We start from the raw sequence: 72,089 nt of genomic DNA on the forward strand, positions 1-72,089 counted from the left end.
GGATGGTCAGTATGAATGACTGCCACACATTATAAACTAGGATTTATTTAAGAAAAATTACATAGAAGATATCATTAAAGAAACAGAAATGTAGCATGACATATTGGATAATATAATAGATGTGGATGTGAAATCAGAAAAAACTATGGGCTTAAATGCTATCTTAGATGATATATATATATATATATATATATATAGTAGTCTCTCGGTGATCGAGAATGACTTTGTCTTTGTGCAGTTTCATCTACGGTGTACCCTTATGTGGCTTTGGAGTCCAAAGGCTGAGGCGCACAGTTTGTGGCACATGGGGCATGGGACGCCAGTTGTTACGGGAGGTGCGGTTGTGGCCTGGTGTCGGCGTTCACGCGCTGAGAGGCAAACGGATCTTCATGAGCCTCTCGCTGATGCCCACAGGCAAGTCTGGCAGCTAGCAAACTGGTCTTGATGGTCAGGCCAACACTGTGGATTCTGTCTTCATTTGAGGCTCTGCCTTTCCAGAAGAAGGTGTATCCAGTGGTGGGTTCTCTGAGTGATCCCTCTTCTGGTAAGCGTGTTTCGCTTAAGGCTGCGATGTCGATGTTATATCGCGCCAGTTCTTTACCGATTAGAGCTGTTCTTCTCTCAGGTCTTGGGTTATTCTCTCTATCAAGTAATGTCCTGATGTTCCATGCTCCTGGTAGGAGTTTCTTTGTATTTCTTCTTTGATTTTGACCGCTTAAAGGGATGACCCTCCAGCCGCGGTGTGCTGACCGGGTGTTTGTAGGGCAGGCAATGTTTGGGACACCTTTTCTAGTCCCCTCCCTTGATTAGGGTGAGCAGTGCTGTCCTGGGGAGGGCTGCTCAGTAGCCCAGGATGCTGCCGAACGTCCCTGCTGCCCACAGGGCCGAGCAACCACTGGTCCGTGGGCCGCCTACGTGCAGGATCGTGACTACAACTGCCAGTGGTCACCTCCACCTTTTGCTTCGTCACTCCCCCATTGCCGCAGGTCTTGAATAGGGTGGACGGGGTTAGGATAGATGAGCGTGCACAAAGATACTTGTGCGTGAAAGAGATTTAAGTGGAAAAGTCGATGCACAGAGACAGTCCCACTCTCTCGGCATTGGAAGCCTGGGTCCAGTGGCACAAAAAAATTGTTATGTCTGGAGACTTCCTCAGCTGCACTGGATGGCCGTGTTGTCTTTTGTGCTCTAACACGCCCTAAGCACTCCACAGTGCTTTGCTGCGTCGCCCTCTCAGCCGTTGAACCTTCTTATTGGTTTCTTCCATCTGTTCCGCCGAAGCAGTCTTCACATGCTGGGTGAGCAAAGCCCTGGTTCACCAGAGGTCGATGACCCGATGGCTACCCTCACAAGGTTTAGCTGGCCTGTCGAAGCTGTTGCCTGGGGTGTGGCCGCTGCCGCATGCTAGCAGCTACTGGGAGCCACAAGTGAGAGCTGGGTGTCAGGTGAGGGTCAGAGGCTGGAGAGCTGCCCTAGGAGGGCACAACAAGCCCTCCATACCAGAGATACTACCCCTCCCTGAGCACCCCATACTTTATAAACCTGAACAAATCATTTAACCTCACTGAGGCTCAATTTTCTCATCATGAAATGAAAAGATTGTTCTTAGTGATCTCCATTATTTGTTGCAGATCTGAATTTATGATCCCATGTATGAATTTTTAAATAGGCAGGTTGCACAATGAGAGTAAGGGGTAGCTGATAGAAAATTTGCTACATAGAGAGGTATGATAAGATTATTCTGCATTTATAGGATCTTTTCCTCTCTCATTGTGTTTATATTCATTTTTCATTATTTAAATGAATTTTGATTTGTTAATATTAATTTTCCATCCAACAGGGCAGATTAAAATCTATTCCTACTTTCTCAGATGGAGTGACTTTTGTCTATACCCTCCCATGAATCTCCCACAAGTGTATACTAAAGGCACTGGAAACTTTTATCTACTTCTCTTAACTTACAGAGTTCCTCCATTCTTCTTTTTTTTTTTAAAGCTGTCACCCTCTCTTTTTGTATCAATTCTAAGACAGAAGAACAGCAAGGACTAGGCAATCACGGTAAAGTGACTTACCCAAAGCCACACATCTTGGAAATATCAAAGGCCAGATTTGAAGCCAGGTCCTCCCAACTCCAGGTTTGGTGCTCTATCTACTTTGCTACCTACCTGCCTCCACCCTTATTCTGGCTTTATGTTCTGCTTACTTACCTCCTTTCTCAGTCTATACATCTCTTTGATAATATTTCTATATACACTTCTGGCACACAGTATGAAATTTATAATGTGCTGATTATCATCATGAATTTCTTCATTGCTCTTTGATGGATCATCTCATTCTTGCCTATTGAAAGCTTCCCTACCGCCTACAAACATACTCATATTTCTCCCAAACACAAAAAATCCCTTACATCCATCTCTGATAACTTTCATTATAAATCTTGGCTTCTTTTATGGCTAAACTCCTTGAGAACTACAATATATGTCTTGGTTTCCTTTTCTCATTCTTTTTATCTCTCCCTTCTACCTTCTGACGTGAAACTGCTCTTTCCAGTTTGGTACTCTCTTAATGACCAAATCTAGTCTCATTCTCAATCATTATTTTTGACATCTCTGATGCCTTTGATACTGTAGATCCCTCTCTTTTCCTTTATATTTATTCGCTTCTCTCTAGGTCTTTGCGACATCACTGTCTCTAGATTCCTTCCTGCCCATCTGACCTTTATTCTGTCTTTGGTTCATCTTCATTTAGACTACATTCACTATCAATGTCCTCTAAGTTTCTGTTTTGACCCTCCTCTTTTTGTTTTATACTATTTCACTAGATGTTTTCATTAGGTGTCACTAGTTTCAATTATCATCTCTATGCTCATGACCTCTAGATATTCTCATTAAGACTTCAATTCTCTCCCCATCTGCAGTCTTACATCTACAACTGCTTTTTAGACATCTTCAGTTGGAAGTCACATGTACATCTTAAAAGCAATATGTCTGAAACAGATCTTCTTTACTTCCTCACCCCCAACCTTTCTTTCTTCCTAACTTGCCTCTTTCCTAACTTATTGATTAGGGCAGCACCATGCTATTAGTCACCCTGGCTCTAAATTTCATTGATATCCTCATTTCTTCATTCTTTCTCACTTCCCACCCCATCATATCCAATCAGTGGTCAAGTACTATCATTTCTTACTTAATAACACCTTGTGTATATTTTCTGACTGCCACTATTCTGTTTCAGTCCTTCATTTCTTCATGTTTAGTCTTGTAAGGATAATTTTAGGGTTATGACCTAATCTTAGTTAATCTGGTTGCCAGAGAAAATGCCAAGTAAAATACACAAGTCAGTTTGGAAATTTATGGTGATTTTAATTAATATAGAGGGAAGGAATTAAGAGGAGAGAAAGAAAGAGGGTATGGGATTTTTCCTGCCTGGCCTGTGCCAGGGGGAGTTCAAAGACCTCCACTATGAGGTCTTTGAAGAAGATTAGAGGCTTTTCTAAAAGGATAGTGTTTGGAAGGTAAAGGAGAAAAGATTCAGCCTAAACTCTGAGAGATCCCAGTGACGATGCCTCACCTGAACTAGGCTACTAAGCTTCTCCCAGCATAGTATCAAGGAAAAATCACCACCAAAACTGGACAATAGTGACCACCATGCCAAGATGCTGAAACGCTCAGCAAGCTACGGCCAGAGCCACCTCTCTGCGGAAAGAGACCAGAGAGAGTAAGTGACGTGAAATATATAGGCGGTTTTTACATCACTTTCCTACATTTCACATGTACCAATGGTAGCTTAAGCTTGACTTAGGACAGCCCAGGGGTCTGTCAGTTGTTTCTGATTTGTCATTTGCTAGCACATGTCTGTCATAGGCCATCCTCCTAAATACTTAATCCTTAAGTATGAGTGTAGACATTCCTGTTTTTGTTAGACTAAGTAGGGTGGGGTAATCTAAAGTTCACAGTCTATTGCAATGATTTTTGGATTATTTAATCTGCCTTCCATTATCCCCATTTTATCTTGAATACATCTTATTTGTACAAAGTTATTTGAATGCCATTGCCCTAATTACATTTTGATCCTGTTAAGATCAGGGTCCACATTTTTATTTTATTTTTATGTGTTTTTTCTTCTCTTCTTTTCTTTTTACTTTTATTTTTAATCCTTAGACCTTAGCATGGTTCCTGGAACAAAGAAGGAATTTAATAAATACTCTCTGACTAACTAGTCATTCTATGAGACAATAATGGTTTAGTCAGATGAACTGAACCAAGGTAATGTATTACCCCTTCCTAGTAAATTAGTACTTTATCATTTAAGAGCTACTAATGGTGAATATTTTAGAAACTTAATAGGCTGGGTAAAATAGTACATCATTCCTTAAGTTGAACCTTATAGATAGCTGCCTACTCTACTTTTATTTACCTCTATTTAATTAGTCCAGGACAGAATGCAGAAGTCTTGGCTTAAAAAGAGTTGTTTATATATACATATAAACCTATAAATATATGCATATTGAAGATGCATATTGCATATACATAAAATATGTTTATTAATCCTTTCTAGCCTCATATCCTATAACTCTACTACCTCATCTAGTTGCCTTTTTTTAATAAATAGACAGAAGGGAATAATCATTTATATAATGTGTCTCTTTACAAAGATATATGTGTGTATGTGCACACCTTCACAGATGCATGAGGTTTTTTGATGTATTGATCAGTTTTGCTGATTTTTCTTTTCCTCCTCTTTTTAATTGTTTTTCTTTTTGACAGGCAGAAGAATTATTTGGAATAAGGATAATTCTCTTGGGGAGCAGTGAGGAAGAGATAGAGGAGAATTCTAAGCAATGTAAAAACAAAGAATGTCAATAACAACATATTTTGAATAGGTTTTCTTTTCTGGTTAGGGAGCATGTTTATCTGTAATTACAAATCTTCCTGTGTAGTAGTCATATGCAAAGCATCTGCTCCTGTTGAGATTTGGACTTTGGGTTACATAAAGACATTCATTCGATTTACAAAAAGACATTCACTCATTTATCCATTCACATAACAATTCTTTAAGTGCCAACTATAAATAGGGACATTCATCTCAATGAATTTCTCAATTGGATTCAGTCAAGAAGGGATGATGAGGCTTCCTGTATTTAAGGCAAGGTACTGCATAATCTGAGGGACAAAATGAGAAGAAACAGTCTCTTCCCTCATATAAGGTCTAGAAGGAAGACAAGACCTATAGCAACTCAACTGTAATCTGTAAAATTCAGAAGTATATTTAGAATGATAATGCTTTTTGAATTCTGAGTAGGGATTGGTTACTTCTAGTTAAAGTGAATCAGGGAAGGTTTACACAAAGAATTTGTTCCTAAAGTAGGGTGGCACAGTCAGACCTGGATTGTTAAAAGTTAAATAAAAATAATTTCTCAGATTATATCTCAAAGCTATATCTATGTTTACATAACGAAGCAGTTTAAGGATTCATCCTAATTCCCATTGCCTTACATTTAAAAACAAAATCCCTTCTTAAAACAAAGAATGAGTTGACAAATTCTCTCTCACTAAGTGACTGAAATAGTCAGCATGATCACCCCCAAGGAAGAATGCAAAAATATCCAGAGGGGTGAAAACAACTCCCACTTACATTTAGAAATCTAAGCTTGGTGTCAGAATTCAATCTTACAAGAATAACCTTAGTCAAACTGGTTAGAACACTCATATTATTAGAAATAGAACATTCATCTCCTTTGAGGGGTAGGGTGGGTGAGGATTCATATTTAGAAACATGGAAATCTTTTCTGCCAAAGATCTGCATTTATACAGGAAAACTCTATGGAATTTAGGCATCAAACAATGACATGAAAATCTGGATTGGGAGGAAGTTGCACAGAAGGATAGCATTTATTAACTTACAGATGGCCCTACTCTAGCTGGCTGAAATTACTGTGGCTTGGGAACAGGAGTGAACTCTGAAAGTCGGAAGCCATCCCAGATGGAACAGCCAACATACTAGAGAATACATTTCAATAATCATTTAAATAGCAAGCCTAACACTTAGAAAAATTGGCATTCAGTTCACTTCTGGGCAACAGAGTCCTTCCCTCATGAGTAATTTCAGGGCACATCAACAACCAAGATTAGAGATAAAAATTTCATTTAGATTTTCTTTTTTTTTCATCAAAAGTATGATTTGGAGAGTCATCAAATTAAAACATTAATTTAAATTAAACCACAAATATTTACTCAGTACTAACTACATGCAATAAATAGTATTATAGGTCCTGTTAAAGAGAGACAAAAATAGGAGATTTTTGTCTCTCTTCTCAGAGAATGTTTAGCTTTGTACCAGAGACAATATAAAACAATGGAAAATGAAAACATCAACAAAATGTTTAAAGAATATTAAGAAAAACACAACAGGAAAGATTCTTCAAGGTAATGATTAATAATAATAGTTAATAAGCATTTAGAATATGCAGATTACTGTTTTGGGAACTAAGAACTACACTAGTTGATAAATAAATTATAGATGCTATTTCCTACCCTGGTACTTCTACTTTTGCACATGCTCCAATTTTGGGATACTGCACCATTTAATATTTTTGGCCATAAATTCAAAATGTTTGAAATAAAGTAAAATACTAATGAAAACAATTAGAGTTTGGTTCAGGACCAAAATGATCTGAAATGTAAGGTTTAAAATTCTATCAGATGATATATTATCCAGTTGCTTAGAAAGAGATGAAAACCATAAATATGGGGTTATTAGTTCTAATGTTCACTACATCTATGCTACCTTTAATGGTGGTATAATGAAATTTCTGAATGGATGAATGAGTGAACTTTATTTTCTTTTCTCTGCAAGCTTTATTCTGAGCATTTTTGCAATAAATTGCATCATTCATTGCATCATGATTGTGAATAATTTAGGTTCATCAATTTATCTTTGACTTGAAGCAAATATACTATATAGTGTAATATTGTGGAAGAGAAACTTCCACAGCTATCCCGACTGTCACTCAGTTCTTGGGTTTAAACCTCTATTAGAATTGAAACAATACTATACATTGTATAGATACAATAGATAATCTTATCAAGTAGAATGGTGTTGACTCTTTCTAACAATTCTCTTATTATTAATTTTAACAACTTTTAATGCATTTCCAGGTATTCTTCTGAGTACCTCCCTAGCTTCCTCAATAATAACTAATTATAATAGCTAGCATTTTTATAATACTCTCAGATTTCAATATACATTTTAAAGATGACCTCACTGAGTTCTCATAACTTACTTGCTATGCGACCCTGAGCAATTAATTTAATTTCTCTTAGCTTCATTTTCCTTATCTGTAAAATGAGGGAAATTCTGACTAGGGAGGTAATATGTAGAGATAAAGAGGGAAAGAATTCTAGGTCTTGAGGACCAGCAGTTAAAATGTCTAGAGTGGGGAGATATAGCATTTTGTATGAGAAACAGCAAGACACCAGAGTTAACTATATCACAGGAGTATGTAGAAGAAGTATGGAGTAAGAAAAGGTTTATTTTATGAAGCTTTTAATTGCCTAAGAGAGAATTTTTTTTATATGCTCCTAGAGGTGATAGGAACCAAAAGGAGTTTATTGAATGGGAGATGATATGGTCAGACTTGGGCTTTAGGAAAATTAGTTTGATGGATACATGGAGGGTTAACAAGAGTGGGGAGAAGCTTGGGGCAAGGAACCAAATAGCAGGTTATTGCAGTAATCTGTACATGAAGGGATGAGTGCTTGTACTAGCGTGGTGGTAGTGGTATAGGGCATAAGGGGGATATAAATGAGAAATTGCCATGTGATACCTTTTAGCATTAAAAACACTCTACTATGAGTAACAAGCATTTCTTTCCAATAATTATAACTCAATTTATGTTAAACGACTATAATTTTCTTTTTTTTTTATTTTTGCCATGTCCCCATTGTCACCAAAACAATTCTTTTATTAAAGGACTGGTTGTTAAGAATATAGTCTGACATTGATGAGAGTAAAACTCCCTGGCCAATTCATGAAATTATCTTCAAATGTGTTCTTGTTAAATAATGTGCTCATCACTGGAGATGACTAGTCCTAGATAGTCTACTATATGATCTAGGATCAGAATGGACAATGCCAGATTGGCTTTTAGCCACACCAGTCATAGAGTACACTTGTTTTATATATATATATATATAAAATGATATGTTATTAGAAAGAAAGCTAGCTCCTAGAAGGCAAATAAATGCTTCTCCCTTCAAAATTGTGTCTATCTCCTGTGTGAATATTGGATTTGGCTCTCCCCTGATTGTAACAATGAAGGTACTTAGTTCTTCCTTGATTGTGAAGATTAAATTGTAATTCCCTGTTTATTTTTAGATTTTAATCCCCAAATTGTAAAGCAAAGTCTTAAAGTTCATTTGGGATTTTAACCACAAAAAGGTATGAATTGTGACCCAGGTATGAAAGAGTGGGCAGTCATGGAGTGGAGGGAGCTATGATTGGTAGATTTAAAAATGTAGGGGAAGTGACACAAGAGAAAAATGTCTTTAAAAGTGGAAACAGAGACACACAGAAGACATACTCAGACATGGAGTGAAGAGGGAGATTTGGCCATGGAACTCGACCCTGGAGGAGCTCGTGCAGGAGACCTCAAAGTGCTTTCCTTTTAGATGGTCACCATGATGAGTGTAAAGGCTGACTTCCTTCTGGGAAAAACCCATTTTCTTGAAACTCCTTTCCCCTGGCTAGGGCCTTAGAATTTCTACCTGGATCAGAGGAAGCTGGAACTTTCTCTCTCTCTCTCTCTCTCTCTCTCTCTCTCTCTCTCTCTCTCTCTCTCTCTCTCTCTCTCTCTCTCTCTCTGTGTGTGTGTGTGTGTGTGTCTCCCTTAATATCTTCCCTCTATTGTAAAAATAAACTACCATAAATTCCATTTTACTTTAGTAATTCATTTTTGGGATTAAGAAATTAAATATCTGGCAACCAATTAAATATTCAGTCCAACCATAAAACTAACACACCTGACAGATCGTTGTCTATATATCTCTGACTGAACTTTTTCCTGCCTTTGGATGAAGAATTCTACAAGTTAGTCCTTACAAATAATTAATATGTTTCCAATATGGACATGCTTCAAATATTGATAGTGAGATATTTCAGATTTTCTTCATTTTTCACTCTTTTCAGTTTGTCTTATTGTTTCCTAATGTCTTATGGAGTAATTTGGCTTCCATTTGCCCAATTCTAATGTTTATGCAGTTATTTTCTTCCTAGAACTTTTTAATTTCCTTTTCCATTTGACCAGTACTACACTTTAAGAAGATGTTTTCTTCAGTGTTTTACCCCCTTAATTTCCATTAGATCCCTTCTAGTTTATAGGGAGTTATTTTCTTCAGTGAATTTTCCCCCAAACTATTATCTCTAACAATTCTCTTAATATTTGATTTTTGACTTCTTTTCAAGTTCTTACAGGGTTTGTTTTGAGTCCTGATACCTTTTTACACTTAACTTTAAGGCTTCATATGTTTCCTTTTTACATTATTAATCTCTTCTGAGTTTGCATTTTGATCTTCCCTATCACTAATGTAACTTTCTAAATTCGGGTCTTTTTCTTTATCTTTCTAATTTTTCTATTTTTTTCCATTTCCTTGTCTATATGTTGGGTCTCTACCCTTCCTATAGTATAGGAAGTGCTCATTTAAGCTTGTAGTATAAACTTTTCTTATCCTTAAGGTAGGCCAAGTTATGTTTTGGGCCCATAATATGCATTTTGTAGGGGTAACCCTCCCAATTCACTATGGGAAGTTGTCTTGCTATGATTTTATGCACTTGGGTTATGCTCCTCTTGTTGACAATTCCTTTGTTGCCTAATGGCTTGCACTGTATCGTTTGTGTTGGGCTGGTCCCCTATTCTGCCAATTTGTTGTACCACACCTTACGGCAGTGCATTGGGCTGATTCCCTCAGGTAATATGTTCATTAGACTACTTTCCTTTCTCACTCTAGTAAGATGTGTCCCTTCTACTTTCCTAGTTTTTAAATGATTTATTCTCTCTCTCTCTCTCTCTCTCTCTCTCTCTCTCTCTCTCTCTCTCTCTCTCTCTCTCTGTCTTTCTGTGTGTGTGTGTGTGTGTGTGTGTGTGTGTGTGTGTGTAGGGTTTAGGCAAGCCCAGAGCATTTCTTACTACTTCATCTTAACTCCCAGCATATATCTCTCATAAATATTGATAGACAATTGCTCTTTCCCCATATGTGATCAGTGACTCAAAAACACTTCTATTAGATTCTCTCATTGGTAGAGACTGATTTCAATGCTCTATCCTGCAGGAAGAGGGAAGTTGGGTCTATCTCCTGACAAATTAGATTGTTGTCTATACATCTCTGACAGAAGTTCTTCCTGCCTTTGTATGAAGACTTCTACACATTAGTCCTTACAAATAATTATAATAATTTTTCCTTATGGACATCCTTCAAATATTGATGGTGAGATTGATAATCTGCCTTTGAACTATAAGAGATAAGATGCAGTTTCAGATTCATTTCAGGGAGAGGTCTCTGAAGGAAAAGAAAATCTTGAGAACCAAGCCAAGATATTAAAAGGGCATCATTTCTATACTATTCCTAAAACACTACAGATTTCAAGATTTTTCTCTTTTTATTTCTTGGTTGAGAGGAAATATTTTATGTTCCATGGGGAGAACTTATTCCTGCTGCATATGGTCTAGAAGTCAGTCAGTCAATAAACATTCATTCAGTGCCTACAATGTTTTAGGCACTCTGTTAAGTAATGTGGAGAAAAGAAAACTAAAAGCCAGTCCCTGCCCTCAAGAAGTTCACAATCTAATAGGAAGATAACCAGAAAACAACCCACATACAAGATAAATTAAAAGTCATTAATGAAGGGAAGGCCCTAGAAATATGAGAGATTAGAAATTTTCTTTAGAAGGTATGATTTTCACTGGGACTTGAAAGAGTCAATGAAGCCAGGACATAGATAGACATGAGGGAGGAGGAAGTTCCAGGAATGGTAGACGACAACAAAATGCCAAAAGGTATATTATTATCTACCTTCTATGATTTTTGTTTGCTATTGTCTTAATTAAAAGTTTTTACTTACTATTCCCTATGTATGTTCTTTCTAGAATTGATTTTTTGGGGAAATGAATTAAGCCTAGAATATATGGCTTGTGAATCTCCATCCCCATTAAGGCATGGTCTTCTGGAGTGAAGTTTGAATTAATTATTCTCCATACTAATAATATTTAATGGGCAGATCAATAAAATTTTAGCCCAAAGTCTTTCTTCATAGGAGAACAGAGGACAGTCTTTGCTGCCAAACTCTTGCTTTTCCTCATAACAGAAATCAGTCTCCTTGGAGAAGAGCCGAAGGAGGAGACTTATAGATATTATTATACCTTCCTGCAAGGCACATACACATGCCTATAACCCACCACACACACACACACACACACACACACACACACACAAATCCTATATTCTAAACGAGCTGTCTAATATATTACTTTAAGGTTTTCAAGGAGCTATAGAAATGTAACACATTCGATGATGATATGTTTAGATCCTTACAACATTTGTATAAAGTAGACTTGATTATTAACCCCCTCCTATGAATAAAGAAATTGAGGTTAATGGACATGGGATTATGATCTCTCTTGTTCTGGACACCATACTTACATTAATGCAGAATAAATTAATTTTTCATCGGGCAAATTATATTGCTGCCTCATTCTGTGTATTCAAGTTATGTCCAAAATTATTTTGGGCACAAAATTCTATTATGTTTCATCCATTCTATAGTCATACCTCTTATTTTTTTAAAGTACAGATTTTATGTTTTTCCCATTTAAATGTCACTTTCCCAATCATTTTTCTTCCTTTTTTTGAAAATTTTATTTAATTATTCAACTTAGAATATTTTCTCTTGGTTATAAGAATTATGTTCTTTCCTTCCCCTTCCCCCTGACCCATCAATAGCCAACATGCAATTCCACTGGGTTTACATGTGTCCTTCATCAAAGCCTATTTCCAAATTATTGATGTTTGAACTAGGGTGATCATTTAGAATCTATATACCCAATCATATCCCCAAGTGACCCATGTGATCAAGCGGTTATCTTTCTTCTGTATTTTTACTCCCACAGTTTTTCCTCTGCATGTGGATAGTGTTCTTTCTCATAAATCCCTCTGAATTGTTCTGGATCACTGCATTGCTACTAATAGAGAAGTCCATTACATTCAATTGTACCACAGTGTATATGACTCTGTGTATAATGTTCTCTACTTCTACTCTTTTCTACTCTTCTACTCTTTTCATTCTGCATCAATTCCTGGAGGTCTTTCCAGTTCACATGAAAGTCCTCAAGTTCATTATTAATTTGAGCACAACAGTATTACATTAGCAACAGATACCACAATTTGTTTAGTCATTCCCCAAACAGAGGGCATCCCCTCATTTTCCAATTTTTTGCCACCACAAAGAGCACAGCTATGAATATTCTTGTACAGGTCTTTTTCCTTATCATCTCTTTGGGGTATAAGCCCAGCAGTGCTATGGCTGAATTAAAGGGCAGGCAGCCTTTTAGCCCACTTTGGGCAAAATTCCAAATTGCCCTCCAGAATGGTTAGATCAATTAACAACTCCACCAGCAATGTATCAATGTCCCTATTATGCTATGTCCCCTCCCACATTCATTACTTTCCTTAGCTTTTATGTTAGGAATAGTGGCAGTCAGAAAATATACACAAGGTGTTATTAAGTAAGAAATGATAATACTTGACCATTGATTGGATATGATGGGGTGGGAAGTAAGAAATTGTGCAGAAGTCCTTCTTTGCTTATCCTCTCAAATAGTTGGTGTAGTATTGGGATTAGTTTTTCTTTGAATTTTTGATAGAATTAATTTGTGAATCCATCTGGTCCTAGGGATTTTTTCTTAGGGAGTTCTTTGATGGCTTGTTTAATTTCTTTTTCTGATATGGGGTTATTTAGGTATTCATTTTCTTCTGTTAATCTAGGCAATTTACATTTTTGTAAATATTCATCCATATCACTTAAATTGCTTTATTTATTGCCATATAAGTGAGCATAATTTTTTAATCATTGCCTTAATTTCTTCTTCATTAGAGGTGAGATCTCCCTTTTCATCTTGGTTACTGCTAATTTGATTTTCTTATTTCCTTTTTAAATTAGATTGACTAGTACTTTGTATTTTATTTGTTTTTTCAAAGTACCAGCTTCTAGTTTTATTTATTAAATCAATAGTTCTTTGACTTTTAATTTTATTAATTTCTCCTTTAAATTTTAGATCTCTAATTTAGTTTTCATCTGAGGATTTTTAATTTGTTTACATTATAGTTTTTTAATTTGCATTCCCAATTCATTGATCTCTGCCCTTCCTAACTTGTCAATATATGAACTCAAGGATATAAATTTCCCCCTGAGTACTGCTTTGGCTGCATCCCATAGATTTTGAATGGATGTCTCATTATTGTCATTTTCTGTAAGGAAATTATCGTTACTATGATTTGTTCTTTAAATAAATAATTTCAGGTCATTTCTGGGTAAACATGGCAGCAATCTAAACGAGGCTTACTTATTCTCCCTAGCACACACCAACAAGGACTACCCCAAAAGATCTTAAGAATCTCTTTCAGTGGAGAGTAGGAGCTGTAAAAAAAAGTGGAGTGCAGCATTGAATGTGCGTGGGATTGGGGATTTTCCACTCTATAAGAAGGTGAAAGAGCTTGCACCCAAACTCGAGCTAATCCACCCTCCCAACCCCCACATACAGAGCCAGAGCCAGCGCACGCCAAGATGAAGGAGCAAGGGGTGCCTCTAAAGTGAGTAGTGGGCACCTCTGGGTCCTTGGAAGCTGACTAGAACAGCAGGGGACCCACCCCTGAAGGCAGCTAGGTGGAAAACCCCAGTGCACGAGAGAGCGCAGACCTTAGGTGCCCAGAACCAGCGTGCCCGCCTGAGCCAAGGAGTGAACAAGGAGTGCTTCTGGAGTGAGCAGGGAGCACTTCCCCATCCTTGGGAGCTGACGAGGACCCCTGGGGACTTATCCCTGAAAGCAGCTAGACCAGAAACCCAGGTGGTCAGGGGAGTGCAGACCCTGTGTGATAGAGGCTGGCACTAGAGAAAAAGTGCCAGACTGAAGAGTATATGAATTGATCACCTCCACGGGGGAGGAGCCTCAGGGGTGAATTTTTAGAGGAGAGAAGACTCTGGCTGGAGAGCAGTTAGGGTCTCTCTGTCTTGAGATGTTGAAAAGAGAAGGTGGATAAAGAGTTTCTCCTGAGGGTTAACCATTTTTCCTGCTGGTGACTGGAAACCCTTCCCCCTAACATTTTCCACTTGAAGGGACTTTCTGAAGAGAAACCTGAGCAGACTTTACCTCAGCTCCTATTGGCCAGGGGTGAGTCAACCTGACATTCTCTCAGGGGGGCTCAGGCTGCTGTGAATCTTAAAAACTGCTCAGACTCTACCTTAGAAGATTTGGTTAAGCTATTCCCTTATTGTAACAAATGGAGGTACTTGATCAGTAATGTATTGGGAATTTTAACATTAGTCCACCCATACTTAGACAGTGCCTTAGGGTAAGATAAACTTGTAAACTCCTTACTGAACAATGAAAAGTCCCTAACTCATACTTATAGTGTAGCTAAAATCTTAAGCTTGGTCTATTTTTAGATCTAATACAAAAGGGTACTAAGTACCTATAAAGGTCAAATTAATCACTAAAAGGTCAAACAACTTACAAAGGGCAAACTTAGCAAAGAGGTGTGAAGTTTTAGTCTAGTCAGAGGAGGTGATAACAAAAGAAGATGTGAACTAAGAATGATCAGTCCTGGGAAAAACCTCTACTGTGATTGGTAGATGTGAAAATTTAGGGGAGGTGACATAAGAGAAATTTCTCTTTCAAAGGAGCTGGCTCTCTCTGAACTTGGTTGGAGTTCAGTTTTTCAGTTTGGAAGCTGAATTGTAGGGTCTCTCTGAACACTAGACCTTGCTTGGGACAAATTTTGTGGTGAGTGATAAAAGACTGACTAGTCTCTCTTAAGGCTCAGGCCTAGGCCGATTGGCCTAGGCCCTTCCTACTATTTCCTCTTACTCTGTCTCTCTCCTCTTAATTCCTTCATTTGTATTAATTAAAATCTCCATAAAACCCAGCTGACTTGGGTATTTTCATACTTGGGAATTTTTCCCATGGCAACCATTTATTTTTGTTTAAAATCAAGACACCAAAATTATCTTTACAGTTTTGGTAATTCAGTCTTGGAAACCCACATTTTCACGGTCACACTGCCAAGGCCCGAGTTCCCCCCAAACTCAAGGAGGGAGGGGAAATGGTTTAGATAGAGACAGGGACCCCCTTTCAGCACTTTACTTTTCCCATTCTTCCCTGCCCGTTATTTCCTTTTCTATTACCTGATTGAGTTAACATTAAAAGTTATTTATTCCCCAAACTGAGTGTGAGTAGAGGGGGCACAAGAGGGACAAGAGCAAACTGGGGAGAGCAGCTTTAGCTAAGGAGGTCTAAATATTCAAATTAATAAAGAGCTAAATCAATTGTACAAAAAATCAAGCCATTCTCCAATTTATGAATGGGTAAGGGACATGAATAGGCAGTTTTCAGTTAAAGAAATCAAAACTATTAATAAGCATATGAAAAAATGTTCTAAATCTCTGATAATCAGAGAGATGCAAATCAAAACAACTCTGAGGTACCACCTCACACCTAGAAGGTTGGCTAACGTGACAGCTATGGAAAGTAATGAATGTTGGAGGGGGTGTGGCAATGTTGGGACACTAATTCATTGCTGGTGGAGTTGTGAATTGATCCAACCATTCTGGAGGGCAATTTGGAACTATGCCCAAAGGGCGCTAAAGGACTGCCTACCTTTTGACCCAGCCATAGCACTGCTGGGTTTCTACCCCAAAGAGATAATAAGGAAAAAGACTTATACAAGAATATTCATAGCTGCGCTCTTTGTGGTGGCAAAAAATTGGAAAATGAGGGGATGCCCTTCAATTGGGGAATGGCTGAACAAATTGTGGTATATGTTGGTGATGGAATACTATTGTGCTCAAAGGAATAATAAAGTGGAGGAATTCCATGGGGCCTGGAACAACCTCCAGAAAGTGATGCAGAGTGAAAGGAGCAGAACCAGGAGAACATTGTACACAGAGACTGATATACTGTGGTACAATAGAATGTAATGGACTTCTCCATTAGTGTCAATGCAGTGTCCCTGAACAACCTGCAGTGATCTATGAGAAAAAACACTATCCACAAGCAGAGGACAAATAGTGGGAACAAAAACACCGAAGAAAGGAAACTGCTTGACTACAGGGGCTGAGGGGATATGATTGGGGATGTAGACTTTAAATGAACATCCTAGCACAAATACCAAAAACATGGAAATGGGTTCTGAACATGGACACATGTGATACCCAGTGGAATTGTGCATAGGCTATGGGAACAGTAGCAGGAGGGGAGGGAGGAAAAGAAAATGATTTTTATATTCAATGAATCATATTTGAAATTGGTCAAATAAAAATTATGTTTAAAATAAAAAAGAATATATAAATAACAATTTAAAAAGACCCAGAATATATGTATAAGAAAACCAATTGCTTCCATCTCAAGTAGAAAAAAACATAATGGGAATAAATGAACTAGAGCCAAAGCAAGATCTAATCCTTGCCAGAAATACTTTATCTCAACAATTTAGCAAACCAAAATGATCAATTTAAATAAAGATATTAAATAGTAAAAAAATAAATACATACATAAATAAATTACCAATTTTGGAGAATCATATTATTTAATTTTCAATTAATTTTGGATTTGCCTCTCCATGTGCCCTTACTAATTATTATTTTTATTATTCTTCTCTTTTGAACTTGTTTCCAATGCTTTTATGCCCTAGTACATGATCAGTCTTTTTTTTAATGTACCAGGTGCTGCTGAAAAGGTGTCCTTTTTATCCCTAATTATTTTTCTCCACAAAACCCTATTTTTCTAATGTTGCATTCACATCTCTTATCTCTTTCTTAATTGTTTTTGTTTTGACTTATCTAGATCTGATAGAGGAAGGTTCAGGTCTCCCACTAGTATATTTTTACTGTCCATTTCCTCCTTAATTTCCAATATTTTCCCCTTTAAAAATCTGAATGCTATACCATTTTGTGCATACATGTTGAGTACTGATATTTCCTCATTGTCTATACTGCCTTTTATCAGGATGTAATTACCTTCCCTATCTCTTTTGACTAGATCTATCTTTACTTTGACTTCATCAGATATCATGATTCTGACTCCTGCCTTCTTTTTCTCAGTTGATGCCCAATAGATTTTACTCTATCCACTTATCTTTACCCTTTATATGTCTACCTTCCTCATGTGTGTTTCTTGTAGACCACATGTGGTAGAATTTGCTTTCTAATCCACTTTACTATTTAATTGCATTTTATGGGTGAGATCATTCCATTCACATTCAGAGTTATGATTACCAGCTGTGTATTTCCCAACATTTTGATTTCCAATCCTAGTCCTGCCCTTTCTTCTTTTACTATTTCCTTCCACACCAGTGTTTTATTTTCAATCAATTGCTCTAATTACCACCCTTATTTTGCTTCCCTTCCCCCCTTCTTATTCCCCTCTTATTTTTCCTTAGGGTCTTTTTAAAATACCTCCCACACTCTCCCTCCCTTGTATTACTTCCCTCCTCACCAGTCTGTTTGTTGCTCTTCTATTTTTCTATAGGGGGTGAATCAATTCTCTGCCCCAATGGAACTGATTGCTCTGCCCTCTTTGAGTCAATTTCAATGCACATAAGAATTAATTATTTGCTGTCTCCAACCTCTTTACCCTTTCAGTGTATTGGTGTTCTCCCCCAACCACCATGCACATCTTTATGAAATATATATTGACCCCATTTTGTCTCTCTTCCCATTTCTCTTAGTATTAATCTCTTTTTTACCTCTATTTATATATACATATATATGTATATATTTATTTTATGCATACATATATACTTATATATGTATATATCTTGGCATTTCATCCTATATAGTTTATCATTGTTCCCTCTTTGTATAATTCTTCTAGCTGCCCACATGATCATAACAGTTTTTAAGAGTTACCAATATCCTCTCTTCTTATAGGGAACAAATCATTTTAACTTATTGGGTCCCTTAAAAAAGGGTATTTTTTCCTCTTTTCTTAATTACCTTTTGGTGATTCTCTTGAGTTCTGTGTTTGTGCATCAAATTTTTGTTTAAGTCTGGTCTTTATGAATGCTTGGACGTCTTCTATTTTATTAAATGACAATACTTCCCCCTGCAAGAATATAGTCAGTTTTGCTGGGTAGTTGATTCTTGGTTGTAGACCTAGTTCCCTTCCTTTCCAGAATATTATATTCCATGCCTTTCAGTCCTTCAGTGTAGGTACAATCAAATCGTATGTTATTCTAACTGTGGTTCCATGGTATCTAAATGACTTCTTCTTAGCAGCCTTTAATATTTTTTCCTTGGTATTGTAGTTCTTGAATTTGGCTATAACATCCCTGGGCATTGTCAATTCAGAGTTAAATACAGGAGATGATCTACGGATTCTTTCAATTTCCACTTTTCCCTCTTGCTCCCAAATGTTGGGTCAGTTTTCTTGGATAATTTCCTGTAGAATGATGTCCAGGCTTTTCCTTTTGTCATGCTCTTCCAATAGTCCAATAATTCTTAAATTATCTCTCCTGGCTTTGTTTTCTAGGTCTTTAGTTTTGTGAATGAGGTGTTTCATATTTCCCTCAATTTTTTCATTCTTTTTTTGATTTATAGATACTTGCTGCCTTGTGAAGTCATTTCCTTCTAGATGTTGGATTCTAGTTTTTAAAGACTGAATTTCATTCCTGGCTTTTTGGTCATCATTTTCCTTCTGGTCTGATTTTTTTTTTTGGATGTCATCTTTCATCTTCTTTGCCTCATTTTCAAGCTGGTTAATTTTGGCTTTCAAGACACTATTTTCTGTTTCCAGATGACTTATGTCTTTTTCCTTAGGGTCTTTTTAAAATACCTCCCACACTCTCCCTCCCTTGTATTACTTTTTAAGTCTTTTCCCAGTCTCTCTTAATTGTTTTTTGATTTGTAATTTGAGTTCTTCAAAAGACTGTGTCCAATTCACTGGAGTTTATGTGTTTTTGCTTGGTGTTCCTTGGTCCTCCTCCATTCCAATTGCTCTTTGTTCATAACCTGGACAGAAACTGTTGATTGTAATTTCTTTTTTCTTTTTATGTTATTTACCCATATTATTACCTTCTTTCCCTCCTGTGATTATCTCTAATCTTGATCTTTTGATTATGTGCTTGATCTGTGGGTTTGGGCTATTCCATCTTTAAGGGGCTTCTTCTCTGCTCTGTTGATTGGTCAGGTTGAGCCTATATGTCAGTTCTTCCCCAGCTGGCAGCAGAAGTCGAAAAGGAGCTGAGCTTCCCATTCTGCTATGAAGGTTGTAGTCTTCACCCTTACAGCTTAGTCAGCAAGGCTCTCAAAGCAGTCTGGGGTAGCAGTGTTGTAACTTGAGCTTCCCTGCACTCTGAAGACTTCTTATTTGCCCTATTGATAAGATTGAAGCAAGGCAGAGTTGACCTGCAAAGCTGGATGTGCCCTGAGCCCAAAACCTTGAGTAGGGGGAATACCGGGTAAGATGAAGTGTTGTGGTTGAGACTAAGCTGGCTACTCTGTGCTTCTCCTCTAGCTATCTCCCCACCACCAGTGTACAATGCCCTGAGCCTAGCATAGCTGTGCTAGCAAGCTACTCCCTCTGGATTAGCACCCTTACCCACCCAGAGGTTTCAGTCATAGCTGGTGGTTCAGGTGGGGGAGGGGTCCTGAGAACTTCCTTCTTCCTTCCCCTTAAACCAGAGTGTTTTAGAATTCAGGCTTTTTTTTTGGGGGGGGGGGAGGTTTCCTAGCTCTTTCCTGTTGTTAGATTTGGTTTTCAGTCCCCTCAAAGCATTTTGTTTTTAATTGGTAAGGAAGGGTTTTCAGAGGTGAGATCTTTTGCTGCCTATAAGCCTCCATCATGACTCTTCCTTATCCCAATCATTTTTCTAATGTATCTGTACCTTGGTTATTGGATATTGGCTACTGGCTATCAATAATTTGGTTATAATATGTATTATATAGCTTGTTTTATCTACAAATTTCATATGTATGCTATCTATGTCATCCTTAAAGATGTTCTTAAAATGTTGGACTGGTCAGGTAGCTATCAATATATTTTATTAATACAATAAAATAGTAAATTTGGTTTTTTTAATATTTTTAAAGAGTTTTATGTGAATCCCATTGGTTATTATTTGGGTTATACACAGTAAAGTTCATTATTTTAGCTTCATATATTGTTACATTTTGAAAATCCTTGGAAAACATACATTTAAAGTATATTTATTTTAACTGGTTCTAAGCCTAAATGTACATCTTCTCACTTATTAATTTTGCATTGAAGGACTCTCACTGTCTCTTCCCTCAAATACATAAAATCCCTACTTTCATCTATATCTATTATTTCATCAGAAAACACTCATTCTTTAAGCAAAAGCTCTTATAAAAATAACAATTTATCTAAAATAACAATTATTGTCATAGCAAGGAACTATGTCATCAGTCAACTTGCTCTCCATGCAAAATACCTTGTCTCCTTCCAACATAGCAATGATGGATGCTTCTTATTCCAAATTGATGGCCATATAGCTCAGTCTTAACCTCAAAATTATACTTAAGCATCCAGAAATACTGATGTAACAATTTTTCCTTGATCCCAAGAACTTTGCTTTATATAGGAAATTTGCAGTGCCTAATCTTAGAAAATTATCAAAAATAATTGAAATCTTTATTAATAACCTTGATTAAAGCAGGAAGCCATAAAGCAAATTCAGAAAAGTCATCTTTTTTATTTACTAACAAAACTCAGAGATTGAAAAATACTTTCCACTTAAAATAGCTACAGAATATGCAAAACAATTGGGAGTCCACCTGCCAAGACATACTCAAAATATATGACTTAAACTACTTAATTCTCTTTATAAAAATAAGACAGATAATTGGAAACATTATTTCCTCACAGCTGGATCATGCCAATACTTTTTAAAAAATTATTATATTAAGGAAAATAACTATTTTGCTTAATTAGAACTATGCTAAACTATACAGGGATTTTTTTTTTCTAGATCTAGACAAACCAGTATCTTTCTTTCTTTTTTTTTAAAACTCCTCCCTTCTTTCTTAGAACCAATACACAATACATAGTATTGGTTCTAAGAAAAAAAGAGCAATAATGGTTAGGCGATTGTTACTTGCCCAGTGGTCACAAAGCTAGGAAGTGTCTGAGGTCAGTTTTGAACCCAGGACTTTTCATCTCTAGACCTGGTTCTTGATCCATTGATCCACTTTACTGCCCCGAAATAGTATCTTTCTAGGCTCACTGGATATCACTCCTCTTCCCTGACTCTACAATCCAGTCAAACTTGTCTTCTCTGTATTCTTCACACAATACCACATCTCTAAAGTTTGTGCCTTTGCAATCATGTACCTTAGTCCTTCATGCTTTGGAATGTACTTTCTCTCAATTGTACCTCCTAGAGTCCCTCTCTTATTATAAGGCATAGCACAATTCCAATTTCTACATGACAAGTTACAGAAGGAATTGTATGATTCTTCTTCCCCAAATACCTTATATTTTATTTCTTATTTATTCCCTATATTTTTATTCTGTATATATTTGCTTATGCACATGTTACCTACTCCATTATGCTGTAATCTCCTTGACAGCAGGGACTGTTTCATTTTCAACTTCATACATTCAGCAACTAACACAATGTCCAGAAAAAATATGTGCAGACAAATGATAAATGTTTGCTGATAGATTTTTTGGTCAATAAAGTTTATCAAAAGACCAAATTAATAATAAGCTTCAAACACAATGGTAGTAGCATTTTTCTTAGTAATTCTACAAATTACAAATACTGAGATGGGAATTCCCTTTTCTACAAAAATTACTGGGAAATCTTTAAAGCAAAATGACTAGGTAAAATAATGTCATATACATAAGGAAAGAAGATAATCATAGAATGGAAAATGACATTTGATTGCATAAATCTAAGAAAGCATTTGAAAATGTAATTATCAGTATAGTTAAATCAAAAGGGAAACATGGAAAACAATCTCCTCAGTAAATGTGCTTGTTAAAATTTAATATCCAAGAAATATAAAGAATTTATACAAATACATAAGAATAATGGTCATCCCCAAAAGAAGAATGAAGAAATGATCAAATATTATGATCAGGGAGTTCTCAAACAAGTAAATACAAATGATCAACTATCATATGAAAAATTATTTCAAATTACTAATGCAAAGAGAAATTCAACATGAAAAACATTCTGAGATGTTTGTTCTATACCATCAGTTTGGCAAAGATGATAGAAGAAATTAGCAGTTTGGAGGGATTGTGGGAAGAAAAGAAAACTAATTCATGATTGGTAGAAATTTCAATTGGTTCTACGGTTATTAACAAACAATTATTCAAATTATTAACCCTTACTAATTACTTATTAATTAATTAAGAATAAATAATTCTTAAGTAATTAATTCATCAATGTTTATTTTATATGAGGCACTTTGCTAAGCTCTGGGGATCAAAAAGTATCACTAAATACTATTGGTCCTTAGAGATCCTTCATTCTAATGGTAGATATAAAATATATTTTAATGCATAATATATGTGTGTGTAGTTTCTAATATATTAGTATAGTGTGGAAATAGAGTCCTACTAGCAGTGGGATGGCAGGGAAGACAGATGGGGGGGGGATGACAAGAAAGGCTTCATGTAAATGGTTCAGTTTGAATTGAGTTTTGTGGAAAACCAGGTTTTTCAAGCAGCAGAAGGAGGATGATACTGAATTCCAGACATGGGGAAGCCAGCCAGTACAAAGTACTCGGCTTTTTATGGGCCAGTATGCCTAGAAGGTAGTGTTGTGTTTGGAAAGGGATAATAAGCAAGAAGAAAATCGAAGTATAGGAAGGGGGATGTTGTCAGAAGATAAAAATGCTTACCAGAGGAATATATATGGTATTTAAGACTAGAGAAGTTTATTGAAAGGGAAGATGCGATAGAATCTGACTCACCCTTTGGGAAAATTACTGTTGTGATTGTGTTGAGGATGGATTGGATTTAGGAAACAACTGTGACAGGAGTGTAATTAGGAAGCAGTTGCATGATTTTAGAAAGGGGGTATGAGCATCTGAATTGGGTTGATGGCTGTGTGAGTGAAGAGATGCATAGGAACAGATACAAGAGATACTGTGCAGGTAAAAATGACAAAGTTTGGGAACTTTTGATGTGTGAGATGAGTGAGACTCAGTTGTTGAAAATAACATTAATACTGCAAGTCAAAAAATTGGATAAGATAGTAGTGCTTTAAGTAGTGCTATTGAGCTAGCACCTAGAAGAGTTAGTGTTGTTCAGATTGATTCTAAGAAAGAAGGACTGGACATAAAGAATGGGGGAAGATACAAAAGGATACTTTTCAGCTCATAGAAAAGTTGCCTACTGATTAAAATTGTTCCAAAGAGAAACGAAATGGTTCGGGAGACATTATTAACTAATCACTGTAAGTCTTTCCATAGTTATAGTCAGTAAAGACATTTCAATAGCAGCTATCTTTTGGACAATTCCAGTACCCTCTCTGTGACCTCAGATATGAAAAACAATTCTGAGAGTCCCCTCCATTAAAACTGATATTTGTCTGACTTGATAAAGAACTCCAGCTGCCCTAGCTCATGGTTTAGTTCTCTATGTATACAAAGACACAAGTTATTCAGCCATTGCTAAGTCTTTTATGCTTTGGCTCCTGTCCCAGGTTTTGGGAATTGTGCTGGCCTGGTGGAGAAGCCACCTCTATGACATCTATGCTGATCAGGAGGAGTAGCAGGAGAGCCTGGAGTGTCAGGACCAAGCAGAATTCCCTGTATGAGGCCATCATTGAATAATCTGCAGACGACTATGCTTGAAATACAGTTCTTGCCACTTGGTATTCTTATTTTGTTGCTCTTCTTTCCATTCCGTGGTCTTCCCTTGGGAGTCCCCTTCCGTTTTAAGACTTCTCTAATACAAATTTAACTCATCAAATGAAAGCCTCTTGCTTTCATCTTCACTGGCTGCTCTGATTTTTTTGTGTGTAACCTGTAAGTCTTTAAGGTTCTATAAAGTACTAAAATGAACAAGAATGCAAGCCAATGAAGAAATATTATTATATTATTATATATTATACAGCATCCTTTGAAACTGAGCCACAAATATGAAATGCAAAATATCATTGTATTTGCCTTATTAATTTCTTAGTTAACTAAATAAAACAAATCCTCATTTGGCATTTAATCAAGGACATATTAAGAAGTCATATGGGGAACCCAATAACATTCCTATCATAGAATAATATACATAGGAAAAATTTAACAATTTCTTATTCTTCTTAAGAAGAGAGGAAACCCAGCATCTCATTTTGAATTTCAATGATAAAATGATGATAGTTTTTCTAATACTTCTATAATCTCAGCTCAGAGGTATCAAATTTATTAGCTCCATCTATGGGACAGAGTTCCCTCTTGATAACCCTATAGAAATTATTCTTCACTATTCATTGATTCATAAAACCTAATCCCTGAATTGAGAGTATGATTACCCTCCCTACACACTGCTTTATTTTTATATACATTTTAAAAATATATTTAATTCAGCTGTTGCTGTTGTATGAGAATGAGAAGATTCAACATAATTTGTGGTAGATGCCAATGTGTCTCAAAACAAGATCTGAAGTACAGGTGGAAATTGTGACAAGGAAATCACTTTTAAAAGACTGATATATATTAATTTAAGGTCGCCAAGGAATTCAGCTATGTAATTCCTAAATGAAAACTCAAGTCAGTCGTCAACCTTTTATAGAGTTTAATTACAGACAGGAGGAAGAAAGGAATTAGAGATAGAGAGAGGGAGAGAGAAAGGGGAGAGAAGGGAATAGGGCTTAAATACCCCTTCTGTTTAGGCTGGGCCAAAGGGCCCAAGCCCTTAGATAGCTGGGGCAAAGAAAAGAGATCAGTCCCTATCACTCACGTGACCAAAATGGAGAAACAGTCTCAGAGGCCCCCACCTTCAGCTTCCTTCAGAGCAAGCTTCTCAGAGCACCTCTCCAACCACTCAGAGCCAAAACTCTCCAACCTCCCTTGAGTCCTCAGACCCCTCTATCTTTAAGGAAACCATCCAAGTTCCCTCCCCTCAGTTCTCACATCTACCAATCACTGTCCATCAATTTCCCTGTGCCAATGGTGGCTCTAGCTTAACCCAGGACCGCCCAGAGGTCTGTGGCTTTGCACATGTCTGTTGAAGGTCATATTCTCAAATAATTAAATTTTGATCTATGCTGCAGCCCTTCCTAAATCCTGTTAGGACTGAGTGGGGTGGAAATTGTATTTTCTAAGACCTGGTTCTGTCATTCCAAGTATCTCTATTGTATCAATTCTAAAATAAATCATGACTCAAAGAAATTCCTGTTCTGTGCTTAAGCATAGGTCAAAGCCCTTTCCATTGTTCAGCAAAAGGTTTCTGTCCTAAAGTAATCTTAAGAAGGGAGGAGGAAGAACCTCCCATGCCAATGGGGTTCACATTCCAATACACTATCAGTAAGAAATTTTCCAAGTATGAAATTTCCCAATGGTGAAATTTCCAACATTTATAAGTCTAAGAAATTTTAAGGTTTACAAAATGAGCCACAGCATCTATTGCTGGAAAGTGATATAGTACAAAGGGCTGATCTGGCTGGGGAGATGATACAAGACATTCTGAACCTTATTCTCTCACACAGTTCTGAGAACACTAAAATTAATCACATTGGAGAAAATAGCATCACTTGAACTTTACAGTAGTATTAAGAGGAAAATTTCTAAAAGGCTTTGATAAGATACACAACATCCAGACAGCGAATGTGACTTCAAATCCCTTTCAGGACTTTATAAAGATTAAGCCTGATCCTATTGATCAATGCCAGTTCCCAGTTCATTTTGAGAAGCATCATATCTTTTTCTTTCATTTTTTAAAACCTTTCACTTTTTAGAATCAATACTAAGTATAGTTTCCAAAGCAGAAGAATGATCAAGACTAGGCTATTGGGGTTAAGCCTAGGTTCACACAGCTAGAAATAGTTGAGGCCACATTTCATCTGAAGACTTCGCCCATCTCCAGGCATGGCTTTTTGCTACTGAGTTGATCTCACCATGTCTTTTCCCAGATGCCTGAGATTCTTTAACAATGGAGGTTTCAATAGATAACTTCCTCATAACATGATGATGTTTGGCTATGGCCAAAAACTCATCAGCCAGAGATCTGCTGTGAATAGGTCATTTTCTCCCTCTGTGGTTTCATGTTCTACACAACATGATTGAAATATGCTTTCTGATCAATAATTGTTGTCCCTGTTTCTCTTCCCACCTTGGATAATCTTGGACTTAAGTTTAATTCATGTGTTTTTTGTTTATTGTTATAGTATATTTTTATAGTAATTTACAAATGTTAGCTTTCTTGTCCCTACCTTCTTCAAAAAGTAGATGATTCAACTGAAGGAACCTTGACTTTCAAGGCAGATGGTCTGGGTTCAAATGCTGCTTCTTATGCTTTTTATCTATATGACTATGCCGAAGTTCTATTATAATAATGATAATAGCTATCATTTATTTAGTACTTTAAGGTTTGCAAAATGTTTAACTATGTAAATTCATCTGATCCTCACTACAACGTTGTGAGGTAGGTCCTATCATTAGCTCCATTTTATAGATGAGAAAAGAGGCACTTAGAGGTCAAGTGAATTGTCCAAGGTCACACAGCTATGAAGTGTCTCAAGAGGATCCAAATTTATATCTTCCTGACTCCAAGTATTGAATTCTATCTATTCTATCCTCTAGTTGCCTCTATTCTCTTTGGATTTGAGATTTCTCTATTGTAAAATGGGAAGATTTGATGAGACTGCCTCAGATGGGTTTATTGTTCTTCTAGATAAGTAAAACAAAAGATAAAACTAAAGAAGGCTAACCACAATAACAACATCCTTTCCTAACCAGCAGCAGAGGGAGGATTTCTTTAACAAAAGGAAACAAAAGGTGGGGAGGAAGCAGGGAAGGATACTGCCAAAGAAGGGGATGTGGTATTCACAAAGTGGACAAAGGACCGACCAGTGGACTGAGGAGCAGCATTGCTGTTATGCCTATCAAGAGTTCACTCATGCAAGGAAAATGAACACAGCATCTACAAAAATCTGATTAGTTTTCCAAAGAGATTGATAGGGATACTGGACCCCCAGACAAGATCACCATGAAGACAGTACTCTGAGGGTGAGCACTCTGGAGAGAGAAATGGCAGGGTCCAGCTGGCCAGAAAAATGCCCATAAGGAGGCAGCATACTCTTTCTGGCAGCAAACACCATGGGCTGAAATTGGGGAGAATGCTATAGGTAATCTGACCTTGAAATTAACGGAGGTAGGGGCAGCTAGGGAGCATAGTTGAAAGAGTGCCAGGCTTAGAGTCAGAAGTCTTGGGTGGGTAGTATCAGATACTTCCTAGCATTGTGAACCTGAAAAAGTCACTTAGTTGCCTAGTCTTTGCTGCTCTTCTTCCTTAGGATCAATTCTAAGACAGGAGATGAAAGTTGAAGAAAAAGGAAAGAAACAAGTATATAGATGGAACCAGGAGAATTAAATTGACTTGCCCAGGGTCACACAGTATATGGCAGAAGTGTTACTTGAACCCAGGTCTTCTATTCTGAAAACAAATTTGGCATTTAGTCTAGTACTAAAAAGAACTTAATTGATTATTGTTAAACTGACTACATTCCCTCCTCTCCATTTTAGTTTCTTCATCTGTAAAATGGGAATAATGATAATATATTACTATTATATTATAGTATGTTATATGTTATAATATATCATAATATATTGTTATTTTTATGTTGAATAATAATACATATTTATACCACATCCTTGAGAAAGACAGAACAGCATTTAAATTCTCTTTGATTTAGATAATAAAGATGGTATGATGCAGAGAAGATGCTAACATAAACTGTTAGGATGAATGTCCTCACTTAGAAGTTCTCCATAAGTTATTAAAATACAGGCACTGTCTTCATGGTATAATCTAACAAACCAGGTCATTGTAGAGATAGTACTTTAAAGTTAATTATTTAAACTTTAATTTAATTTAATTTTTTAAGTATTATTAATAAAGTATATTTTAAAGTATATTTATTAAAGTATATCAATGTGAGATATTCTGATACCTCCAACCATTCATCCCAATCTATCACTTTTAATTTCAGATTGGCCCACCTATAGCACTTTTCCTCAATGGTATACACATGGTATACATATTAATGGCAAAGATACAAAAACAAAAATCAAACAATCTCTGCCTTCCAGAGTTTATATTCTAATTGTGGAAAAGCAATCTACACATAGATAATTAGAAAACATGCACAAAATTAAGGCACATCCTTCTGATCTTCCCCATCAGGTGGTACTTGGAAGCTATACTTTGGGATGAATAGCAAATCTTACTCCTACAGCAGCCTGAATTTTTCCTTAGAACAGCTCTGTGAAGTAGGTCGAGTTCTACTCTTTCGACTCTGGAGACAGGAAACAGAAGGAAGTAGAGGAAATTGAAGCTCACAGAGGTTAAAAAATCTGCCCATGAGCCCACAATTAGCAAGTACCTAAACTTTGATGCAAACGCAGTTTTCCTGACTTCAAGTCTAGTCCTGTATCTAACAGTGGACATACATTTATTAAATATTTAATAAGGGCCAGCCACTGCGCTGTGCTGGGGATACAAAGACTAAAAATGTCCTTACTCTTAAGGGGCTCAGAGTTTAATGATAAAGACAACATGCAAAACTATTTACAAATCAGGTGTGTTTACTGAATAAATTCAAAGTGATCAGCAGAGAGAAGGCATTAGTGATAAGTGGGATTAGTAAAAGCTTCTTGAATAAGGTGGGGTTTCACTCAGGATCTGAAAGCAGAAAGGGAAACCAAGAGGCAGTGATGAAGAGAGGAAATTCCAGGCTTGGGAGGCAGCTAATAAAAATGCTCAGAGTGAGGAGACAATGTGTCTTATATGAAAAAGAGCAAGGATGACAGTGCTACTGACTCACAGAGGACATGGAGGTGAGTAAGTTACAAAAAGACTAGAAAGGGAGGAGGTAGTCAGTTTCTGAAGGGCTTTGAATGTCAAGTAGAGTTTTTTATTTGATCCTATTCATCATAGGGCAATGGAATTTACTAATAAAATATTTTCCATGATATAGTGAAAAGAGAATTAGTCTTAAAATCATGGTCCTGAGTTTAAGTACCAGCTCTCACACACAGGAGTCAATTGACTTTGGGCAAGAAGCTTCCTTTTTCTGATATTAATTTTCTTTCAGCAAAATAGAGATAACAGTTGCACTCCTCACTTCACATAATCTTTATAAGGGATTTATCTGATTCAGTTTAAAATGCCAGGAATAAAAAAAAAAATGAAAATCATCAGTAACAAGAAGATCAGTCCATAATGCTGGGGTCAGACTATTTGTAGCTACTAAGTAATAGTGTCACCATTCATTTTTATTTTCCATCCTATCTCCAAATACCCCATTCTTTCCAAGCCATCCCTAGATCTGCTTCATAATTTTGTATCAGAAACTTAGCAGGCTTCTTTTTTGAAGCTTTTCATTCTGTGGATAGGTGGTGATGAGGGGTGGGGAATAGAGAAACTGACTGAGATAAATGTGATGAAGGGCCTGCTATACCCACATGTGGAGGGGGACATGAATATTAGCATTCGTGGGGTCAGCTGGATAGCTCAATGCTTTGAGAGCCAGGCCTAGAGACAGGAGGTCCTAGGTTCAAATCTGACCTCAGACACTTCCCAGCTGTGTGACCCTGGGCAAGTCACTTAACCTCCATTGCCTAGCCCTTACCACTCTTCTACCTTAGAACCAATACACAGGATTGATTCTAAGATGGAGGGTAAGGGCTTAAAAAAAAAGAATATTAGCATTCTCATTCCAAGTTTCTGCCTTTGTAGTTTGAAATATTTTTAGTGATTCCTTAATAGTTTTTCTGCAGATTGTTAGGAAATAAATCAATCTTTGTATAAGGTGATGATTTCCCCTATATTTTCTTCTTATTTAAAGTTAGCATTCCATTTTTTGCCTTATTATATTTTGGTGAATATCTGATATTTCATGATTTATGCATTTTATGACAGGTTTCTCCAGTAAGATTAATCAAGGTCTTCCATATGCCTTCACCTGAGTGTGTTCGCATCTCCCATTCCAGCTATTTGCTTCAATGCTACTTTCATTCCGGCTATTGAATGTTTCCTTCCTCATTACTTATTGCTGTCATAGTCTCTGCTGTGGATTAGTTCTGCTCTATTGCCTTTGGCATTTAGCATCTGGAGAAAACCTGAAGATTGCAGACAAATTCTCACTTACTCAAACATCTAGGTTCTTAAGTAGTGTTAGCTCTCATTAATCAAAATAAAAATTTTTGCTGTACTTTAAATATTTACCTAGTCTTTTCATAGCATTGAAAAAATGAGCTCGATGAAATGCCTGATTGACAAGATGAAACCCTCAACTTTTAAAATATAATTTATGGGGAGATTGTTTACATTTGGCAAAACTTTCAGTTCACCTGGGGAACTTTAAATATTCTTAACTCATCATCCACATGATTTGCTCAAACATCTACATTTTCTATAATGGAAATAATGGAAAGAGCATGAAATTTAGAATGGGAAGACCTAAGATGAAATATCAATTCCCCTACTTTTTGTATGTGACCTTGGTTCCCTCCACTGTAAAATGTGGTCAAATTAAAAGGTCTCTGAAGTCTTTTCCAGTTGTAAAGTCTATGATATCAGTAAAAAGCACCTAGACTACTTAAGTAGACACTACAGATAATCTGCTTTCTCACTGTAGTTAACCTTTAACCTAATTAATTACAGCTTTCTTTACTCTCAACTTCTATTTACATTTCATGCAGAGAAAATCCAAATACTTAGCCAGAGTGGTTTAATCCCAAAGTGGTACAGATTACAGAGGAAAATTAAATAAATAAGACAGAGAGCAGGTTGGAAAAATGGGCAGCTTCTTATTTCCTCCAATGAGGTTTCTTACTAAGTGACTTCATTCATTTATTTGAAAAACCTAGAGAACACAACTCATCAAAATGCAAAATTTTAATTTGTATTATGCTCATTAAATATTTCCCAATTACATGTATACATTTTAATATTCACTAAAAAATTGAGTTCTAAATTATGTCCCTCTTTCCTGCCCATTCCACATCACAGAAAAGAGCAGTATTTGCTCAATTATGCATATGACATCATACAAAAAACATTTCCATATTAGCTCTATTGCAAAGAAAAAACATAGAAAAAATAAGAAAAACAAAAGAGTACAAAATACAGTCTTCTCTTGCTATATAGCTATATATAGTTCACTTATTTTGGCTTGAGTTACACCTGTCACGCACACTGTTGGCTGAAAGAATGAAAAGCAACCAACCACAGTACTGTGTTCAGTATCCTGGGTACTGGTTGGCTCAGTGACTGTAGGTTAAGAAGAGTGGGGAAAAGGTTTATAGGAGAGTGGGAAGGGTTTATAAAGCCTTAATATATACATATGTGTAAATAAATAAATAAATAAATAAATAAATATATATTTATGTATATATATATATATACATATGTATATATATATATATATATATACACATAATATAATGCTGCTACTTCCCAGATTTTTACCTACCACTGGGGTCTCTGGAATGTAACTCACGACAGGTGAGGGATCATTGTATGTACTTTAATATGCACCCAGACTTCATCAATTCCCTCTCTGGAGGTGAACAGCATTTTCCTTCATGAATCTTCTGATATTGTCTTGGATCATCTTCTTGATCAGAATAGCTGAGTCTTTCACAATTGATCATCCTTACATTATGCTGTTACTGTGTACAATGTTCACCTGCTTCTTCTCACTTGATTTTTAGAGCAGATCTGCTTAACATTTTCTTGTGTCTTGGACATGTTTGGAAATCTGGGGAAGCTAATGGACTCCTTCTTAGAAAAAATATTTTTAAATGCATAAAATACAAAGAGTTGCAATGCAAAATATTAAATCTAAATGCCATTATGAAAATGGTATTAAATAAATCAGTAGAGAGCCATGAACTACCTTTATTTGTGATAGAGATAAATTAGGATCCTGAATTATGATATTTTTTGTCATTGCTTATATTTCATATAGTATTAGAAATGTTATTAATAGCAACAATAATAGAAGAAGAAATATAAAGAATAAACAAAGTTAAAGAAACAAAATTATCACTTTTTGGAGATGGTATGACAGATAGACTTCAAATATCCCAATTTTATACAATTCAAAACTTCAGTAAAATTGTAGGATATAGAACAAATCTCTATGAATCATCAGCATTTCTATATAAAAATGAAAATCAAATATAATATTTTTAAAATCTTTTCAGAATATGTAACCTATTTGTGGCTTTATCTTCAAGATATATATATATATGTGTGTATATATATATATATAAGAACTATATAAACATAACTACAAATAAGTTTGCCCAAATAAAGAACCCTTAAATAATTGGGAAATATTCATTGGTCTTGTTCAGGAGAGTCAATGCATTGGCAAAACACACAGAGATTGATTATCAGTGTAGATTAGAAAAGACACAGAATGAAGGCACAAAACAAAGCATTTAATAAACAATTACTATGTGTCAGGTGCTTCACAAATATTTAATTTGATTCTCAAAACAGTTCTGAGAAGCAGGTGCTATAATAATCTTCATTTTACAATTGAGGAAACAGAATCAAAGATTGAGAAACTTGCCAAGGATCACACAAAGGCTCAATTTGAAATGAGGACTTTCTGACATCAAGGCCCAGGGCTTTATCCATTATTCCAAGTACCTGCTTCCAGTACCATTGTAGCTGAACAATACAAGATCTCAAGCAATTGGGTTAAGATTTAAATCATCACCATTTTTCTTATATGAAGCTGAGCTCCTTATTGTCCAGATTCAAAAGGTAATATAATAAATAAATTATAGAAAAATGGAAAAAATAGCTACTAGATGTCTTGATAGAAGATTTCATGATCAAACAAGGACTAAAGGGATAACAAGATAAAAGGGGTAAATTTGACTATGTAAAATTTAAAAGATATTACATAATTTACCAAAACAATAATTATAAAGGAAGCATTTAACTGTGGGGGAAATTTTCAGCATATTTCATTGATAAAGATTCTAATTTCCAACATATATTATTAACTTATTCAAATTTATAAGAAAAAGAGCCATTCCCCAACTGGCAAATGGTCTAAGGAAATGAAAAGACACTTCTCAATGTATGAAACAAGGCTGTGTATAGCTGTATGGAAAAAAGTGTTCCATTCACTCCAATAAGAGAAATACCAATTGAAGTAATTCTGAAACTCATTTTCATATCCATCAAATTTGCAAACATGATAAAAAGGGAAAATAATCAATTTTGTATTGACTTTGGGAAAACTAGCATTTTGAAGTAGTGTTGGTGAGTCTGTGAATGGGTACAACCATTCCAGAAAGAAAATTGGAATTGTGTAAAAAGAAGTTACTAAATACCTTATACCCTTTGAAGCAGCAATCTTACTGCTTAGGCTATGTCCAAAAGAGATCAAAGAAAGAGGAAGAGTTCTTTGATATACAAAAATAATTAAAGTAGCTCTTTTTTTGTGGTGGTAAAAACTAGATTGTGAAAGTATACACTTCCAATAATGAAACTTTCCATTATGAAAAATATATAAATTGGCATTTAGTTTTTCATTTAATATTTTAAATAATAAACAACTATCTTTAATCTCCTTTAATAACCCCATGTTCCATACCACCAACATATGGGTAGTTTGTGAAAATTCCACAATTTGGCATAAGATATATCTCAGAGAAAAAACAAAACCAAATGATGTCTTGGACAAGGCTGAGCACAAGAGCCATATAATAAATATGGTTGATGGACTGACAAACCTAAAAGGTAGGACAAATTCTCAAAGTTTCCTGTTGTTTAGGGTAGAAACATCAGATGGCAAATCCATATTATGGTGTGACAATACTGAGTCTCATATAAAAGACACCTTTTGGGAATGTTTTTTGCCCTTAAATATTTAGTTCAACCTTTTCTTCTAACTTTTTCAATGAGTGAGAACTGATTTTGCTCGAGGATTTGAATAGCCTTCCTACCTTATCTTTCTCAGATTTAGCAGCTGTCCAGATATAAATGTTTTAACAACCATTGAGCAAGGTACATTTTACACCATGATCAGCATGAATGAGCTTCTGCTTTTTCAGGTAATGAAGCTATATTTGGAAGCTTCCCAGTATGGCACAAAGGACTCATAGTGGGAGAAAGTTTATAAACTAAAACCTCCGAAGGAGGGAAAAAAAAAACTGGTTTGAAGCTGGCTCTTATGGTTTATTTTTCCATGTGCCTTTATGCTCTCCTAGCTAGGTCTCTAACTTCCTATTTATGATTGTTTTTTTGAGTGCAAAAAAAAAAAAGAAAGAAAAAAGTGATGGATAAGTTAGATCATAGAAATGAAGGGAAAAAGCCATTTGAGAATAGAATTAATTCTTCTGAGGAACAAAATAAAATCTCACATTGAAGGCAGATGAGGGAAAAACTAGTATATACTAGTGCTGAAAATCACACTGTTTTGCTTTGTGAACATTACAGAAAACCAATTATTACATAGAAGTGTGGTTTAAACAAAAATTTTGAGACTGAAATAGTTGCAAGTTTCAGAACCTGGAAAATGAGTTTTAAAATTTCAATGGGATTGTTAAACATTCCTTGGTTTTGTGTCAATCCAAAAAATAGTATATAAATACCCTCTTGGAATATTCTGTAATTTTTTACTTTATTTGTATACAGGACCTTTTTGTGGACCCATGTTAATAGAACTGGGAAATCTATACTAAATAACTGATTATAAGTTGGATACTTCTTTAATATTTCTTAATTCTTTGCTCTTTATTTTCTTTCCACTCAGTGGATGCCTACCATTAATAATCTTTCCATCTTTCCCTTGTTAATGAACAAAGAACATAGATTTATTGCTCTCAGGGTACTTAGAATAAACTAGTTCATTTAATCCTTCTTCATATTTAAATAAAATTAAGGTTCAGAGATATTACATCATTTCTTCAGTCACACAGGAACAAACAACCGAGTCAAGATTTGAGCCTAGATCCTGCAGCTCCAAATTCAGCTCTATTTTCATTATACCAAGAATCTCAATGAAGAGGAGGAATTAGATATGTTCTACTTTCCCCTGAAGCAAGGGAAGGTAGAAGTTACAGGAATGATTGACAGATCTTAAGACTTAAAATGTTTCAGGGGCTAGTTGGGTCAGAGTTCCAAGGAGCTGTTTCTGTCTGACTGAGTCTGGAACTGAAAGTGAAGACGGAAGGTGTGTAGCTGAGACTCCCTGAAAAAATGACCTATCAAGCAACTGGCCTTTAAGGATCAACTGACTGAGAGTGAGAGGAAAATCTCCAGTCTTCCTGGTGGACAGATTGACTGGGAAAAAGACCTCTACCTTGTTGGGACCATCAGAGGACACCACAACTGGGATTCCTGATATCTGAACAACCATTGACTCTGTGTGTGTGTGTGAGATTCTGGTCTTACTGTGGGATTTATTCTTAATAGTCTTTAGTTGAGATAATTAGACATTGTAAGCTTAGATAATAAAATATAGTGGGTAAAAAGTCAGATGCTACCCTTCCCCTTATTCATTCCTCAACATCTTCCCCTTCTCTGTTAATAAAATCAAGTTATTTAACTGTGATTTTTCTCTTGGTATAAATACTTTCCCCTTTCCTAAAATCCCATAACACCCCCCAGAAGGAGGGAAAAATTAGAGAAATACTGATTTCTTTTCTATTTAATGAAAACCTTTTAAATATTTAGAACTATTAAAAACAGACTGCTATGCTGGGAGGGTAGGTGAAGGCATTGAATTACTGGTCACTGACAAGTAATCTTGATCATGAATTTACACACATTGCATTCTAACTAAATTTAATCATTTATCATTAATCAACAATATATTTGAAGTTTCCTTCTGCGAAGTTCTGCAAAGTTTATGGATTAAGGGACAAATATGAAATGAGACCCTTCTAGTTCTAAAGAAAAAGTCTATCTGTTAAAAGTTACTCAATTGTAAGCAAAAATTTAGTAGAGACCATCAACTTGCTTCACAGTATATATAAACTGCCTCTATGTCTCTGACCTTAGTCAATTATTTTTTATAAGACCAAAAAGTAATCCGTGAAATGCAAGCAGGTTGTCACTAATCATAGGTTGGGGCACTGATGGGCAACCTTTTGAGCTTGGTGTGTCAAAATTTGAGCAACTCAGGTGGTATGTCACTTCAAGGGAAAAAACCCCTTAATTTTGTGATATTTATAGTTTAAATAACAAAAATGTATAATTATAATATAGAACCATATTTAATAAACCAAAAACTAATTATTTAACGTACCTGCTTAGTGACTTCTTTGTTTATCTGTCAGTAGGTTTCTTTTGTTGATCTTGATATTATTTAACTTCTATGGGGTGCCATAAACTAAGATAAGTGAGGGGGAAGGGGAATTCTTTAACTAACCTGTCTATTAGTGTCTTTTTTGTTGCTGAATTTCATTGGCTAAATCTTTAATTGAGGTTGGTATTTTGTACACATCAAGCCCAAGCAGGCTCTACTAAATTCATCTGTCAATCTGTTTCTTTTCTTGGTTTTGATTAATGCTGAGAATAAGGTCTCAAAAAAGTACATAGATGGAAAAAAATTGTAAGTAAAGCCATTGCTTTACTTTTCATGGTGCTAAAAGTGTCTGGTAATTGTTTCTAGGCACTCCAAATTTCCTGTTTATAGTGGCACTCCTCTTAATTCTTCAAGCAGCACCTTTCCAGAATCTCAAGCTTTGACCTCAAGTTGACAAACATCTGAGCCCAGATGCTGTCTTAAAATTATGCAAGTTGCATCTCCAAATCATCATCCATTAGAAACCATTTAATTCCAAACTTCTGTAGACTACTACATCAGGATAGTTAATTGTTTTCATGGTCTTTTCTAGGCTTCTAAATTGATTAAATCTATCATTGAATTGGTCAAGTAACAAGTCTAAAACATGCTGGTACTTTATATTCAAGAGTTACATTTCAGTTTGTATAGTTGCATTGGCCTTCTCAAAATACTATAAGTTTTAGTTTCTACATCTTGTTGAAAATTTTAGATTCTCTGCTAGAAGTATTATATTTTTAGAGGTTTATTAAAGATTAATAGAAAAAGAAAATACAAAATAAGAAAGCATATGTCTAGGCCCAGAGAGCCCATTCACAACCACTCACTCTACATCCAGCCTGGTAGAGCCAAGTGAACCCAGATGCGGAAGCCAAGAGAGCGGGTAGGTGGATAAAGTCAGTTTAAATAGACATTGTGGAGACTTCCGGTCAATTTAACCCAGGGAAACCTCATAGAACCGACAATCTGCCCAGGACTAAAGCCTCTGAACACCAGACAGAGATAAGAAAAGCTAATCCTCCACATTCAGAGATGGCAAACTCCACAGAAGCACAGAAGCCCCAAAATCCCAAGAAAAATAAGAAGAAAGGGGCAACTTTGGACACATTCTATGGAGCCAAAATACAAAATACAGAGGAGATAGAAGATGATATACAAGAAAATGCTTCAAAATCTTCCAAAGGAAATGGAAACTCTCCACAAACCCATGAAGAATTTGAATCAGAAATGACCAAAAAGATGGAAGCCTTCTGGGAGGAAAAGTTGGAAATAATGCAAAAGAAATTCACGCATCTACAAAACCGGTGTGATGAAACTGAAAAGGAAAACCAGGCTTTAAAGGCCAGAATCAGGCAGCTGGAAGACAACGATCGTGTAAAAGAGCAAGAATTAATAAAGCGAAGCCAAAATACCAAGAAATTAGAAGAGAACATAAAATATCTCACCGACAAGGTGACAGATCTGGAAAATAGCGGGAGAAGAGATAATTTAAGAATAATTGGACTCCCAGAAAAGCCAGAAATAAACACCAAACTGGACATGGTGATACAAGATATAATCAAAGAAAATTGCCCAGAGATTCTAGAACAAGGGGGCAATACAGCCACTGACAGAGCTCACAGAACACCTTCTACACTAAACCCCCAAAAGACAACTCCCAGGAATGTAATTGCCAAATTCCAAAGCTCTCAAACAAAAGAAAAAATCCTACAGGAAGCCAGAAAAAGACAATTTAGATATAAAGGAATGCCAATCAAGGTCACACAAGACCTTGCAAGTTCTACTCTGAATGATCGTAAGGCATGGAACATGATCTTCAGAAAGGCAAGAGAGCTGGGTCTCCAACCAAGAATCAGCTACCCAGCAAAACTGACTATATACTTCCAAGCGAAAGTAAGGGCATTCAACAAAATAGAAGATTTCCAACTTTTTGCAAAGAAAAGACCAGAGCTCTGTGGAAAGTTTGATACCAAAAATCAAAGAGCAAGGAATACCTGAAAAGGTAAATATTAAGGAAAGGGGAAAAATGTTATCTTCTTCTTTTACTCAAACTCTCTTCTATAAGGACTACATTTATATCAAACTATGTATACTAATATGTGGGGAAAATGTAATGTATAAATAGGGGGTAAAGAAAGACCAAATAGAATAATCTTTCTCACACAAAGATTCACATGGGAAGGGGAGGGGAAGAAAACTCCTATAAGAAGGAGAGAAAGAGAGGGTTTTTTTTTTTTTTACTTAAACCTTAATCTCAGGGAAATCAACGCTGAGAGGGAAAAACATCCATATCCATTGGTATCTGGAATTCTATCTTACCCAACAAGGGTAGGGAGAAGGGAAAACCAAGGGGGGGAGGGGGAGAGGGAGAACAAAAAGGGAGGGAAAGAGAGGGGGGAGAGGGAGGGAACAAAAAGGGAGGGAATAAAAAGGGAAACATCAAGGGAGGGGACAAGGGGGACTGATTCAAAGTAAATCACTGGATTAAACAGTAGAGCTGAAGAAGAAAAGGTTAGAATTAGGGAAGGCTATCAAAATGCCAGGGAGTCCACAAATGACAATCATAACTTTGAAGGTGAATGGGATGAACTCACCCATAAAACATAGACGAATAGCAGAATGGATTAGAATCCAAAACCCTACCATATGTTGTCTTCAAGAAACACACATGAGGCAGGTTGACACCCACAAGGTCAGAATTAAAGGATGGAGTAAGACCTTCTGGGCCTCAACTGATAGAAAGAAGGCAGGAGTGGTAATCATGATATCTGATAAAGCCAATGCAAAAATAGACCTGATCAAAAGGGATAAGGAAGGTAATTATATTTTGTTAAAAGGGACTCTAGACAATGAGGAAATATCATTAATCAACATGTATGCACCAAATAATATAGCACCCAAATTTCTAATGGAGAAACTAGGAGAATTGAAGGAAGAAATAGACAATAAAACCATACTAGTGGGAGACTTAAACCAACCATTATCAAATTTAGATAAATCAAATCAAAAAATAAATAAGAAAGAGGTAAAAGAAGTGAATGAAATCTTAGAAAAATTAGAATTAATAGACATATGGAGAAAAATAAATAGGGATAAAAAGGAATACACCTTCTTCTCAGCACCACATGGCACATTCACAAAAATTGACCATACATTAGGTCACAGAAACATAGCACACAAATGCAGAAAAGCAGAAATAATGAATGCAGCCTTCTCAGATCACAAGGCAATAAAAATAATGATTAGTAATGGTACATGGAAAACCAAATCTAAAACCAATTGGAAATTAAACAATATGATACTCTAAAACCGTTTAGTTAAAGAAGAAATCATAGAAACAATTAATAATTTCATCAAGGAAAATGACAATGGCGAAACATCCTTTCAAACCTTTTGGGATGCAGCCAAAGAGGTAATCAGAGGTAAATTCATATCCCTGAATGATTATATTAACAAACAAGGGAGAGCAGAGATCAATCAATTGGAAATGCAAATAAATAGACATTGTGTTCTCGAAATCACGTGAGATTCAGGGAGATTAGAGGGCAATCTGGGAACTAGCAAGGACTTCTGGGAATTGAAAGTCCGGGGTTCAAATCTCCATTTTTACATTTCCCTGTGTGATCATTTTGGAAGTAGAATTTCCCCAAAGGATAATGAAAACATAATCAATTTATAGATTACAATAATTTGAGGATAAGAGGAACAAAGAACAAAACCAATAATTGCTGGATGCATTGACAAAAAGCCAGTTAGGAGGCAGTTCCCTTTGGCATGAAAGTATAGATACAAGTAAATGTTCAATCAGCCAAAGTTCATTCTTGATCTTCTTGTGCAGCTTGTGGTCTGGAGGCTTCTTCACGGTGTCTTCTCCAACAGTTAAGTTTCTGGATTCGGAGAGGTAACATCTTTCTTTACCTAAAATTCTTCTTAAGAGGAATTTAAAATTTGAAATTTAAAATAACATTTTTTACTTTGCAATTTAAAATAATTTTTTTTACATTTCCCCAGGAAGAGGGTGATTGAAAAACACAGGATCACTTAGGGATGCATGGCTGAGCTATGAGGTATATGAATCAATTGGTAAGAGAAATTAAAAAGACATCAGAAAAATCCAAACATAAAAAGAAAATTACTGGATGAAAATATAGACTATCAAAGTCTTATGTGTAAAAATTCCAAGTAAAGGAAAAAATAAACCTATAACAGGTCCTTGAGTCAGGGCCCAATTAAAATGATCTAAGCAATGATGCATTTACCCAGTCAGTAGCCAGGACAATAAAAAGTTACCACACTATGAAAGACAGAAAAAGGGACCAGATTATAGGAGCCAAATTTGGGGATACTTGTCTGTAAGTATTTTCAGAGTGAGTGTGGACACAAGGAAGGCCTATGTTTTTTTTTTATTTTTTATTTTTTTTTTAATTTTAAACCCTTACCTTCCATCTTGGAGTCAATACTGTGTATTGGCTCCAAGGCAGAAGAGTGGTAAGGGCTAGGCAATGGGGGTCAAGTGACTTGCCCAGGGTCACACAGCTGGCAAGTGTCTGAGGCCAGATTTGAACCTAGGACCTCCTATCTCCAGGTCTGGCTCTCAATCCACTGAGCCACCCAGCTGCCCCGGAAGGCCTATGTTTTAACAAATGTTAAACATCACAACCCTGAGTCTTCACACTAGGTTCAAGACCTTTGTATTGGCTAGAAGTGCATCAATCTGTCCTGGTTTATCTTTGGCCCTATGCAATGGCTCTTTTGTGTATATCTTGTCCTGGAAACAGACAGAATCATTAACCAAAGTCCTATAATTTTTTTAAACAATTAATTCCATCATTTTTGTAGCCTCAAGCTCTTGGGGCATGCATTAGCAAATGTATTTTAAACTTATATTACTGCAAAATCAAAAAGTTACAGAAAATATTAATACCGGTGATATGTGCTTCAAATATAAAAAGGAGAGAAAAAATAAAAAAAAAACTGAAATAGTATATTGCACATGCAAGAAAAATATAATAAAAGAGTTTTAAAATTCAAAAATATAGCTTATAATCATTGACACACTGTGTCAGCTAAGAAAATAAAGAATACAAGGCTTTCTCACCAAAAATGTGATCCATTTCCTCTTCATATCTGACTGTGATCCACTGTGAATTTCACAAGGTTACAGTTTTTTTTTATAAAGAACAGTATTACAAATATGTAGATATCAATATCCCCAAAATTCTCAATAGTCCAATTAAGTACAATAGCAAACAAACACATTATCATATTTCACATAAGTTGCTATATGGCATTTTTTAAAGCCTCTGAACTGATGGATATTTGTCACAATTTTTTACAACCATAGCAAATTTTTCAACTTTGGTAAACATAATTTTTTTTAAACCCTTACCTTCCATCTTAGAGTCAATACTGTGTATTGGCTCCAAGGCAGAAGAGTGGTAAGGGCTAGGCAATGGGGGTCAAGTGACTTGACCAGGGTCACACAGCTGGGAAGTGGCTGAGGCCAGATTTGAACCTAGGACCTCCCATCTCTAGGCCTGGTTTTCAATCCACTGAGCTATCCAGCTGCCCCCAGTAAACATAATTTTAAACAAAGTAAAACTCATTTGGGGTTTAGAGCATCATCAAGAAATCTAGATATCATTCTGGTGGAAGTTAAGTAGTGAGCTGAAGAGTTATAAATGAGAGGTGCTACTTTTGTGGAGGCTTCTAGGGGAACAAATGCCCTGAGATTAACTGCCCAACTTCCATTTACATTTTTAGAAATGCGGGAGTTGTGGGGTTAAATTTGTATTTCACTTCAGCTACTAGAATGGGCCTTACCTTGTGTCAGGAGAAGGCAAATATGACCAGAGATTGTTAAGAAAAATTCTAAAAATCTTGTCTAAAGAACCCTTAAAATCAATTGAGATATTTAGCACATTACATTTTCCAAAGGTTCTTATAGCAATTTTCTGATGGAGTCCATTTATCCTCTATGTGACAATTCACAAAGTCAAAAATAGAAAAGCTGTTTTTCATATGGGCCTATTCAAGTATGGCTAGAGTGGAAAAGCAACAGAATTTAACAGTAGTTAAAACCCAGTACATTAAAATGATTAAGTAAAACAGAATAGTATGGAATGCAGTAATATATGAACTTAAAAATCACAAAGTTAAACCTTAAACAAAACAATCAGCAAAATGCAATAGAATACATAGATTAAAAAAAAAAACACACACACACACAGTCTGAAATGCCTTAAAAATATAACCTCCAGTCTCTTTAAAGTTCCTTGTTTTTTTTTTTAATCCATTTAGTGATTAAAATCCATTTTAATCCATTCTGCCTAATGTCAGAAGTCAGATTGGTAATGGTTAGGTAATGGGGTTTAAATGACCCCAAGTGACTTGCCCAGAGTCTGTGTGAAGTTTCTGAGGCCAGATCCAAACTCAGGACCTCCTGTCTCTGGGTCTGATTTCAATCCACTGAGCCACCCAGCTGCCCCCATAGTGAGGAATCTCATATTTGGCTAAAGAGTTGCAGGGAGCTGAATTTTGCCCCTGGATCACATGTGAGGTAAATGAAAGAATCAATATAGTTAAAATATATCCTTTTAAAGTAGCCACACTTTAAGTTCCTGTTTGGAAAAGCCTCTATCTTCTTTCCCTTTCTTTCTCCCTTCCTGTGATCCCCTGTCCCCAGTCCATGCAGAGGCTAATTGTAGCCTAAGGAAAAATTCATCACCCCATTTTTACCAGCCAGGGGAAGTGAGTCCTGGGCCTGGGGCAATGAGTCAGAATTGCTGAGCTGGGTGGTTCATCTGGGTTGGGATTGCAGGCAGCAGGGCAGTCAGTCGGGCACAGGCTGGGCCTGGGGTGATGAGAGGTCTGCTCTGAGGCTAGAGTTTTCTGGGTTGGGCAGACGGGTCACCAGGTGATCAAGATCTGAGTCGAACAGGTCTGGATGCTGGGAACAGGAGCTGAGCCAGCCGGGCCAGCAGGAAGGGCTCAAGAAAGTCCGAAGGGGATGGCTGCAGGCCATAACTGGTCAAAATGATTTTCTAAAAAAGCATCTTGGAGAAACATGGCTTAAAAAAAACCAACAAACTAGGCACTAGTTATTAAAGGCTGAACTTAGGTACAGTAGATCAGAAGATTGAGGGTATTTTATTTTCCCATAGTAGTTAGCCAAACTGTAGCAGTTAAAATTAGTTTCTCTGCTAAAAGTATTATATTTTTAGAGGTTTATTAAAGATTAATAGATAAAATACAAAATAAGAAAGCACATGTCTAGGCCCAGAGAGCCCATTCACAACCACTCACTCTACATCCTGCCTGGTAGAGCCAAGTGAGCCCAGATGCTGAAGCCAAGAGAGCAGGTAGGAGGATACAGTCAGTTTAAATAGCCATTGTGTTCTCAATTTCAAGTGAGATTCAGGGAGATTAGAGGGAAATCTGGGAACTAGCAAGGACTTCTGGGGATTGAAGCTCGGGATTCATATCTCAATTTTTACACTTTGGATACATAAAAGCTTTTGATGTAACTTTATGTTTAGTTCATTAATATGAACAGAGAGATCTGTTAAAAAAAAAACATCAGGGTGTTGACCCACTTATCATTATTGAGCTGAGGAAAGTTTCCTAGATCCTTATCCTCAAGAAATACCTTGGGGGCAGCTGGGTGGCTCAGTGGACTAAGAGTCAGGTCTAGAAATGGGAGATCCTAGGTTCAAATCTGGCCTCAGATACTTCCCAGCTGTGTGACCCTGGCCAAGTCACTTGACCCCAATTGCCTAACCTTACCACTCTTCTGCCTTGTATTGGCTCCAAGACAGAAGGTAAGGGTTTTAAAACAAAACTACAGAAATACCTTAATTTTCTTCAAAGCACTCCACAAAGCACTCAAGAACTTTGCCTCTGCTCAGCCATCTTACATTATTGTACATCAGCAGTCCACTGTAGGTGGAATCAACCTCCAGTAAAAGTGCAGAAAATTCTCGCTTGTGAAGGGGGTGATCAGCTATTATATTAATTTTTTTAGCAACTGACTTTAAGTCATTTAAGTCAGTGAATCCTGCCTTGGCACATAAATCCTCCTGATGGATAATACAATGAAAAAGTACTATCCAATATTTCTTCCTATAGCTTCTGTAAACAATTTGAAAAATTCAACTTTTTTTCCCCACCATGTTGGTGCCCCATCTGTCATCACTGACACAACGTTAGAGATATCAATGCTTAGGTCACAGAATGTTTGTATAACAACCTTACATATTTTCCTTCCTGATGTACTTGTTGGCACTAATACTAACTTTATCAACTCTTCTCTTATTGTGAGACCATCAGAATATCGATCAATAATGGCCAACTGAGTATGTGATGTGACATCAGTAGTTTCATCAAGACAGTTCAAAAAATATTTATAATTACTTATGTCTCTCTTTAATTGATGTTGTACATTTGTGTTCAGTCTCATTATTTGGTCTTTTATGATATTTTTACTAAGAGCTAACTCAGATATTCTCTTAATAATTGCAACTTTATTCTGCATACCATGAAATAGAACTGGTGCACATCTTAGGAGAGTTTCTTTAATAGGTTCTCCCTCATTGAGTGCTTTTCCATGCTGAGCTATGGAGTGAGCAATGCTCAAACTTACAGATGTTAAATTTGTAGAGCCTTTTACAAATTTAAAGATGGAATTAGGTTGGCTCCCCTCACTTATCTCAGTAATGATGGTCAATTAGAAATCTATGACACCCTAGAATGGTAGATTGGATGATAGTTGCTGTGGTTATGTGGTTGCTGGTAATGTAGATCACAGGGCCCCCCAGAGATGTGTCCCCCACAGCATTCCGAGGCCCCTGCTCCACTGGCCAGAAGTGAGGTCATAGATCCCCTAACAGCCTAAAGGGAAGTCCAAGAACTAGACACTCTGTGCCGGAGTTCTGTTGTTTTGACCTACAGACCTCTGGCACAGAGTGTCTACACTACACTACAGCAAATGTTTTATCCTCAGCTACTGCATCTGACCATGTAGGAACTGAGGATGAAACATCCTCCTTGATATAGGATGTCATACTTCTCTGTATGCAGCCACATAAGGCTGTGTGTTATTGAAAATGGCTACATGTTTCAGTGCTGACAAGTGCCAACGGTTTGCCATCACAGGGTTAGGGAGAAGTTCCTCACCAAGGGAAAGTACTACTAAACAAAGAAAATTACCAAACATGAAGTCTATACTTCTCTTTCCCTGCAAGATGAGAAACCTCAGAGCTGAGGTCCTAGGAGATATTTCTACCAAGCTTAGGCTAAGAGGTTCTGTCTTTTCAGGCAAGAGCACTTGAACTCAAAAGAAAATTATTAAAAGATCTTAGTAATATGTAGTCAGTCTGGAAGCTGGATATGGTAGATACTGCATATAAGCATCAAAAAATGAATCCAGAAAATCTATTATGTGAATCATCCAGTCCAGCTCAGATACTCCAGTCAAATAGGAGTTAGCTCAGGGCCTGAGTGATCTTATTGTGATCTTAGTCTGGCAGCAACCAATTTCTATAATGATCTAACTATGAAATAGAACCCAACCCTTCCTCGCAGTGAACTGACCTGTACAAAAGAGGCGCTATCCCCTAGCAGAACTAAGTTCAGCAGATCCACTATACATACAAATTTGTTCTGGGGAGGTAATCTAGCCTAGAAAAAATGATTTGTCCATTATTAAAAGTAACACTCCACTGATTAATTTGGTATGTACTCTGTAGAGAAAGAGATGACCCTGAGGCCCCTGCTGCTCTTGAGTTGTGAATTCTCCAGGGCACTTATGTTCCCAGTGAATGCCCCTCACAGTTTCTGTAATTTAGGTTTGTACCCACTCTCTCTCCAATCTCCATCATGTATTCTGTATAATTTTTAAGAGTGTGACCTACAAATTCAAGTCACTTCAGTTTCTAAATCTCTGATCCTTGTTCCTAAATGCTTTCCTATGAGCTAATTGAGTCTAAGGGCTGATTAAAATTGGGAAACACAACACTATTAGCAATTATCGTCTGCAGAATTACTCCTAGTACTCAAGGTAGTAGTTTTCTCTCTGGATACTCAATTTGCCAATGCCAGTGTGAGTTTGGTGAATGAAAAGACAGGAATTATTGCAGTAGCATATCTTTCATTTACTTTTAGTTTACTTTCATTGAAATTATGTTAATATTATAACATTTAAAGCAAAAAAGAGACTTAAAAGTCACCCAGTTCAACCTTATTTTACAATCAGAGGAAGTGAGTACAAAAAAAAATGCTCAATCAGAGGAAGTGAGTACAAAGAATATGCTCAAGATTATAGAGATAATGAAAAATATAGTTAAGATGTGAACCCACTTCTAATTCCAAATCAAATTTTCTTTTAATTCTACCAGGACGATTATTTCAAACCTTGATTAACTCTTGCCTAGATTTTTTTGAAATTTATTTTTTTTGCCACACAAAATTCACTTCCATATTGGTCATTGTTATTAGAGCAAACTCATATATAACCAAACCCCACTCCCCCTAAAAAGACCACAAATTTACTGATGTGAAAAACAACTCTAACAGTTCTTTCTCTGGAGGTGGATAACATTCTCTGTCATAAGATTTCAGGATTGTCCCAGATCATTGCATTGCTGAGAGTAGTTAAGATTTCACAGATAATCATTGTTCAATATTGCTGTTATTATATACAATATTCTTAAAGTTCTGCTTATTTCATTCTACATCAGGTCCTGAAGTTCTTCACAGCTTTTTCTGAAACCATCTTGCTTATCCTTTCTTATAGCATAATACTGTTCCATCATCAACATGTACCACAAATTATTCATCCATTCCTCAATTGATGGATATCCCCTCCATTTCCAATTCTTTGCCAATACATAAAGAATTGCTGTAAATATTTTTGAACAAGTAAGTCCTTTTCCCTTTTTTATTATCTGTTTGGGATACAGACCCAGTAATGGTTTTCCTGGATCAAACAGTGTGCACAATTTTATGGTCCTTTGGACGAGTTAAAAATTTCCCTCCAGAATGGATGGATCAGTTCCTTACTCCACTAACAATGCATTATTGTCCCAATTTTGTGACATCCCTTCTAACATTTACCACTTTACTGCCATATTGACCAATCTGATAGGTGTGAAGTGGTACCCCAACATTGTTTTAATTTGTATTTCTCTATTTAAAAGTGATTTAGAGCATTTTTTCATGTGATTATTGATGGCCTTGATTTCTTTTTATAAAGATTGTTTGTTTATATCCTTTGACCATTTGACAATTGGGGAATGTGTTGTATTTTTACAAATTTGACTCAGTTCTGTATAAGTTTGATATAAACAAAAACATTTGTTATTACATTTTTCTCAGTTTGTTGTTTCTCTCCTAGTTTAGATTAGATTAGTTTTGTTTGTTCAAAAGCTTTTTAATTTAATGTAATCAAAATTACTCATTTTATATCTTATAATTCTCTCTATTTCTTGTTTAGTCATAAATTCTTTCCTTCTCCAAAGGTCTGCCAGGCAAACTATTCTGTGTTCTCCTAATTTAGTGATGATATCTCTCTTTATATCTAAATCATATATCCATTTTGACCTTATCTTGGTATAGGAAGTGAGATACTGGTCTATAACTAGCTTCTTCTTTATTATTTTCCAATTTTCCCAGTAGTTTTTGTTAAAGAGTGAATTTTTATTCCAAAAGCTGAGAATTGGGGCTGATCAAACACTAGGTTGCTAAGGTCATTCACCTCTGTTTAATTTGTATCTTATCTACTCCATTGATTTACAATTCTATTTCTTAGCCACTACCAGACTGTTTTGATGATTGCTGCTTTATAGTACAGTTTGAAGTATGGTACTGTTAGGCCACTGTCCTTCACATTATTTTTTTTATTAGTTCCCTTGATATTCTTGACCTTTTGTTCTTCCAAATGAATTTTGTTATTTTTTTCTAATACTGTAAAATAATTATTTGGTAGTTTGATTAGTATGACACAAAAAATAAATTAATTTAGGTAGAATTATCATTTTTATTATATTAGCTCAGTCTACCCATGATCAATTGCTATTTTTCCAATTATTTAGACCTGATTTTATATAATTTCTGTGTTTACCTTGGAAAGTAGATTCCCAGATATTTTATATTGTTTAGTGTGATTTGAAATGGATTTTCTCTTTCTAACTCCTGCTGGCTGGACATTGTTAGTAATATACAGAAATGCTGATGATTTATGCAGATCTATTTTGTATCCTGCAGCTTTACTAAAGTTATTAATTATTTCAACTAGTTTTTTAGTTGATTCTCTAAGATTCTCTAAGTATATCATCTGCATATCATATCATCTGCAAAGAGTGATAGTTTCCTCATTGCCTACTTTAATTCCTTCAACCTCTTTTTCTTTCCTATTGCTAAAGCTAGTATTTCTAATATAATATTAAATAATAGTGATGAAAATGGGCATTATTGTTTTACTCCTGACCTTGCTGGGAAGCCTTCTAACTTATCCCAATTGCAGATGATATGTTAATTACTGAGGTTAGACTCCATGTTAGACTATTTAGGAATTTAAATTTGGGAAGAAAACTCTAAACTTCAAACTGTCTTTAAAAGTTTTTTTTTTTTTAATGTGCACAAAAAGGTATCATTTGGGGCTAATACCTCATTAACACATAAAGGCCTCATTACTTCTGAAATATGCTCCCTTATTTTTGTGACTAAATCATGATGATGGGGGAGGGGAAGGGAAAATGGAAGCAATCTATTGAGACATAGATGGAAGAAGCTAGATGACAAAGTGTCCTTGGTCCTATGGTCATAAAGACTAAAGTTCAAATCTGATCTTAAATACTTAATAGCTGCATGACCCTGGGCAAGTCAATTAAATGGGCATAAAACTGGAGGATGAAATGCAAACTTCTCCAGTATCTTTGGAATGGATACATTAGTCTTGAATGAATGACTAAATAAAAAAAAAATAGCAACACCCAAAGAAAATAAGCATCTTAGTATTATTGTTGAATATTTTTGCTGTATTAAGATAAAGTAAATTTCTTTTTATAAATGTCAAGCTACTTTTATATTTCTTTTTTCATCCTTAAATTAAACCTGTATTAAAAGAATGCTTTAAGTTACATCTCTATTATAGGTAGAAAAAGAAAAAAAATAGATTGAAAGCTACTGTTGACCAGGAAGAAAACAGGAAAATAAAAGGTCTTTGCCACCCTGTTCAAGTTGTTAAATTTAATTGTGGTTGGACTCTGGAACAGCTCTCCCAGCTAGGACCTTAGGGCCCCGTTGCTAAGATTAAAACAGCTATGTTCTATCTAATTTAAGGAGAGAGAGAAAAAAAAAGATTTGAACTTACTTCTATAGCTGATCAAAATAAGCTATTAAAAGATGATTTAGGGATAGTCACAGTAAAGAAAAAGTTTAGGAAATTTAAGAAGATTTTGGGTATTTCATCACAACTGATGTGGTCAGTCAAATAATTGTTAAATTTAATTGTGGTTGGACTCTGAATATTCATGTAGGTGGTCACCAGGGATTTAATTTTTAAATCCCAAAATGAATTACTAAAGTAAAGGGAATTTATGGTAGTTTATTTACAATAGAAAGAAGATATTAAGGAAGAGAAAAAAGGTGAGAGAGAGAGAACTTTGGCTTCCACTGATAGGAGTTAGAAATTTTAAGCCCCAGCCAGGGGAAAAGAGTCTAAAGATAATGGACTTCATGCCTCTAGAAAGGCGGGGTCACTAAGTCAGTCTTTCACTCACCAATGGTGACCATCTAAAAAAAAAGCAGTCTGAGGTCTCTTACACCAGTTCCTCCAGAGTTCCTCTTCCAGTCTCTCCTCAAGTGACTGTCCTCCAATCTTTTTGAGTCAGTGTTCTTCTATCCAACTCAGATCTCGAATTGAATATCTTCTTCTGACCTCTGGCCCTCTTTTTAAAGATCTTTTTCTCTTGTGTCACCTCCCTTAAGTTTCACGTCTACCAATCACAGCAGAAACTCTATTCTAGGACTGACCAGAAGGCAATTAGTTGATTCTAATTAGTTACCCACTATCACACATGTGGTTCACAGACCTCCCACCTCATGATTAAGTGGGAGATTTACACCCTTGGTGATCAGATCTAACATGGGCAGATCTTTCCACTCAACTTCAAGTACTGTGCTTACATTTCTGTAATCACTCAACAAATAAACAAGGGATTTACAATTCAATCTTCACAATCAAGAAGAGCTAAGTACTTTCATTGTTACAAACAGGGGTTTACAATTTAATCTTCACAATAAAGGAAGAGCTAAATATCTTCATTGTCGCAATCAGGGGAGAGCTAATTCCAATCTTTACAAAGTCCTTTACAAAAAGGAAAATTGAGAGGACCAAGGATGTCTAAGGCAATTCACCTAGTTGTCAAAAAAGTAGTTTGGAACATCTAATCATATTCACATTTAGAGAATTGCACCTGTTGCCCATTTTTAAGAGAGAGAGAACATTACAGGTGAGTTTTTCCTGAAATCTCATTACTACATGTCTCGCCTTGTGTCAGAGACATTTGAACTCAACAACAATATCTCCTTTTTGGCTTCTGGATAGACTATTCTTTGATATCATTATTCCCTCAAGGGTAGAGCAAAACCTGTACCAAGTTAACAAATGCATGCGTAGTCAGACCATGGAGTCACTGGACTCTATTCATTAAAGTACAAGCTATTTTGGTATGTTTTTAGAATCCTTACCTTCCATGTTGAAATCAATACTGTGTATTGGTTCCAACACAGAAGATTGGTAAGGGCTAGGCAATGGTGGTTAAGTGACTTGCCCAGGGTCATACAGCTAGGAAGCATCTGAGTTCACACTTGCACCTAGGACCTCCCATCTGTAGGTCTGCCTCTCAATACTTTTTGGGTATTCTAGGAATAAAAGTGAAGGATAGAGTAATTTCAGGAAGAAGAAAGAAATTTGGATATAAGCCCTGGGAGAGGATTCTGAGAAGGAGAGAAGAATTGCCGGAGTTTTTACTGGCAATTAACTGTCATTGGCACTCTCTGCCTTGATTTCCATCAAGCTGGAAGGAGGTTTTACTCTGAGAGATTTTCCCTAGATCATAGTAGTTTCATGGAGAAATTATTGAGTTCTTGGTTGAGAATCTACTGTGGAGAGAACTAATTTCCCTAAGTATAGACATCATCTGCCAGTGATCCATCTGCCAAAAATCTTCTTTGGCTAAGGTAACCCAAAGATTTTCATCTGGGACTTTGGGTTACTTAGTACAATCAACTCTAGGCTTTCCATTTCCATTTTTGTTCATCACTATTGGGCAGGTCAGATTGTAGTCAGATAGCAGTTGTTTTTTAGATAAGAGGAGGGAGCTGGTGGCAGGACACAGAGGAGGGAAGGAAGACTCTCCTTTTGCAGGAGACATAGAAGGTGGGTGGAGCTTAGGTTTTTAAGAGTGTACCAGTTTATTTTACTCCCTCTATAAAATAAATTTTGTCTTTTACAAACCAAGGGGTTTGTGCTTTACTGGTCCTGGGGAATTCCTAGGTGGTTTGTATCATCTCAAATCCCTCTAGGACAATTCCCTATTACAGTATTAACACTTGACATAGATATTATATACATATTAAGCAGATACAGAGATTTAGACAATCTGTGTTTTTAAGGGATAGTGGGTTTGGGAACAATATCTATAACCATAATCTATAACTATAATCCATATTATAAAAATAATATTATATTATATTATATTATAAAATTATAAAAATTATATTATAAAAATTATATTATAAAAAACCATAACCATAACTATAATCAAATTCCATAGAGCACAACCCTTTACATTTATATACCTCTTCTCTCTAGGACAGTTATAGGCTATATTCCAGCACATATTGACATATGGTGGACTGTATGTTCATTGCCATTGGTAGTTTGGTTTTCCAAGCTGAACAAAGATGAATCAAGGTGTCATGGAATAAGAAAGCATGAGCAAAATAGGATAAGGTATTTAGAAGAGGAGATTTGATCACTAAAAAATCTTCTGGTCTTTGCTTCAGTTCTTTTCTTTGGTTGTTTTGTGGCTAGAGCTAGTTCTTGATTTTCTACTATACGTCTTGGAAGGAGAGAGTGGCACTTGTTGGAAGTAAGGGTTTTTTTCTATAAAACTCCCATACTCCCTAGCTGTTGAGCCCTTTTCATATGATGCTAGGGCATATTTAGCCACATGGCCTTCTGGATGCCTGTGGGGAATATTGGTTCTTATCTCAGATGAATATGGATATCTTTAGGGAATCAGGATAAAGGTGACTTTGGTGTCACTTGGCATAAAGGACTAGGAAGGCAACTTTGCTGACTGTCAGCGCTAATGACCAAAAAGAATGATTCTATATCATTTGAGGGAATCCTGAGGAGCTAAACAAGATAACAAGAAAATGGGCTATGAAGAGAGGATAAATACAATGAATATAACTGGATTTTTTGTAACCTCAAAAACATCCAAGACTTTCTGATACTGTTGACAAAAGGTTATAAAGTTTCAGCCAAAGTGAAAATAATGGAAACAATTTTCTTTGTTTCCTTAAAATATAAATTAAAGCACTTTATACCTTTCCCTGGAAGATAATTCTTTATAAGGAAAGCAGTAGAATCACTAGTAATTAGTAAGGGAAAAATTCAGGTTTTCAGTCATTAATGGTGACAGTTCAAGTAATTTTCCAATGCATGGTGTGAGCAGAGGGTTGCCAGACTCAACAAAAATATCACTGTTGAGGGAAGAAAACTACTAACTAGGTGAAATAAATGTAAGTTGTCAGGCTAATTTACCTGGGGTCAAAACATAGATTGATAGATAAAAATAATTGTCCCAGTGTGAACATTCTTTAATAAACTGTTTCTTTGTCTCTGTGTCTTTGCCTCTCTCTTCCTAACCCCTTCCCACACCATCTGTCTGTCTGTATCTCCCTCTTCATCTCTCTCTGTCTCTCTCGTCTCTCTCTGTCTCTATCTCTCTCTCTCTCACACACACACACATTTTTTCTGTTCCTACCTTTCTATTGCCTTCATTGTTCTATATACATAAATTATATACATGCATATAATTTTTCTATACACTGCCTATTTCCCCATATATATATACACACATATATATTAATATATATATATACACACATATATATATATACAAAACATACTATTTTACCCTGACCACGGCATTCTGTCTACTTTTACTTCACTTTTACACACACACATGCATATATACAGCTAGATGTTGATGTGAAATTAGATAAAGAACCCTTGTTATCTTCCTGAGCCACCTGATCCTTTCTTTCCTCTCTTTCTCCTTTCCTGGTCCATTCTCTTCCTTTACCCAGTCAAACATTAGCAACAAAAATCCAACAAGACAAATTCTAGGTTTTTTGAAATCACTTTTGCATTTGAAGATTGTGTCATTGCCTAATATTTGGGGATATTTAAAATGTAATAATAGACCTAAAGCTTTATTGTTTAATAAAGTCTTGCCCCTGAGTTTCTAGCAATCCATTTAGAATAGCCTCAGCTGCTTTTTCTTTTAAACAGAGCTTGCTGCATACCTTTCATCACTTTGTTTCTGTCTTGAATTTTTCTCTAGCATAAGCAAAAGGAATCTTTTTTCAAAACACAAACATGGAAATATGTATTACATGATGGGACATGTACAACATATTATGTTATCTGCCATCTTGGGGAGAGAGATAGGTGGGTGGGAGAGAGAGAATACAAATTATAGAAGTCAGAAAATTATTTTTAAATTTGTTTTGAGGGGGTGACTAGGTGACAGTGAATTGAGACCTGGGCCTAGAGACAGGAGGTCTGGGGCATTGTGACTTTGGATATGTCACCTAATCCCCATTGCCTACCCTTTACCATTCTTCTGCCTGGGAACCAATAAGCAATATTGATTCTATGACGGAAGGAAAGAGTTTTGTTTTGTTTTGTCTTTAATTGTTTTGATATGTAATCTGGAAGAGATATTTTAACAGATATTTAAGTGGAAAATAAAGAACCTAGTTATTTATAAAAGAATAAAAACAAAGCTATTACTAATAAGCTCTGAATCCTCACCAGCTAAAATGAAATGTATTCTAAACTATTTTTGTAGGTTATTTTTGATGAATTTTGCTTTATCCCCTTTTAACAATAGCAATTTACATGTACATATTGATTTAGGGTTTGTAAAGAGCTTGTTTCACAAAAACTTTGTATAATATGTCCCTCAAATGAAGAAACTGATGTTGATACAAGTTAAATGACTTATTAGGTGTTACAATTTGTGTCAGGGGCACATTTCAAATCAAAGTCTTCTGACTCCGGGTATATTCCTTTATCTGCTATACAATATGACTCCTCCAGAAATTTCTAGTGTATAGTGGCACTATTAGACAGAATTCTCTCATAGATTTTCTGTCTCAAAATTTTACAAAAGGAAATGCTTCCCAAATTTATTTTAATCTGTGACTTCTGAGAGCTGCGATAACCAATTCTACATGATTCATGTCACTCACTTAAATACACTTGTATTTCCATTGCAATTGACAGCATCTTTGGATAACTAAGCCTTGATCTTCGTTGCTCTCAAAGAACTTCTGGCTTCCACACACATCTATTCCCATATTTAATCATAGTGCTATCAAATGGTTTGAATTCACTTGACCGGGTAGGGATCTTTTGGTCATCTTTTTTCCTTTTCCTTAGGTTACCATCATATACAAAGAAAATCACACACTAACAATTCTTCCCTTAATTTACTCTTTGCTCCCTCCTGTGAACATCTCTATGTTGTATAGGAAAAGTTTACATACCTAATTATCTAATGTTTTAGATTAATATTAATTGCTGGGTATTATGGTAGAAGAGAGAGTCCATACAGTGAATGTCATGGGTGATGGCAGAGCTGTGTTGAGAAGTATCTGCTTATTCTTTGTTATAAGGAGTAGCAATTGAGCTTGGTATAAGGATAGTAGTTATGCTGTCCCATGATATGTGTGAAACTGCCAGGCTGCTAGAGCTTAATTTCTGCTGCCATGGAAACTGTCCTGAAGAACATGGACTTCCAATGATTTCCTGCAGGCAGAGAGACAACATACCTAAGGAGAATGACACTGTCTCTATCACCCTCAATCAATATTTATTGAACACCAGCAGACTGAATGATACACCTACCAGGTTATATGCTATATACCTTCTTTTGTCTTTATTTTATAAATAGTTGGGTTGAAAGATGGAGAGTTTGAGAGATAAAACAAAAGAACTATCCCCTCAAATCAAAGCCCTAAGAATTTGGGGTTCTGATTGATTATTCCCAACCACAGACCTTTATTAGCCTAGATAGTCAGATATGGCATTTGTAGAGCTTGATTTAATTTGTAACTTGCTTTCACAAGGCAATCTCATTTGATTCTCAGAGAGAATCTTTGAAATAAGTAGAGCAAATATTATAGTTCTCATTTTACAGATGTGGAAACTGATGCTCAAATAGGGAGTAAACTATAGGGAGAAACCTTATTTCTTAATTATTTTACGTTTCATCTTATTTTTTCTAACACATGACTATACATATATCTATTCTTTAGCATTTATTATATACCTGCTATGTGTCAGATACCACTGTAGGCTCTGTAGGTAATAAATGTTTATTAAAATAGAATTTAGTGCTTACTCAAAGTTACATAACAACATAACTGAGACCAGAATTGGAAACCAAATTTTAGATCCCAAGTTTTATGATCCTTTTATTTCACCCTATAATCTATTGCTATAGTAACTTTTTAATGTTTAAAGTGCCTTCTTTATGGCAACTCTGAGATCTGGGTAGTCTAAATATTAATAGTCCCTTTTTACATGTAAGGAAAATAAGTGACTCATTCATTTACATATGGTTAATAAATTAGTGAACCAGGATTCTAATTCAGGTTTCTTGATGCCTAATGGTCTCCTAGAAGTTGGCCCCTCTCTCTTACTGGATAATGTTTGCTATTTGGTGAATCCATTAAATGATCTTGGTTTCAAAGCAACAAAATCCTTAAGAATTATAAGAAAATAAAGACAGAAAGATAAAGATGAAAATTTCAATATCTGTCTATCTATCTATCTATCTATCTATCTATCTATCTATGTTTTTCTATTCATCTTTTTCTTTCTTTGTCTGGTGCAGATGTGATTTAGTGACTTATTGTATATAGAGAAATCCAGGTACAAAAATTTCAACCAGTGGTGCAGATGGAAAAGTTACCAGTAACTATGAGATTTGCCTGGAGAAGGGAAATTAAATGACTTACCATTGGTTTCTCTATTGCTTCGACTCATTCTCTCTGTCTATCTCTTCCTCTGTCTCTCTCTTCCTGTCTCTCTCTCAAACAAAAACACTCCCTCACCCCACCCAGACATAGAAGTAGTCAACATGTTAGTATATGTGTTAAGTTTATAAAGCATGCCACATTTGCCAATTGACTTTTCTGAAAAATGTTGCTACTGGTCAGCCATGTATTTGCCCCTTCATATTTCACTGCTTTATTTTTCTCTTTGTGTCATCTTTTAGTATTTTGAGAGCATTTAACATTTTCTCAGTGCTCTGTCAACCCAGTTAAGTTGTGATTATGGCATTTGGTCAACTTACCTGTTTAGATCCCATACCTTGAGGAAGCATGCCAGAGAGTAGAGCATGGAACTGGAAATAAGGTGAAACTGTATTCAGGTCTCACATCAGACACTTAGTAGTGATTCTGGAGCAAATCAATGAATGCCCATGAGCCTCAGTTTCCTCATTTAAAAAATGGAACATTAAGCTTAATGACCTTTAAAGTTCCTTTTAACTCTAAATGAATAAACTTTTACTTTTCACAACCCTTCCTCTTTTCTTATCCACAATCAATGTCTATACATATGGCTACAGAGGAAATTGATTCTTAGGCAATTTGGCAGAACCGTGTAGCACAGTTCTTCCCCTAAGATCTATGCTTTCAGGGTCTGTTGATAGTTTTTTAGAGGATCCACAAGTTTTGATAGGACAAAATTAAAATTACATAATTGATTTTTTCATAGCCCTATGCATTTCAATTTATCAACCATAACAAAGTTGTATTGCTTTTAATTCTTTCCATAAATAACATGAAAACAATTTTAAATTGTGAAAAAACTAAGAAAATAATAGCAAAAATAACTCTCTTTTATGTGTTACATCTAAATCAGAAATAACTTAGGGGTTTAAATGCTGAATTTCTATACTAAAAGTAAACTGGAATAGTCTTATGTACATAAGAAAAAAGACACAGTTGTAAAATTGGAAGTAAGCTCACAGTACATCTAGCACAAGGTTTAACTAAATTGGAATCACTATCCATATATGACCCTGATCACTTTTCAATTCCTACTCATCAGTTCCTAGTTCTATCTTCTGGGATTAAACAGAATAAATCTAGTCCTTCACTATGGTAGCCACATATGGTATCCTACAATTCTCAAACTTGAGTTGCTGGCATGTTTTCATGGAGCATAAAGACCACGGTGAAGAGGAATGGTGAAGACTCATATGTGAGCCAGTTGCTGGGTATTATGTACTATGAAGAGATCAGATCCTTGACTGTCACTGGATCTATACTATCAAATACTCAAGTAGCGCAGATCAACCTTTTTTTCTCCCTTCAAGACTCAATTCCAATATAGTTCCCTTTTTATGAGAAACTTCTCTTCATTCTCAAGTTGTTTGTGATCTCTTCTGCCAGGATTTCATTGATATAAATTTTCTGTTTACTTATCTGTGTATACATTTTCTCTTAACATAGTATAAGTATCTTGAGGGCTTGTTTAAGTTTTGTTTATATACCACCAGTGCTTTTCACTTTGTAGCATCCAGTAAATGACTTCTAAATAGTTGTTAAGAGTAATGAAAGAAATGGAATGAAATGGAATTTGCTCTAATTATACCCTTCATGAATACAATATTTATGACATGTTATCATCCATCCCTCTGAAGTAAAATTTAGAGTTGGAAATTTCATTGAGAACTTTTGAGAAGAGATTTCTATAAATTAGTTCTATTTTTGTCTATTATCCTTATTTCCAGTTGACAGACAAGGTTCAGACATGATGAGTAATAAATATGAATAGGTGATGATGATTTTCAGTATATTCCCCCATGTGGCGATGGATACAGAAGCACTGAAAAGACTCTCTCCACTACTGTGAATTTCTACAATCTCTAGAACTGTAGAAACATTATTTTTCTTGCTATATTCAAAAAACTGTCTAAGTTGCAAATATGAATGCTCATGAGTTCTTATCTTCCACAAAACTGAATAGAATCATGGTAACAGATTGGGATAGTCAAAATTTAGGATGATTCTGAGTCTGCCATATATGTTAACACTACCATTCTTATTATTTCCTACAGATACAATAGGAATAAGATTAGATTTCATTTGGAAATAAATGGAAAGGGGGTGTTAATTGAGTTACCTGCAGCAAACCTTGATTTTAACTTAATGATAACTTAATAAACTTCTGAGATCTATGTTTGAATAATTTTGTTGACATCAATGCAGAAGAATTTGGAAGGGAAGGGGTTTGAAATTCAAATATTAAGAAAAAGGGAAAGAAAAGACAAATTCTTTTCAAATTGGTGCTTTGAATAAGTATACTACTTGTGTGATTTTGGTCATATTACTTAACATCATTTTGATTTAATTTCATCATCTGAAAAAATGTTAGGACTAGACCAGATTTCCTCTGAGATCCTTTTCATTTCAAGATCTAAGATCCTAGCAACATTTTATAATATTCATCTTTAGTAAATGTTAGGAAAAAGTTAAACAAGGGAGTAGGATGAGGCTTTTAGATAGTTTTCTAGATCACTTTTTTATTTTTCCTCAATAGGTTTTTTAATATTGTAAAATCTCATATCAGGCATAATTATAGTCAATACTCTATACATATTCCAAATTCCAAATTCAAATGAAAATTTTATTTTGAATTATATTATTTGAGTTTTTAATACTTTCATCATCATCATTATCATCCATTGAAACCAAAGTAATAAACCCTACAAATCCAAAACCTTCATTTTACAGGGAAGAAAAGAGTGGCTCAATAAATTTAAATAATTCTTAGAGACATACAAGCAGTAAGTTAAGGTCCAAACCCAAGTCTTCTGATACCATATTTAAGCCTCTTTCCACTATACCATATCATTTCTACCTTTGATTCAACCCAATTCAATAAACTTATATTAAAGACCTAGTATAAACAAATGCATTGATCTAGGATTTAGGTATTCACAAACAAAATGGTCTCTGATGCTAAAAAGCTTATACCCTACCAATCTGGTTACATATTATTCTTTTTTTAAAACCCTTGCCTTTTGTCTCAGAATCAATACTGTGTTTTGGTTCTAAAGCAGAAGAGAGGTAAGGGCTAGGTTATAGGGATTAAATGATTTTCCCAGGACTTTCTGTATCCAAGACTGGCTCTTTAACCAATGAGCTACCTACCTGCTTCCCCTATATGTTTCTAAGAGGTATTAAGTGGCTTTTCAAAAAAGGAAACAAACATTTTAGAGAGAAAATCTTGGTGATCCTTAAGATCCTTAAGAATTCATCAATTGCTTGACAAATCCTTCTATTGCCATCACATACATACAATACTCTCACTAACTGAGGAATAGAAAATTTTGAAAAAAATGTTGATTAATTTTCCCTTTTCAAAGGGAAATCTTTTCAAAATCTTTTCAAAGAGGAAAGGAAAATTGTCTTCAGTCCCTCTTCTTTCAGTCAGTAAAGGAAATGCAGATAATTCCATCCACCCACTGCTCAGTAAAACATTTCCATCAAACAATTAAATGGATTTTTAAATAAACATTTCCAGAAAGCTTTGGAATATTTTCCCCAGAGATAGATTTCTTAAGTGGTAGGAAGTACTTATCATGTATATGCTCATTCCAGTTGGAGTTTTTCAATATGTTTTCCTTCATGTCAATATCTCTGTTAAATATTTTCAGACATTTTGAAACATATGCCTGTTGAATGACCATATTTCTCAACATATTGAAATACCAATAGGTTCCAGTGTGTGTGTGTGTGTGTGTGTGTGTGTGTGTGTGTGTGAGTGTGTATATATATGTGTGTGTGTGTGTTTCTACGAGGGCCCAGCTGCTTCTTTCTGAGATCTGCCAAGAGATTCATTATGATGCTTTCTTCTAGTTCCCTTTCTTTCAATTAAGTAATTCTTTAGCACCTGCCACACTCTATTTGACCTGAGGTGGTAATTAAGGCTCTTATATTTCTAGAAAAAAAAGACTATTGTTTTTACTTCTGTAGTGTCCACTATTAAATGACCTAATATATATTCATTAACAGGCAAATAAGAGAGTTAATAAAGATTTCTCACAAGCCACATAAACAAATACAGGTACACCATTATGAAATCATGCTCACAGGGACTGGACATCCATGGCTATTCTACTATCCCTTTAAAGCAAATGACTCAAATGAGCCAGAGAGCAAAATGTAATGAAAGACATGAAAGGTTCTCTCAAGGCCAGTTATGAATTTTTAAAGTGTAATGAATCAAGAGGCAAGATCATGCCTGTAACTTCCTGCTAAAACCTTAAAACACCTAAATATGTTGATATTGACCAGACTTGGGATATTTTCATATAGGCAATTCCTTGTTGAATAACATTCTGCCAAATGCAGGTTAGTGACTTCTATGAAATGTGTACTTCTAAATATTGCCTGGGACACTGAGAGGTTAAGTGATTTACCCAGGGTCACATAGCAAACTTTTGGCAGAAGCAGCATCTGAATTTATCTTCCTGATTTTGTGTCCAGCTCTTTCTTCCCACTAGGTCATAATGACTCTCACAATATTGTAAGTAATATCATCCCAAACTGCTAGGATTCATTTATAATTCAGATGATGGGTTCCTTTTCATTTAATCTAATTACTCTTAACATTTTTGATATTTTTCATTTCTAGAAATTCTGGGATTATTTCTGTCCCATACTTTCAAGATTAATCTGGCAGGAAGATTTGTCCTCTTTTTTATATAAGTTGTTTTGTTTTGTTTTTTCCTGGCTTCCTTTGGCTTCCTCTCCCTCCCCCCCCCCCCCAGTCTTCTAATATCTGTTTTGTTCTTTATAATATAATATCTCTATAAAATATTATATTCCAGCACTCCAGGAGATTTATGATTTGTCAATATGTATATTCTCTTCAATGATGGAGATTACAAAACATTTTGGCCTTCCCATTCTTGATTACAGTCCATGTCATTATAAATTCATGGCAGAGGTTCTGTCCAAGGAGCCAAAAGAAAACTTTCTGAGAGGAAAAAATTTTGACTTTGTTGACTCTGGATATAGTAGCCAAGGAAGCGTTCATGTAGAACTGGAGAAGATAAAAATCACCTTACCTTGATACATATTAAGCATTCAATGCCTGCTTGTTGACTGATTGATAGATATATTTGAGGCTTAGTGATTGATCTATTTAATGCAACATAGTAAAGAACAAATAGAGCCTTTGAAGTCACAGGATCACAGATCTCAGCACTCATCTTTGTGTCCTTCATTAACTCATTGAATTTCTATGGGTCTCATTTTCTTATTTATCCATCAGGGCGTTTGGATTAGTGACTTTTGAGGTCCATTTTTCTTTAATCTATTACTCAAATCCTAACAATCATTGAAAGTCTGAATAAGATAGTAAAAGTTTCCAAAGGGCTTAAGTAATTAGATCACTTTAATATATATTTTAGTTGTTTCCTGAACCTTTATTTTAGTAATAACTATCATGAGTCTAAAAATGACATTACTTGGCTTTTAGTTAGAATGGCACGACTTCTATAAACTCGATTATACACATTCCTTACACATTTGTCATATTGCATTTTATGAACCTACTCTACCTTTCTCCTCAGCTTCAAATCTGAACCCACTACATAAGTCTCAGAAAAATGCATTATTTCTGTTAACTGTTAAGACTGCAGCTCCTAATCCTACTAACTGTTAAGACTGCAGCTCCTAATCCTACTCAACACTGTGATGCCCAGAGACCCAGGACATTTGCTAATTATTCATTCAAGAGCCCCACCCCCCATATTGTCTTGAAATAATCCCTCATATTATACTAATTAAGATGCAAAGTGATTTTCTGACATTGGGATAAAAGCTTTACTTCAGGCTCCAATCTTTGCAATGACTGGCTAAAGGGGAGAGCTATAATGTCTTACTTGAGCACATTTTAAAGCAGCCATCAATAATAAAGATTCAAGGTCAGGTTTTAATAGTTATCATTATATTCCATCACCAAATGATCTTTTCAAAAAGACACTGTCCAATCAGTGATATTGGGATTGAAATATAATGGAATTCAAGGTGGAGAAATGTATTTTTTAATAAATATCAAAATGTTGGGTACACTCATTATTTGAATTTACTCAGAATTCTAGATCAAAATGTGAAATAAGCAGAAGTTTTTGTAATCTTGTGGGAATGCTTTGACTGTAGTACTACTTTAATTAATCATTTGGGCACATTTGATGTTTATATATTAGATGTAAGTAGAACTTTAAAGATAAGAAATAATATATGAACCAGGCAAAATAAGACAGCTGTGGATTAAATGTATGTGGTGAGTAGGTTAAATTAAAGTGCACAAAATGAACTTGACTTTTTGGAACAATTCTGGGATGTGCTCTGTGTATATTTGCAGGGAAGGGTTATAATCAACATGTTGTATTGTGGAAAGTTGTGTGAAGAAATTGTGGGAAAATACTTCAAATTTACACTTTGCTTCTTTTCATCAATATGAATTTTAACATGTCTTTTAAGCTTTCCCTGTCTCAATTTCATCATTAAAAAGTGAAAGAGAGGGAAAGTAGTATATTAAGTAACCTCACAGTTTTCTTCCAGCTCTAAATATATTATTCAATAACTACTAAAAGGTACTTAGGTCACAGAAATCATCTAAATAAATTAAAAATCAATACTAAGAATAGTAATAGAATGTTTTCTTCTTTGTCAAGTTTCTTCTAGTACCATAATGAAAAACATTTGTTCATGTGCCCACATAAAATGTATAAGTACCTATTACCAATAAGAAAAAGTGTTCATATTGTGAATTATTTGTATTAAAAGAATTTTATTGGCTGTGTCGTTGTTGTTCCTCACTTGAGACTGTGTGACCCCATTTGGGATTTTCTTGAAAAAATTACTGGAGTAATTTGCCATTTCCCTCACCAGCAAATTTGATAGGTGAAGAAACTGAGGCAAACAAGGTTAAGGGACTTGCCCAGGGACATACAAGTAGTTAAGAGTCTGAGGATGGATTTGAACTCAGGTTCCCCCAACTCCACACCCAGCACTCTATCCAAAGTACCACCTAACTACCTTAGGTCCCTTAACTGCATTTTTTCCTTCCCACTCTATTTTCTATCTGACCAGATTCTCTTCTACTCCATAGGCAACTTAATGTGGGGAGGAGCTCTCATTTTTCCAAAGGGTTCTCCATATAAGTGGAAACTCACCGTGGGCATGCTACCATACCAAAAGCAGAGTCATGAGAGTGGTACACTCCAGGCCCAAGAAAAAAAGGAGTGTTTGTAGAAAATTTAAAAATAATTACCACTGTATTCAATTTGAAATTTTATTTGGAGAAGTAGTCCTTTAAATTTCTTTCAGGTATCGTTTCTGTTTCCAAGGCCTGTGTTACTTTATGTAACTGTATTTAAGCAGGAGATTTGAAATAAACAATATCTTTACTTCAATTATTGTAAAGCTGAAGAAACAGAATTTGAATACTTCAAATTTTGGATTTTTATTTGTGTTTAAAATTTAAAACAAGTAAACAGTTCAAACTTTAAGGCTTAGAATTTTTGTTTGGTAGTGTAGAATTTAGTTAAAACAAAAAAATAGTTTGAATAATGCTTTCAAATGAAGGTTTCTTTTTTTTAAATGGTTAATTTTAAAAACTAAATATTGAATCAAGAATATGAAATATTACATCACTGTTTAGTAATAAAAAAATTAGAGACCTTTTGGTTTTAAGATTCTCTTGCAAAATATGAATCTCTGACAAATATCCTTCTACTTAAGACTGTTACTATTTGTATAACTATTGCTTTATCTGATGAAAAAAACTTTAAATTAAAACCATTAATAAGTCTTCTACCAATTATCAGGAAAGATAGATTGAAAAATCTGGCTATCCTGTTTATTGAAAATTAATATAGGTAGAGGATGAATTTTGATGAATCATTGATAAATGTATTAGAACTTAAGGCTTGAAAAAAAAGAAACTAATATTATTACTCATTACTCTCATGGACCAATATATAAATAAAAGGTTTTTTTTTTCCTTTTTCAAATATATACTAATGAAATTAAAAAAAGTATTAATTCATTATATTTCTCCTTTTTGGTAGTATGAAGTTTTATTTTTAATTTTAATAACATGATTATATATACAAAATCCAATAAAATGCATTTCTATTATTCCATTTTTCTGGAAATTATTATTTGTTTCATTTCACAATTGCTACTGAAAATAACTTTTTCCCATAGAAGAAAAGTGTATTAAGATATGATCCACTCTAGACATCAATATGCTAGATCCTTCTGGACAACCAAGGGATCCACCAGCTTCAATCTCCTTGGCAACAGAGATTGTAGTGTGTGTACCACAACTCCCAGGTGATGGGCAAATTTCTTAAATAATGAAACTGGGTTCCCTATCTAATTAGAAGTAAATTAATAAGGCTTACTTGCTTCTATTAATTTTTTAAAATCATAAGTAAAATGTATACTTTACCTGTATAAGTAGAAGTGGTGGGAGATTTCTATTTTTTACTGAGAAAATTCATACTGTCAGATGATTCTTTAAAAACAATGTCTTGTTGCTCACTTTTGTTTTATATCTGTTATTTGTCATACTCCAAGTTCCCTTTCCAAATGGTTTCTCTCTTTTGATGAAGAGAAAAAAATAAACACAAATATATATCGTGGTTACCATATCTAACAAGTATATACAATTTTATGCCCACATCTTTGCTATCATAAGGAAACTATATTTCATAATATGTTTTCTGACACCTTCATTGGTTTTTCCAGTTACTTGGAGTTTGCCTTCCTTTTAATGACCTTGTAGTTATTTTGCTTATTGTTCTTTTGGTTCTGCTAATTTTTCTATGTAGCATTTGAAATGGATATTAGCATACTTCTCTAAATTCCCACCATGTTCTATCATCTCTTACTGTATAGTAATATTCATATCTGACTTTCATTTATCTATCCCTAATTGACTGATTCTTCAATTTATATGAGATGTTCAGGGAGTAGTTGTACCTTTGGTATGAGGGCCTGCTGAATCCTTTTCAGGGCTGCTTATCTACCTTTATCCTTTATCCACCCAGTAAAACCATCTTACTGAGTCAGGGGTAACTAATGAGTCCCAAACATAATTGTGAATTAGGGGAATGTCTACCCCAAACATGTGAAGATTTTCCCAGTGGAACTGACAGATGAGAACTGTGGAGTGCTTAGAGCTGGGCCAGACCTCGAAGTTACCAATGCCATCCATTGCATCTTGGACCATCACCAGTTATCCTGACTTTTGCCTTGCCATTGAAATTACATGATTCTTGAAAAAAGAGTAAAACTGATGAAACTGACTTTGTACAACTCAGTCTCACTTATATACAATTCATCCACAAGTCAAAAGATTACACTATGATATAATTGATCTTTTTTGAAAACAAAGGACTAATAACATCTTCTTTGCAATCATAAAGACTAAAAAAAAATTATGAATACTTTGGAAAAAATTGTCCATTTATTTCTACCTTTAATTTTTGGTATATGACCAGGAGTGGGATCACTGATCAAAGTATACAAAAAGCTTAATAACTTGCATCATACTAATCAAATATTCAGGACAAGCAGATTGATTCATAGCTGTACCATGCTTTACCATAGATCCCCATTGACTTTTATTTTTTCACACCTTTTGCAATAGATCAAAGGTAAAAATTCAGAAATGCTTCCATTTTTTGAATATATTATTATATTTTCATTTGTTAATGGCAATTCTTTTGAAAACAATTCATATTCATTTTATAAACTGACATTTGACAGTAATGCTTTTCATTATCTTCATTTAAAACCAGGGAAAATATTTTACCAAGAAGAGAATGTCATATTTTTAGCAATGTTAACTGGTTTAGATAATTTCTGCCAAATTAATTTTTCATTATTATTTTGTTCTCTAATGTATCACCCAAGTCAGGGTTTTTCAAAGTATTGTCTGCGAAACCTTGGGAGAACTTAAGGTGAAAGCAATTTTATAATGATGATAAGATGTTTTCATTTCTAATATGGTAAATATTGATAGATATATCACTTGCATAAATCAAAACCTTCTGAGAAGTCCTCAATAATTTTTAAGAGTTCAAAGAAGGTACTAAAATGTTTGAGAACTATTGCTCTAGTTAATTTGATTGTGCCTCTCTAAATTTCTCAATGAATTTAGATAAAATTTTCATTTCTATTATGTTGGTCCAGTCAAACCATATAAATTGACCTTCTTTCAAAAATTGCAGATTGTTCAAAGGGGCAAAAGAATTTTTAAAAAGGCCCTTGAATATGACAATTTGTTTATCAATGAGGGAGAAGTTTCAGTGTGGAATGATAGTAGATGACTTGAAGCCATATGGAAAGGGATTAAAGAAACTAGAGGCTATACCATACAAGTTTAAATTGAAAGATCTTGTCACATTTAATTAAGTAAGGAGGTGAAAAAACATCAACAAAAACAACACATTTGTATGAGATTCTCTTTATTTCAGTGAAGACTTTTTTTTTTTTGTAAATTTCATTTGTGTCGTTGTAGGTCAACTCACATGTATCGTACATATTTACTTTGAATGGAATTTCTCCTGCTGCTTTTCCTTCATGATATTTGTTAGTCCTGTATAGAAGCCTTAAACACATTTGTGGATTTATTTTATTTCTTATTACTTTGTTAAAGTTTTTAATTAAGAAATCCACTTACTTGTCAGAAATCTAGGAGAGGAAAATTACTAGAAAAGAGTTTCTAATGCAAAGGGCACTAGAAAGAAATGTGGAGACAGTTATCCTCAGCTTCTTTTTAAGGCTTCAGATTCTTTCTATGAAAGTCCCACCCTGACCCCATTCCATTTATGTTTAATACGATGTTCCAACCTCTGAAAACCAATCAGGAGTGTCATTACAATAAGATACTCCAGTCCAGGAAATAAGGGATTTGTCTAATCATACTGCTACATAAAATGTGTAAGTACATTAAGAGAAATATAATAGTGGTGATGATGATGATTGATATAAATACCCTTAAGGTTTGCAAAGTTGTTTACATATATGACTTCAGTTGACCCTTGCTACAACCTGGTAAGAGTAGGTGCTTTTAATATTTCTATTCTACAGCTAAGAAAAGAATCTTAAAGAAGTTTAATTATTTTCCTTTCTAAATATCTTGGGTGGGATTTAAACTGAGATCTTCCTGATTGAAGTCAAAATGAATAGGAATTCATCAGAAAGAATGATCAAGATTGGAACAAATATATATAGCTCTTATTTGACCATGTTGAATTTGAAGCATCAGTGCACAATCTCTATACATATATCCTATAGTCAACAGGAGTTATAGTCTGTCTAGTGCTTAAAAAGAGATATTTTGGAATCATCTAAATGGAGTTAGAATTTGAAAAAAATCTTTAAACTGTTGATTGAAAGATTGTAGAGAGAAGAGATCAAAGCATAGGGACCACCAATCCTTAGGATTCTGGAATAAGATGAAAAAAATGTAAAATATACAGGAAAGTAAAAGTTAAATAAGTGGGAAATCTCTTAGAAATTAAAAATGGATGTATAATTTTAAGATATTACAAATGTTATTCTTATTTAATTCTGGATTAGGCTAAATAACTTCTCATATCTCTTCCATTTTGAATTTCTATGATTCGAAAATTTTCAGAGTGAGTACTGGGGAATTGGAAGAATTAGAAGTAACAATTTTTTAAAAGAATAGACCATAAAGAGGAAACAAAAGTTAACATGGCAGTATTTGGACAAGAGAGAAGAATCAAAAGAAAGCATTTTGTTTGTTTGTTTTTAAATTTAAGAATGTTAATTTTTTTGTAGGCAAAAAGGAATGACCAGTGGAAAGGTCAAAAGATTAAAAATATATTATGGAAAGAGTATAATTGCTAAATCAAGGTCCAGGAGTTGGCATGTGAAAATCAGTTTAAGAGTATACTGAAGATCATGTGACTATATATTTAGATAAAGAAAGAATCTCTGAAGCCACTATTATCTCTGAGGCTAATTTTATATATTAGTAAACAGAGATTTATGATGGTTAAGTGACTTTCCCATGTTCATATAGGTAATAAGTATCAGAGGCAAAATCTGAGCCAAGAAATTCTAAGGGATATGTTTTTCTTTCTTTTATCAGAGAGAAAGAAGAGATTGAACGTTAACTTTTAGAAATGAAAGGGAAAATTTGAGAGTGAATTAAATGACTTCAGTCTTCTTGTAGAAATAAGCAACCCACTTTCTGCTGAAATCACAAAGGCTGATAGTAAAGTTACATCTTTCAGAACAAAGGAAGAAATTTAGGAGAGTTGCTTTCAAGACTGAGATAAGATGTCAATAAATACACAACAGAAATATTGAAATATTTTTTTTGAGTAGTAGCTGGCATCTAGCTGAGGTCATCAATCATGAAGTTAAGGTTTGTGAATTCTGCTATATTTCTTGACTTTTTCCAGGGATGTTGAGCAACCATGAAATAGGTGGAGAAAATATAGACTGATATTTACTATGTAACCTAAAGGAAAATCACCTTCTCTGGGTCTCAGTTTCCTCTGCTGTTAAAGAGAGAACAAGAGTAAATTAAATGATCTCTCAGGTATCTTTACCTTTAAATCTATAATTCAAAAATCTTCCCAGGAGAATAATATTGCTCTTCTGTATAAAAATGCCCTTAGCTGTTTCTAGATTTTCTATTTTGCATTTAATTAATACTGTGATACTCTACAGTTTAAAAGAAACTTTTCCATCCATTGTCTAAATTAATCTTTAAGACACACTTATAGCCTAAATAAGGTATGTCTCTCTTTTTTGTCAACATCAACTGGCTAATAAATTATGAAGATATTGGAAATTGTACCAATATTAATTGCTGACTCTAATGGAATAACACATTAATTAAAGCACTGAAGCACAATACATATAAGATTAAAAAATGATTGTCTGTATTAATATAGGTCATTGATCTAAAAATATACCAAATTTGATAGCAATTGGCATAGATTTTTTTCCCCAGCATTGGCTAGAGGAAGCTTGTGAAAGAAAGAAACATTTCCAGATATATTGGAAACTTATCTCATTTACTCACATCTCTGACCCCTTGTCCTCCTCAAAAATCACCATCACAATGGCATTACTATCTTATAGTCATCATCACATGACATTGTGATCTTTGAAAGAGCAGTTACTGTGAATAGAGTCCTGTGTCTGGAGTCAGTAGGACCTGAGTGAAAATCTGGCCTCAGACAACTATTAGTTCTATGACTCTGGGCAAGTCACTTAACCCTCTTTACCTCAGTTTCCTCATCTGAAAAACAAGCTGGAGAAGCAAATAGAAAAATCACTCCACTATTTCTACCAAGAAAAACCCAAATGGGGTCATGGTTAGTCAGACATGATGGAAAAAAAAAAAACTGATCAACATAGCCTTGGGTAGAATCGGTGATAATCCTTGGAAGTTTCCTCTTCCTTTGCTATTGTACATTCAGGTGTGAAAATTATAATGACTTTTTTGTATCTGCATTATATCCTACAACCTCTGCCCAGTAAAAGATAATCCTTCCTTCTCCACAACAGAAGTTTATTACTTTCTCCACAACTGCAGAATGTGTGATATTGGATGGATTGTGTGCTTGGGCTTAGAGGTCAAGGAACATTTGAGCCTCTCAAGATGTTCCCAGTTTCAAAAACCTGCAGCTAGAGACTATGATGTCTAACCAGTTACATACTCCTTTCATGTCTGAAAGATCTATAAAGAGGAAATTGAGGACATGTACTCACACTTTTTTTCTTCTTTCCCTAGAAATAAAGTCAATTATAATAGAAGTGAATTGAGATGTTAGGGTGCTAACTGAATTAGGCTAGGGGAAGAGAGGGCTTGCTTCTTTTATCCAGTTCTTTACTACCTACTAGAGGATGGTATCTTTTGAAATGGAAGGTTAACTGAAAACTGATGACATTTGACAATAAGGAACTGGTTTCCATAGGTGGAAGGGTCCATGAGATAATTCAAATTTTACCCACTTCACAAGTAGATATGTGAGGGAAAGAAATGAAAGCAGAATTGAAACAATAACAAAAATTACAGCTTTAGAAAAGGACTATGTAGAAAAATAGTGATAAAACTTTATCTGTTTTGTTTTTTTTTCCATTTCTGGCCAGCAGAAATGAACAACTCTTCTGAGAGGTATTTTCCTTATATCTTCTTGCTGAGATACACTTTTTGACATTAGCTGCAATTCCCAATCCAATTTACCATGTATCAGAGTTTACTTGTTTAATATATAATTTCATGTTTGATTATTATTTTTTATCCTCTTTCTGTTTCAGATGTTGTGGAACTCTAGACTATGTCTTATTAGCCCTGTACCTCAGAAGAAAAAAAAATCTCATTAATTCCAGGCCTGGCAGTCACCCTTCACTTCCTTTGCCATTTCTAAGAAAGGTAGGTAGATGATTGGTATTACAGAAAAGATAAGACCTTTAGCATTTAACACACCCTTTATGGTTTCTCTTTACATATTTTAGAATGAAAGATGAAAACAGTAGAATCTAATTTCCAAAAAATTGCATCTCTGAAGTTGGTAGTTATTTCTATGAATCCACAGCTGGCTTTAAGAAAGATCTCTCCTGTCCTGGAAAGAACTTTTATTCAATGGACAAGGGTGTAAGTCTGGAACTCTGGACACCAAAAGCAATATGGATGCCTTAAAAAACAATTCTAATCACAGCTGCATCACTAAGAAGTAATAAGGCCAACTAAAACCAGGCTTTGAGGAAAAACAAATTGCCAGCTTCTATTTCCTAAAATTTTCTGACTAGCTGAACAAATAAATGCCGTTTACAGATACCTGAGTAACAAAATTCTGTCCTAGAAATGAAAATTGAAATGTATTTGACTGTGGGTATGGTGTAAATCCCAGTTACAAA

The sequence above is a fragment of the Monodelphis domestica genome, chromosome 3 (genome assembly GCF_027887165.1).
Source record: "Monodelphis domestica isolate mMonDom1 chromosome 3, mMonDom1.pri, whole genome shotgun sequence".
Classification (NCBI taxonomy): domain Eukaryota; kingdom Metazoa; phylum Chordata; class Mammalia; order Didelphimorphia; family Didelphidae; genus Monodelphis; species Monodelphis domestica.